The sequence below is a fragment of the Leptosomus discolor genome, chromosome 3 (genome assembly GCF_034619465.1).
Source record: "Leptosomus discolor isolate bLepDis1 chromosome 3, bLepDis1.hap2, whole genome shotgun sequence".
Taxonomy (NCBI): Eukaryota; Metazoa; Chordata; class Aves; order Leptosomiformes; family Leptosomidae; genus Leptosomus; species Leptosomus discolor.
In genome coordinates, this window is record NC_141393.1 from 80,857,577 (window position 1) to 80,929,028 (window position 71,452).

The following is a 71,452-nucleotide window of genomic DNA, read 5'->3' on the forward strand; positions in this document are numbered from 1 at the left end:
CGGTGCCACGTTCTGTAAATGACAGGCCCCTCTTCCCAGACTTTCTAGGGGTGAGACTTACTGGCGAAGTTCACTGTGATTCTCAGTGCTACACATGTGGCTGGAAGAGCTGGTGGATGAGAGAGGTCCAGTTTCTTTCCTGATATGTGTGAGGCTTGGAGAGGAAGAGGAGCAGCTTCCAGAAGAAAATTATTCCCCAGGTCTGCGCCTCTGCTGCAGTTGTAAGACTGCTGTGGCTTATTACAATTTCAGCAGCAGCAATGTGCATTAAGAGGCATAACGTATTTCTGCACAAGGGAGAGAGCCAAAAATAGAAATGATATTTGGGAGAAACCATCCAGGTTCCTATATAACTGCTGAAGTGTCACACTGTTTCTAAAAATGCCACACGGGTATTGTGATAATTCGTTTTTAGAAATGTCTTTTAGACACTAAAAACAGCTTGGGAATTTGCCTTCCATTTTTTTGTCCGGTGAAGCTCTAGCAGAGGTGAGCAGAGATGCTGATGACGTGCAAGAGGTAGTCTAGCAAGGATTTATGTCAAAAATAAGCAAACAAAAAACCTGCGATCTTATTGTGGGAGGGTGGTTGGTTGGGGTTTTTCTTGTAATCATTGCAGGGATTTTATGTGTCTCTGTGCGCAGTTTATGTGTGTTCCTTTGCCTGGTTATCCAGATAGATCTTTAAAAACATTTATAGGGAGACAAACAAAATCTTCTTTATTGTTTTCCAAGGTACAAGTATTGTGTTAGGGAGCATGCTGCAAAGTTTTTAATTAAGGCCATATTTAGGGTAATGCATTTAGTGAAATTAGGGAGACATCCAGGTTCTGTAGTCTCATCAAAAGTCCAGCAGTGTCAGGAATTAGAGAGATGGGTTTATACTTTTGCAGAAAAAGTGCTGCAGTATCGCAGCAGAACTTTCTTCACGTCATCTGGAGCATTAATGTTTTTTTTGTCTGTTAAGCCATTTATAGAAAAAGTAGGTTTGTTTGACTTCTGCAAGGTGATCGTTTTGATGTTTAGGATGTTGGGTGTGGTTTTAAATTAAGTTCTATTTAATATATTTCAAATAATTTGGCTTTAGGTCCATCTAGTAAGTTGCTCCTGAAGCATGCTGATGCATACTATTTTCAAAGGATGTAAATATAAAAGAGGGAGGCTTAATTAGTGATCCCTTGTGTTGTGGTTTCCATGATCATCTTAAAACGAAGTCTTCTTCCAACTTAGTAATATTAATACTAAGACCCAGGGTGATTTTTTTTTTTTTTTCCAAAGGAATTTCTCTGTGACTTCACTTTCATTCTGCCAAACAGTTTTACCTTAACTTTTCTTTCAGTTTTTTGAGTCATCTTCTGGAATGCCATTTTCAGCAGGAAACAGTGCACTGTTTTTTATGTTCTTGAGGTTGTCCTTTTTCTTGATGTTTTCTGTTACTGTAGATTCATTAGCGTTTCGTCCTGACTTTAAAGGAGATTTTAGCATTCGGAAGGGAAAACCAAAGTTGTATGATGTTAATCAACGGCTTATTTGAAAGAATACAAAAGTATTAAAGTGTTACCTTTTGTTACCAACACTTTTCTATTTAGAATTCACACTTAGTTTTTAATAGGACTACCCTATTAGTGTTAAAAAAACAACCAACAAAAAAAATTCCCCCAAAGAACAAAAAAACCACCCCACCCTCCCTTTGCCTTTTATTTAGTCTTGCCTTCAGTACAAATCTGGTTTATGACTGCCTATACCTCATAAAAATTAAAGACACAAATAGCTCATTGTTTTCCCCTAAATATTGTAATTTCCCAGCAATTTTCTGAAAGGCTTAAATATAGGCAAGGTATAACTTTGGTTAGGGTATTCTGAAGTCTCATTTTGGAGAAGTTGACCTGTTCTGTGCTGTAACTTCCTTGGTTTTATGTTCTCTGAGTTTTCTTCAGTTCTATGAATCTGGGAATAAAGACAGGTTATTTCTTAAATTGATAGTAATATCTGATGTATTTCTATGCTTTTAACAGAGTGCTGGAGAGTAGTTCATGGCTCCTATTTTTTCTGAAGCTGTTTAAAATCGATTAAGTAGGAATCGAGTAAGTTCTGAGCATTTTTATCAAAATTAATTAAATACGCTTCTATATGTTGTCCATGAACTTAAGGAAAAGTTCCTTTCTCTCCTTTAATCCGTTTAAACCAGAAGATTTCACTTTCATAGGTATTTTCTAAGCATTTGGTGTTTACAGTTTCTTCAGTGTTCCGTCTGAAAGCAAACATGAAATATTGGAGCTGGCCTTGAAAGTGTAACTCGTATGGTTACAAAATTCCCAACAATGAGCGAAGATAGCACTGGGGCCAGTCAGTGGGCAAATAATCAGCCCTGTTTACGGACCTAAAAATAGGCACAGAACCTCTGCTGATGTGGGTGTCTGAGTTTTTGGGACATTAGTCAATACCTGTGCGAATTTATGAAGCCTTTGCAGGAGGTATTCTGGTGGTCGTTTTGTTTTAACTGTGGGTGTCCAAGACAATGGCAGTTTCCTTTCTCTTAGGTGCTCACTTTCATTTGTTTTAAGAAGCTTTGTTATTAGTGCAAATAACATAAGCTGTTTACTTGCTAGAAGGAAATATTTCTGTCTCAGGGTTATGTGCTTTTGAAGGTGCAAGGGAGGCACGGGAAACATACAGGTTGGTTTGCCTCTGTTAAACTGTCATTTGTGTCGATATTCTGAAATGGAGTCGTTATGTGAATGGCTTGTGCCCACTGTGTGTATATTTATTTTATGCAGCCTTAGCCCGTGCAAATCTGGTTCTTTTGCACTACCCATGTAATCTGATGTCAAGCATATGAAACAGGCTTAGAGTGTGTATCTTGTCTCTTCTGTTACTTGGGCTACGTTTGAAAGTTTGGTTAGGGAATCTGTTTTGGTCAGGAAAACTGACAAATCAAGTGTATATATTTTTTTTTAGCCCCAGCCAGATTAGGTGCTTAAGGACAGCCAATGGGCTGGATACACGCAGGTGAGGATAACCAGCGTGGTGTGCTGTTTGCTGTTGTCTTTTCTGAAAAATCTTACAAGTTCTTTGGGGGCGTACCAGAAAGATGCTTTCCTGTAGCCAGAACAAGGGTATTTGCTGTGATAACAGCACATTTCTCATGAGATCAGTATTTCACGAGAGTAGCAGTATATGTTACATGACCAAAATGGTGGGGATGAAGTGGCCAAACACATGTGATATAATGGATTTTCTATTTTGTGGTGTGGCAGGTACGTTGTGACCCTTAAATAGGTTTGTTAGAACCTTTGTGCCCTGCCTCAGTTTGTTGGTTGTGTATCGTTACAGCTGGCTAGTGGAAACTAGGCCAGAAGATACGTGTTTGCAGGTGTGACAAGGCAGTAAAACCCAATATACTTCACTATGTGTATGCAAATGAATGGAGTTAAGTCTCTGCATGAAACGCTGCACGCTTACACCTGAAATTCCGAGTATCCTGTTACTAAAAAAAAAAAATACAAGTTTGGAGGACAGGGTTTGTCCGTTGGCTGTCGTGTGTTTGGGAGAATTAATTCAGGTAGTAAAAGAATCAAAGATAGGAAGCTTTTGCCCTAATGATGTCGAAGGAAAAGAAGTGAACAGTGGAACAAAGTCCACAAGCATTTAAAGGGTTCAAGTTTGAAGAGAGAAGGATTGATGAAGCCCTGCCCTTGGAGTGAAGCCTGCCTAGGGCTGCTGCACCTTCCTTCAGTCCGGCACGGAGGCTCCACAGAAGGTTATTGCGCAGTGTAGGAAATAGACTGCATAACTTGGGTAGAGGGACCTTGGGGTAGATCTTGAGAATATCTGCTTCATAGCAAAATGCTTTCCATAGAGTATTTTATGAGCAAAGTCTTGGTAACTTTACAAAACACTTGGAAATTATACTAAGGAAACAGTCCTGTATGGTGATTGATTAAGTGTGTCAATTGATTAAGTGTGTTAGTAATAAAACTTGTGGATACTGTCTGATCGAACACAGGGACCATGAATAGGAGCTTGCTAATGAGACATGGATGTTGTGTCAGAGCTGATCTGTGCTGGTGATGCGTGGCTGGTTCGATGGGGTGTTCAAAAGGGTACCTAGTGGTTTGCCCCAGTTTGCTTGGCAGGTGTGGTAGTATAACCTGGGTTTTAAGAAAAAAGGGGGGGGGGGCACTCCAAAAAAACCCTGAACCAACAAACTAAAAGACACCAACCCTAAAACCCTAATGCAGCTATCTAGCACAAAGATGTAAAAATAAAACACTGTTGGTTTAATTATGTCTCATTGCTACAGCTTATCTAAAGTAGGAAATAGTTTTTTCCTGTTTATGTAGGTGATGGACAGTGTTGGAAGCTTGAAGTGCCACCAAATGGGGAGTGAATGCTGAGTAGCTCAGTGAGGAATGGATTTTTACTTATTTTAAAAACCATTTTCGATAGCTGTTAAGGTAATAGCGTTGACAGCATATTCTAACTTTACTCCTTCACCAAAACCTAGCCTCTGTCATAAAAAAGCAGGCTCCTGCAAAATGAAGGAAAGGCTGTATGTTAACTGGCTATGTGTGTGTGACTCCCCAAAGTGATCTTTCCTAGATTATAAGTCATAGTGTGTATATGAACCCAATTAGAAAGCAAAGTATTTTGTAGCATCATTTCAAATCTGATAAGCAGTAGTTGGATCCTGTTGTATAAAATGTATGTATATTTTATTGGGACAAAACTATTGCAGGAAGAATGCCGGTACTGGAATTTATATTTTTAGGTGATTATTTTATATGGTTCTTTTCTTCATACTGGAACATTCATTGCAGTTGACAGCTTAGTCCTCTGATAAGCAAGCAGGCTTTTAGGGAGCTAGCAGTGTTTAAAGATGCTGATGCTCCAGAGTGTCTACTCTGTCCTCTGCTGGAGGTTTCCATCATAGAGATATCAGAATAAAACGTCTCAGCCACACCAGTATGGAGTTCAGCATAAACCTACCTTCATTTTAAGCTTATGCTCTTGCGTATGAGATATTTATTACTAGCTTATAAGCAGAGGTTTGCAAATACTGATGGAAATCTAAGCGTGCATGAAATCTCTAGGAGATTTTTGTTAGATTTCGCATTTTCACATGCATAGAAAATACACTTCCTCTGAGGCTGCGAACAGGAGATTCCCGCTCCTGCCATGGTCTAGGGGAAGTGTCAGAAACGCTGTCTAGACAGACAGCAGCAGGCATTAGAGCTCGTGATCCCAGCATAGCTACTCATTCAACTGGAACAAACTTGTGAGGAACTGAATTTGGACTTAGGATCCCGTTTTGTAGGGAGTGTTTCTGTGCTAATAGCGGTTCACTATTTCCTCCCGTTGCTGTTACAGTGATGTGTTTCACGTACTTGTTAGCGCCCTCCCACCATTGCTTTCTTTGAAACTGTCATGGTACAAGAAAGGGAGATGATTTTTTGAAGAAAGAAGTGGAAATAGTGTCACTTATAACTTAATCTTGAGCTGTAGGATTTTAGGTTCAACCTTTTTCAAAAGCTGCGTTGCAGTCTTAAGAAAGCCGGGAAAGTGTTTCGGGTGTTGTCGTTTTTAAGACTACAAAGATGTAGAGGAGGAGTTGGAAATGAATGTGCGCGCTAGTTTTGTCTTAAAACAGTTTTCTAAATACAGAGAATTCAGAGAGATGTCAGTCTAGTAAGGAGTTGCTTTTGGCTACAGCACTTGCTTTAATTTTGTAGTCTCTGATTTGAGAAGGGGATCGGTGCGGCTGCTGTCAGTGGAATGGCCAAGGCTATAAGCCGGCTACGTGGTCATCTTGTCTTGGGCTGCGGGTTAAAATAACAAGTCGTGTCGCTGTTCTTCCTCTTTCACTGTCCTGCAAACTGTTTAGCCTCCTAAATGTAGGGTGGGTTTTTGGTTTGGGTTTGTTTTTACAAAGTGGGCTGCCATGCTGTTCCATTTTCCTTACTGTAAACTGAGATTGTGTCGTCCAGTGATACAGAATGCTGTTGGGTGAGCCCATGAGACAGAAGAAGACCATCGGGGGGGGGGGGGGGGGGGTATCTGAAGTACGTAGCCAGAGAGAAGGCTGCTGAGCAGTTTGCCGCCTTTGGGTTTAAACAGAGATTGCAGGAAGGACTGTTGGCTTTGGAACAGTGTTGAAGCTGAAAAGAAAATGGCTCCCAGAAATCATTGTTGCTACAGTAACAACACGGCTTGACTTATTAATGTGCTGCTTTAACTACTGCTGGAGATGTTGCGTGAGATACTGCGGTCGGGTAGAAGTGTCCTTAATGGGAACAGAGATTTAAATCCGTTTAGGTATTAATGGGTATCATCAGACTTCTTGTTTCAGCATACCAATCTATTTATTGGAAAAACTAATTTCTAGTAAATATTTTTTAAAACCTAATTACTGGTTTTAAATTGTATTAATAAACATAATGTCCTTATAAAACAACTTGCAGAAAAAACCCCAGTGCAGAGTATTGATCTCCTTTGATAATAATTTTTTTAAAAAACCCTTGATACTGTTTCATAAAGTATGTGATACCTGGTAGCATGATTCTGGCTTTCACAAATTAAGCCCTTAATGTTTTGGGTTTTTTTTTTTCATGCAGCAAAGCTTTTGTTTAAGGTATTTGTATATTTTGAGTTTTAAAAAAGAAAATATGTCCAACCTAAATCCTGTTTGAAGATCTATAAATAAGGATCAGATTCTGCAGTGGAATCTACTCAGGGATCTGCCTTGTATTTTATTTCATAAGGACATAAGCGTACATATTGTGGACTAAACTTTTTGAGGTTTTTCGATTAATAGGGAAGAGTGCAGTTAGGTTGAAGGGTTTCAGAGATGTGTGATGCAGTGCATCAGGAGGGGGATACGTGAAGTGCAGTGAATGTGTGAAAATTAATTGATGCATTTCTCTGTGTGTAAGGATTCCACAGGAGGCAGATTTGATGGCAGGCGTGAACTGACAGTAAACTGTGTCTGCTCTTCATCAAAGTCCCGTATGTGTCATGTCCCCTGTATACGTATAGCAGATCCTGGTTTTCTGTAGTTCTTTCAGGTTTTGGGGAGTTTTGGTGAAGTTCTCTGTCAGACTTCCCAGCTGAAAAGGCACTAGATTCATTCAGTAGAGATGGAGCTGATAAACTGTTCTCTATTCAGGGGACTTACGAAAGATTATTCAGTGGTCATGGGTAAAAATCAGGAAGGCCTGTACATCTAAAATAATACCACTGTACAGTTCTGTATTTTAAAATGAACCTTGTAATGTAACAGGCTGTTTTCTTAAAATGACATGCAGAAGGTACTGCCTCAGATGTTTTGAAAAGCTTTTTTTTTTTCTTAAAGACACAAAATGCATATTTTTGAATTAAGGGTGTTGGTGCCTCAGAAAAGCACTTTAGTGAAGAAGCTTTCTGGTTTGGATTTCTGACTACTTAGTTTTAGCTGAGAAGCTGGGTTTGCAAACTTGAACTAGAAATTTGTAAGGAACCATAATCAGCTTCTATGAGGTAGGCAAAATCTCATCTAACGGCCTGTTTTCTGGTGTGCGTTCGTGCAGTGCTTCTCGTCAGAGGGTATGTCCCTGTATGGAGTGGTGCTGAATGTAAAGCTTATGTGGTAATACGGTGAAGGCATCTATAGGAATTCAGACTGGAGGAGAGAGTGATTCTGTAGCTGAAGGGTAGAGGCAGTTCCTGCACAGGTAATGTACTGGTGAGATTTTTCTGACAGCATAATGAAAGGAGAAGTGTTCAGTGTCGAGGATGATGCCAAGGTTATGTACAGTGCCATTAGTAGTTTAGAGTGGAGTGGAGAGATGATGTCATTTGTGCTTTTTAAGCTTTTCCTGTTTGAGAGAAGCTGTTACATTTAAGGTATATAAATGCAGCAGATGAAGAGTTAGTTCATGTGGTCGAGATAAATAGTCTGAAGGGTGACTGAAAATGTCCAGATGTTTATTATGCAAGTGGTATGTTGAGCTGTAGCTTAAACTGGTAGAGAAATGATAAAGAAAGAAGGTGAATTATTTCTCTGTGGCTTATTGCTTATGGTAATTCTCATTGTGAAGGAAGTCATTCAGTTTAGTTAGGTATTGATGGAGTATAAACTTATTTATTAAATATCGGTTATACTCAGAATGTTACACCTAATCTTAGCTGGAGGGGAAACTGCGTTGATCAGTAAACTTCAGAAACAAAACAGTAGTATTTTCTCTTAAGGCCTTGAAGTTCTAAATGTTTTCAGAACATCTTTAAACTGATGCTTCAGTTTAGTGCTTTTATAATGCTTTAATTTGTATGTTGTTTGTTATATATTTGCTTACTGGATAATGTATGTTCAAAGTAAACACTCTTAAATTATGTTTGTTTCCCATTGCTTCTCTGTGGACCTCTTTCCATCTTTATTGTGTGCCTGTTGTGTACATCTTTAAATGCTTGCTTCTTTATCTGCCTAGTGACAGAGAGGAAAAATAACCTTTTTGAGTAGTGTATGTTTTAGTCCAAACCCCAGTCTACCTAGAATATTTTTTCCCCCAATGGCTTTTCAATTTTTTTTATTTATGTAATACAGATTTTTGAAATAATAATTAAATCTCTGTTTGACTTAATTGATGGTAAAAACACAAGTTCTTTTTTTCCATTCAAGCTACTCTCTCTGACTACTTTTTTCCCTACTGTGATACTCCTATTAATGTTGCATTCATCTACTTGTAACGTTCTTGCTTGGACTGAAACAGCTTCACAGTCTGAGGTAGGATCAGTTGTGTTGATTTCCTATGCTGTCACGCTTCTCCTTGAAGAGCTTCACCATCCCATATGGGATATTGTCAAAAAGCAGAACTTTTTCTGAGCAGAAAAATGAGAGATTTTGGCACTTCCACGTGAAAGCCCTACCACAGCTTTGGGAACTGTGCATGTAGCTTTTACTATGATGAATAGACAAAGGAGAACTGTAACTTCTTTGAACTGTTTTTCAGATAACTCTCAAAATCTAGCAGGAGATTCAAAATGCAGGAGGCAGTCTTCTTTCTTGCAGTCCCTTGCTTGCTTGCTTTTGTTCAATCACTGCAGATTCTTTGAAGTCAGAAGCATCTCCAGTAAAAGGACTTAAATTTTGTCTCTTCATGTTGTGAGGTGTTAAGTTTTTGCTTAATTTGACTTCTGGATAATTCAGGCTTCAGTAGGGTACCTGCACTTAAATAACGCTTTGCATTAACTATTGTAAGAACAGCGATCATTATTTTTCCTTTGCAAATTTAATTTTGGTAAATTTGATTGTGGCATTCATAATTCAGTTCCTTAAACTAAGGTTGGAATACCGCAGACTGAGAAAAGTTTGTTCTCAAAGGGAATTAATTTTGTGATTTTAGGAAATCTCATGTTTACATTCGAATGGTTATTTAAATTAATCTACACTGAATGTTAGTTCTAGATATTTGTGGGTGCTGAACATAGATTAAGTTATTTTTGTACTTTTTAACAGAAATCAAAGAGCATCAAAGCTCCTTCTGCAAACAGAAAGTGGGGAACTACATTTTGTACAGACAAGGTCATTGCTGGCTACTCTTTGGGAAAATGGCAGTATAGGCTTGTATTTAAAGAGCTTTTCAGCTGTATTAACTGATTTAGGAGACTATTGTCGGCTAAGTTTTTGCGTTTTCAGTCCTCTTCTGAAATTATTTTATCCTTGGTAGTTGTGTGTACAAGTTTGGCTGGAACTGCTTTTGAGCTTCTTGTAATAGCCTTTTCTTAGCCAGTAGAAAGCAGAGATTACTCTGTTTTTTCCTGCATTGATTTTTAGGATTATTAGATTTCTGAGATTACGGACATTTTGCAGAGCGCTATCAGGTATTAGAAGGAAATGTCTTTCCCCCACCCCCCCACTTTTGAATTTAGCAGATTTTAATGCTGGAACAGCAGTATCCTCATAAATGTAAACGCCCCTCTGAACCAGCTAATCAAATTTTGTAAGTCCCAGAAACTGCTTGAAGTCTACATTTGCGAGCCTTTTGCTGTGTTTTATGTTAAGCTGGTGAAATGGACTGTTTAGCCGCAGCTTATACCGACAAAAGTAGTTTGTATAGTCTAGTTTATTCTAGCCTTTGTTTCTTCCTCTTCCTTCCTTCCCCCACAAGCATCATCAACTATAGGGCAAAAGCTAGTTTTGTATTACATTATAATGCTCTTTAAAAAAACCCAAACAACAACAACAAAACCCCCAACCAACCCACTGAAAAACTTCTTGACTGTAACTGTTCCAGGAGAAGATGGTGGTTAAAGATGGTTGAGCGTCTTTTCCAGATAGATGTAGAAATGTCAGTTATCACAGATCTGTTAGGAAATAAGGACTAAATAGTAGATTAATAGATCAAAACTCTTTTCAGGATTACTGCACATTTTATATTCTCATTGTACGCCTTTGCGTTCTAGTGTTTCTCAAACTCTTTCTCCAGAGAGGGGCATGTTACAGGAGATATTTCGTTATAGTGAACAGAGCCCAAATAATGTAATAGAAAGTGAATAAAAGCAAATTTAGTCTTGACATAAGATCTCTATGATGTAAGAACTCTAATGACAAGAGGAGCAGTTAGGCAAGTTTTGTGTATTAGCTCACATTTGAACTCAGACTAGTTGTCTTTATATAAACCTTGTATTGTGAATGGTTATGAACTTGTTGCAAGAGTCATGGATAAAATCTTTTCTGCTGTCTTTTAGATGTGAAAGTAGTTATCTTGGTTCTTTATGAACCTGAATTTTGAAGTAGCAACTGTAATTGCTGTTTACTTGGGAAAGCAGTATTATGGAAGCTTTTGTAGCTGTTCTCTAGCTAGCCGGAACGATTAAAACCTTTAACTAGTCTGGTGTGGTTATCTATAACAATTATTTTACAGCCTGTCTACACAGGCTTTTAAATTATTCTTCAAACAAATGCTTTTTGAGGATCTCTTTGTGCCTCAAGTGTATCTGAGCTACAGAGAGGGCTTGTTCTGTCTCTGAGCAACACCCACAGGTGTGACTTTGCCGGAGAACTTCCTGTGCCCGGTTTGGCCTTTTTGATGTGTTGTGGGAAAAGCCAGTATCGTTGGCTTGCTGCTCGTTTGTTTGGTCGGTGGGGCAAGGTGATCATTGCTAGCACTGAACCAGCCTTGGTTCACAGTTACGGATTAGTGAGAAATGCTTGTGGTTTTAAGCCCTTTCAGTCCATCTGTGTTTCTTTAGTATCACCGGGGGTGCACTTGAGATATTGTCCATCTCCACCATTGCCGTTTTCTTCCACTTCCTGCTCTCTGCCCTTATCGGAACAGGCAGCTGCTTATCAGCGATCAGAAGCCTAACCATTTTACAGGCAGTCCTTGTACTTGCTGTGGGCCCCGTTTCACCCTTTGAATGGGGAGGTGTCAAAGTGAATGCTCTGTAACTACATTTCTTACCTGCTTCTGAGTCCCTTCTGATGCTGTCTTTATTACCTGGTGAGGGAGAGTGGCTTTCATTCTCCCTTCCTTTCCTGCTGAGGAGAATTAAGACAGGAAAATTGGAGCGAAAGCATTTGTGATTTTGAAATCTTTGCCTTTCCCTAAGGAGTCTTGGAGAACTGTCTCTCTTGGATCTGCTGGTAAAGAATTTCAGGTTCTTGGTTATTCCAAATGTCAACACGCCTGAAATGAACCGTAGTTGTTAGTTTGATTGTTTTTGCTGGAGTGAGAAGGGTCTTCCTTGAGAGCAGAAAGACTTTTGAGGCAAGTGTTGGTCAAGTACTGTAGGTTGGGTCGCTTTAAACAGTGAAAGTCTCAACGCTATCAATAGTTTGGGCTGGAATCTGGTGTCTTGATGCGGATTGTGTTGGTGTCATCAAGATGTTTGTGTGCCACTGCATGTACTACCTCCCATTGGGTGGAGCTTTGAACACCAGTGGGTTTGAAGTCCCAAAAAGGGGAGTTAGTTCAGCAGGGCCCTTTAAAGTTCATAACACAGGGCTGCAGTGGCCAGCCCTTTGGTCCTTCAGCAGTTTGCTTGCTGATGATCTGTTTGAGAAAGTTCTGTCAGCTTTCCTTCAGCTGACAGCTGGACAATATCTAAATGATGATGGCCCATCTTCTCTATTCCCTTCCCTTTCCCTTTCTGCCAGATGTAGATATAGAGTAACCCCAGATTTATCCCCAAAGTCGTCTGTGAGCTGCCTGTGAAGCAAAGAATACTTACATTCAAGAGTACTTGCATTTAAGTTTTCTCCAAAGAGCACATTCAATGAGTACATGCCCTTCAGATAGGCAGTGTAGGGTAAGACTTCCCATTTCATATCAGCAGAGTAAATTGGTTGGTCCGAAGTCATGTGTTTCCATGAAAAAGCTGTTAAGTGAGTAATGGGTTGTATGACAGGCTGCTGCATTACCACAGTCATCTGCAGTTGTCTGGGCTCAATCCTTTGATGCAGAGGTTCTGTCTGCACTTAAATCACAAGCCCTGAAATCTGTGTTGAGAACCGTTATTGCTAATGTTTAGCTAATTGCAATGTTCAGCAGCCGTGAGAATTGCTACAGCGGTGGTGTGAGATCATTTTGCACGGGGGCAGAGTCGCTGATGTAGTTCCTGCTTGCAGGGAGAGAAGTGTTAGACTGGGATTGACTCTGCCCAGCCAAAGTGCACAGGTTTACCGAGATGCCTGGTTTAGTGCTGATCTTGGTGTTTGATAGTGTAAAGCCTGCACAGACCTTCTTTCCTGTTTTTTGAAAGGTGTTTTGGCTCTTCATGCGTGCAGGGTGTATTTTGTGGGCGTTTTTAACTGCAGCTTTACATTTACCTTCTGTAACATACAGTAGCCCTCCGCTGCTGTTCGAAAATAACACTTTTGCTTCTCTAGGCACGTGAATATTACTCTAAAACCTGACTGAAGAATTTTGTGTGTGTGTAATAAAATTATTTGAGAAATGAGTGTGTCTTTTGAATAACATTGACGCTTAAAGGCTACAGTTTAATGTGATAATTAGGAAATGATCCTGGGGCTAGGCAAAGAAGCCTGGTGACTTGTCTTTTGTTGCTTTATATTGCCCAGAAGACTTTTTTGAAAGGTCTGTCTTTCCTTGCTCTCTGTCTTTGTAATTTAGGCAGTTGGCTTTGAGACAGTTACAGGCTGACCAGGGAACTCAGAATCAAAACGCTGTGTATGAACAAACGGAGGGAAGGAATCTTAGGCAGTGTGTGAGGATAGGTGTATCTTGCCGAGTTAATTTTGGTGATGGATACATTAGTTTAGTGTAGATACGAGTAACCCTCTCTGTAAAGCTGTATGCTAGTTGTGGTGTCTTCATTAGAAGTAGACCCAGGTCAGTAGAGATGTTGTGCCGAAATCCATTCTTGGTTTTGCACAGCTTGAGTGACTTTCAGAGGCTTCCAAATGTTACATGGCTTGATATCTCCAACTAGGAAGAGAAAAATTTCATTGTATAGCTAGTTCTGTTAAAGATCCGTGAGCAGAACTGAAATTAGAGCAAATCTGACGTTTATCAGCCTTCATGAAGACAAAGTTAGTTATGATTTTAAAATGGGCCAGCTAGCCTTAAAATAATAAACTTTGTCCTAGGAAAGGCAAGGAATTAGTGAGGGCTGGGTTTAAAACCTGCCAACACTTAATCTCAGATGTGTTGATCATTTTTGCTAAAAATATTTTAAAAAAGCTTTCATTTGTAACCATTTCCTTACTGTGCTTCATTCCCCATTCAGGGAACTTAGTAAGATCGCTGACTTTGAAGGCACTAGCGGAAAATGCAGCAGAGCTTTCCTTGCCGTGCAACTTTTTCCCCCCTGTTCTTCTCAGTTTAATAGTATGTGTGTATTTGATACGATTTCTTGGTGGATTTTTTTTTTTAATTAAAGTAGCAACATCTATGTTGTTTGAAAATTACATGTTTGAGAGAAGACCACTGGAATTTTGGTATTTCTACCCTGAGACAAAGCTGATAGAATACTTCTGTAGTTACGGATTTCTTATCTCTGCTTTGCCTGTCTTGTCTGATGGTCTAGAATACAATGACAGCTGTACAGTAAATTCTTGTTTTATTTTGCAGGTTTGTTTTAGTGTGGAAGTGGATCTCGCAGCTTAAATAAACAAAGGTGAGTAGAAGTTTTGTGGGTTTGGTTTGGATTGTTTAGTTGTTTGTTTTTTTGGTTTTTTTTTTCAGATTCCTTGGTTAGCGTATACCACTAACACTCAGAAAAAGTGATCAGTGAAAACTCTATTGAAACTTGTATCTTGATTACTGTAATTTATGGACATAGTGTTACTTCCGTGATACCAAAATAGGAAAAAAATACACACACCCCTAATATTTAAGATTATGATGATAATTATGCTTTTCTTCCGTAGACAATTACAGTCAAAAAGCTATCAAGGCATTTTGCTAGGTTTTGAGTGCCAAAATTATGAATACTTCAGGTGAATGTCATCCTCTGCCTATTATCCACCGGGTTTTAAAGTACTGCAAGTGTACTTTGCATTGTCAAAGCAGTGTGTTAAACTTGCACTTATTCTATTAATAAATAACCATGTGGGAAATTTGACCAGCTACGAGAATAGCATTTCAGATTTTTAACAATGAAATTGTGTTGTGGTTTGGTTTTGTTTTCCCCCTTTCCTGTCCTCAGGAACCCTTTTGGGAGGTATTTGAAAAACAAAGTATATAAAAATCTACTGCTGGTACTCATGAGCTGTAGAACTTCAGTGTCCATTTGCAATTGCAAAGTGTCCATCTAGGGACAATTTTCTGTAACTTTGGCATTTCTCCTCCTCCCTCCCCGCCCCCTTATTTTGAGAAAACAGTTAGCTAAGGCCAGATTTTGTTTCTCTTCCTGCTACTTGATATTCTACTTCAGGAATACTCTGAATTATAAAATTAATCTCTTGTCCATTAAATTACACAAAACATTTAACAAAGAGCAGTTTGCTTTAACCTGTTTTAGCTCGAGTCTTTCAAGAGTGTCTTTAGGTGAGGCCCCGCAGTTTGGTAAATCCTCTGCTGTGGAGACAGAGCATGATGGTCTCCTGTACACAGGCTTCTGTAACAAGCTGGCTTCTCAAGTTCCCTGCTTGCTGTTTGACTAATGTGGCATCTCAGAATACAGCTGCTTGCAGTGACTTTGTGTTTTGAAGAGGTGAGAGGGAGATCCCGTTTGCTCAAATGAGCTGGTTCTTGATTTCTAATCTCCGATTAATACGTAGACTTAATGTAGCTTTAGAAATGTAGTATGTGCTTTTTAAAATAGGCGTGACCTGGTTTGTTTGTCTCTGCTGTTCTGCTGAGACTTTTTTAGAGCCAGTGCTGTCAACTTTTCGAATACTGATAATAGCAGAACACTTTGTGGGGAATTTAAAATAACTCTTGTGTTCAGTATTGTTCCTTTGTATAATGTATAGCTGGTTCAGGACTTCAATTATGAATTGACTTCTGAACGATGAACAAGTAAAAGTAGGCTATACTGCTGTAGTATGCGTATACTTACATGTTGAGGATGTTTACTGCCTTGGCCTGACTTTGCAGGTTTCTAGAATGTGCTGCTTTGAGAAAAGGGGTAACTATAGCTCTGCAAAAGGAAATACTTTTTCTTTATCTGAGGATGAGTGTAAAACAAGAATGGTAGCTAGGGAGTGGAATTCACAGTAAGATTTAGATTGTTCCCTGTGTCTTTTAATGCTTTCAGTACTTAATCGTTGCAGTTTATATTCTGTCTCTTCTTAATTTATATGTTATCTCATTACTGGTTTAAATACAGAAAATTAGTTCAGAAGTCTAATATATAAATAACTCTGTTCTTTAAGCATGTAGTCTTCTGAATGAAACTCCAAAGACCTTTCATCTTAATGGTGGTTAGCTGTGTATTAATAGAAGAAAGCTGTCTCTGCGGAGAAAGCCTGTACTCTTGCATACATAACAAGAGGACAGAAAAATGTGTGAAAGAATACATGGAAACAGTGTAATGACGTTTGATCAGTATTGTTACTGCTTGGGGGAGATCTTGAGGTTCTGACAGTTCTGTGAAAATGACAGCTGAATAGTCAGTAAATCAGTGAAAATATTATGCTTTATCAGGGAACAAAGCAAAAACCAGAACAAAACAAAAACCAGATCCAGTTACACAAATTTGTGGTATACCATAGATGCATTGCATTGCAATGTGTGTTGCTGCTTGAGTACTAGTCTAGTCCTGTAACTGACAAATGGCATAGCAGAGCTGAAGAAGGTTCAGAGAATGGCATCAAGGATGACTGAAAGGCTTCATTTTAAACAGCAACCTGCATTTCCCAACTGCCTCTGTCTTCTGTCTCCGCTCATGAGTGTAGTGGCTGCAGCATCTTGTAGACTTCTAAACAATGAACTGAACTCCCACAACTCAGTGCAGACTTGTCCTTTTGTGTAAGCTTAAGTCGTTTAAAGCAATAGCTGAAAATGTGATTTAATGATTTGCTCAAACATTTTTCTTGTACTGTTGACCAGAATGCATTTCCTAATGATAGTGTGCTCTCTGCATAGGTTTTCTTTGAGTAAAGGATTTGGGCTTTTTGTTCTTCTAATTTCAAATCATTTGCTTTCCTAATGCAAATATAAAAGGTGTGATATCCTGACTTTTGGAAATAAATAAAAAAATCTTTTGCCAGCTAAAACCACACAGGTGTGAGGTACTGTTTACAAACAGGGAATGTACTTTATTGGGATAACTGTAGTGTCTGTTCTTAGATTTTTCTGACTTCCAGACTGCATCTTCTGAGCTCCGTAGGAGGACCTATCTTGTTTTAAATATGGGGGAAGCTAGGAAAAAATAGTCTCAGGGTAATGGGTCACACTTCTGGGTAACAGGAAAGGTTACAGAAGGTAGATGCTTGTGATGAATTTCTCTGTAACAGCTTGTAGAGTAGGTCAGATTTTAAGCATTTGAGATACCAGGCAAAACCAGACTTGCTTCCAGAAACTATTTTGAATGTATTTAGTATTGCTTTACCAAGAAGTAAAAGATGTAATAAATGAGTAATAGCACCACAGGTGTTGAAAAAGGATAGGTTGCATACAGAATTCTGCACAGGATAAATTTGAGTATGTGTGATTTGCGTTTCTTTGGCTCAGAGAGGAATTTCATACAACTTTTATCTTGTTCGTATTATCCTGATAACATGAAGTTGAGTATTCTGCCATTAAATCAGTTACGGTGATAACTTCAAACAAACAAAACACAAAACCCCCAAACAAACAAACAAAAAGCCAAACAAAAAACCCAACTAAACAAAAAAACAATTATTAGGAGAGTGACCCATCTTCTTGTCACTTGAAGTTAAGAGTTTTGTCTGTTCATCTGGTCGTGTACAGAGTTATTTATATGTGTGTGTGTATATATATATATATATTCTTTTAAAAAGTCTTGTTTCATATGTCCATCAGTAAAGATGATAACTTTCTCCAAGTTGACAGAATTTTTTGTTCTTAGTCTAAAAAGCTACAAGATGATTTTTTTGACCTTACCTGGCACTGTTACTTACAATATTTTTAGCTTTTTAGCTCTTGGATCACTGAAAGAGTATAGAGGATGATGAGAGCCAGTGTGCTTGGTAAGGATCAGTGAATATCACTAATGTACTTTGTTACACTAAGGTTCTAAATTAAATTGAGTGAAAGCAGAGTGTTCATTTCAGGTAGTCTTTCTATAATTGGGTGAGATAGCATGTGTTAGGAGTTAAGAAGTCTCTCTACATTAGCGGGAGAGACAATCTTAAAATTTGCGATACTATTAAAATATGTACTGCAAATACTTATCAGCCAAAAAGCATGAGAAATTGCTAGGTATGTTTCAGGTCATGCTGGATAAAAAGAATTACAACTTTTATTTACTATAATAGGACATAAGGTCAGAATTTTTCCAAAGTTGAAAGGTGTGTTACGTTCAAAGATCTGTCTCAATAAAATCAGATTAAACTGTTCTTAAAGTCATCTTTAAGAAAGTTGTACTGTAAATGCGTTATGCAGCATCAGGTTGTTGTCTTGCAAGTTTTCATCTGTGATCTGTAGGACTGACGCTTCAGGACTAGTTCATGCAGGTAACTAACAGTATAGTTTAATGAACTTGAGAAGTATTCCTGTAAAAATAGGTAAATATACCTGACTTCTAAAAATCCTTCCCAGCTGTGATCTTTACATACTGTACAAAAGTGTGTTGAATATCTTATCCAAATAACAAGCTGGATGTTTATACCTTAAGAGGTCTTTTGTCTCAGTGAATTCAGTTGATGAATTCACCTTTCTCTGAAATTGGGGATTACGGTGAAAATAAGACTTCTGTGGCCACGTAGTTGTAATCATTGGGGATTTGTATAGAGTTATGGAAAACAGCTAATTACTAGAATCAGTTTGTTGATACATATTGGACTTGATTTGGAAAAAAGGGTTCTTTACCCAGCAGCTCACAGAAGGTGTCTGAACAAAAAGACCGAATTGTAGGAAAAAACCTTTGGTTTAAATTAAGTCAGTTTTAGTTTTGGATATGAAAATTCTGTAGGTTCTGCTTTGATTTTAAATATCTTCGTGTTAGTACACCATCGCTCATATTTGGTGGCTGGGGGAATGTTTTCACTTCACTGTGCTCTGCACGTGGGGAATAATTAGATTTGCGTGCAGAATTTCACCACCACTTGGTGGCAGTACCTGGCTTCAAACGGACTTGTTTCTGAGCAAATAAAGTGACTTTGATTTTGTAAAACTATGGGATAAGGGAAAGTAGATTTGTTTTAAAATTTCTGAAAGTTAGTGATGTGTTTTAGAGATGAAAATACTTTTTATTTAACCTACTGGAAGGATTTGCATTTGTATGTCTCTATGGAAAATCTAGCTGTCATGTCTAATATGTAATTTAAGAGTATTTCTTGTGTTAATAGTATTCTCAGAAGATGTATTTAATGTTCCCCAGTTGAATTATTTTAGCATTTACTTCTAGCATTTTATTTCGATTGAGTAGTGTACTTCAAGTAATTTTAGAACATAAAATTTGCTTCACGATAGTGTTCTTCATAATGTTGTCTTTTGCAGTTAGAGGACAGCCAAAGCTGCCTTCTGAAACGTTCTCTGCATTTTCACTTTTTATTTATTGATACACATTTTAGGAAAAGACTCCCCAGTAGATTTTTCTGTCAACAAAGCTAGTAAGTTTGTGCCCTTACTCATAGTTATTGCCTCTCAGTTGTGCTGATTCAGCAGCGCGTGGGTCCTAGCCTTTTAAACTGGATAATGAAATTGTTGATCAAGTGTGAAAGAAGGCACATGGGGGGGGTGGAGGAAGGCAGGAGTTATTCAAATTGGCTTTGCCACAAAGAAAAGCGTAATTCTGATGTATAGCACTGTCATTTGACAGCATATGGCCATGTGTGGAGGCTGCTTCCTCTTCCCTGCAAGCCAAAATCTTCAGCAATGACAGCAGGTCTTTCATTTTAGTATCACCCCCATGACAGGACTGTAGTGGTGAGACTGGGGCCTGGAGGAATGCAGGTGCTTTCCTAAACGTGCTCTTTCTGAAATGTCTCACTCTGCGACTGGAGTTGTAACAGCATTGCTGGTGGGAGTGGGTTCTGCGAGGAGGAAGTATTTTCATTGTATTGCCTGAAAAGCTGATGCTGAGAATGCAGTGTCCTGAGGCCCCTCTGAGATGGGACATATCAAGAAGGCATCTAGGTAAATTGTGACATAGAAGAAAGATTCATCCTGTGGGAAGTCCTGAATTGTAGAAATACTAATAGAAAATGAGGTGCAGGACTTCATACTTCCCTTTGTTGAACTTCCTGAGGTTTCTGTCAGCCCATTTCTCCAGCCTGTTGAGGTCCATCTGCATGGCAGCACAACCAGCTGGCGTATCGGCCACTCTGCTCAGTCTTGCATCATCAGGAAATTCTGCGCCATCATCCAGGTCATTAATGAAAATGTTGAACAGTGTTGGACCCAGTATTGACCCTGGGATGCAACACTAGTTACTGGCCACCGACTGCAGTTGTACCACTGATCTCAACCCTTATTTTTTTGGCAGCCTGATAAAAATACTGTCTTGCAACAAGGATGGGAGCAGAGCTTTTATTTATAGACTGTAATGAGGAAAAACTTTCTTGTTTTGTAATGCTGGTGGTTAATAAAATAAACTGTTGGTTGTATTGTGTCTAGATAAAAGCAATTTTTGGTACTGTACTTGAGGCTTAAGAATATGTTTGACTGAAAAACACGGGTAATGGTGATGAAATAGATGAAAAGTGTTTTCTCAAACATTTAGTTTCTTTAGAGATAAAAAAAGGTGTGAGCATGTGAGATTGACGTAAAGGGAAATAATTTATCTGTGCACGCTGAAGTATGTAAGGGAACAGTTTTGAAGAGAAATAGTGTGTGTTATCACAGAGCATTAAGTTGGTATTTTTCAAACTTTTGTGTCTCTTACTGGAATGCTGCTGGTCGTTACCATGTATGTCTGCATTTGGGAAAATTCAGTATTTAATTGTAGTTCTCTCCTTCAGTAGCAACTAATGGCAGTGCAATTCAAACTTGATCATACTACTAAAAATCCAAACTAGACAAAGAGCTGCAGGAATGTGGAGACTTCAGTACTTGGCTGTCCTCTGTGAACAGGGTGGTGGAGTGCTTGGGGGAGTTACAGAAGCTGGGGGAGTTGCCGAAGCCTGTGGAGTTTCCAGACAATGTGTGACTGTTCTTAAATTACCAGATTCAAAGTCCTGTTTTTTTTGTACTGATAGGCATCTTCTAGAAATACCTTACTTTGAAAAGTCTCTACCAGTGAAACCACCTTTAACTGCTGCATTAGCGCTTAGAACTAGAAGCATATCTTTAATGTCATACATCTGATTCTTGTGACACTTAAATTGTATTGTCATTTATTTTATTGATTTCAGTATTGAATTTTAGCATGATGCACCCCATTGTGACAAACTGGTTTATTTTCCCAAGCAAATCAATACTAGACGAATAAGATTAAGAATGGTTGGTGGCAGTAATGGTATTATCGTCCATGATTTCTGAATTGTAGGACAGTCATTCTTCAGTTGCGTCGTTTCCTTTCACATGTGAGATGTTGAAATATCCCTCTTAAACATTTTAGACTAGGAATCAAATTTCTGAAATTTTGACTTTTTAGGGAAATGGTTTTTCCTTACTACCTGACACACAGCTTTTGAGTAAATTGTTCCATTAGAAACAAAGTTTCAGGTAAATAAACTTTCTGAAAAAGCATGCTTCAGGTTTGATGTTCAAGTGTAATCTTCCTGAAAAGACAGGCTGCTTTTGTGTGATGACTCCTCTATAATGCGGAGTTTCTCTTCAGTCAGCTTTTTCCACAGGTATATGACAACTCGGTGAATCTTTCAGCAGTATAACAAAAGGTTATACTGTGGGTGGCAATGACTGTGTATTTCTTTATTTAGGCATAATACAATGTCTTAGTCTTGTATCAGTACTTTTTCTTGCTGCTTTAAAAATAATTTTTAATCTGGGAGTCTGATTACCTATGAGAGTTTTCAGACATTTGTGTTTTCGTGTGAACAGCTATGGATCTGAATTGAAGATAACTAGTTTTCAGTGGAACTCCTCAGACTGTGGGTATATTAATAACCACATCCTTGTCTGTAAAGTAGGTGTGGGAGGGCAGCATTCGTGGTGTTGTGCACATTAAACGAGCCGTGCCTTCACTACAGAAGTTTAAAAAAATCCAGAAATGTTCAGGTGAATTTGTAGGTTTCAAAGCTAAGTCAGGCAGTCTACAAATAGTCCGTTTCTGTGCTGTGCAGAAGAGAATGTATTTTCAACACCTTAATTTGCAAACACAAATAGAAGCTGGAGGAAGGCAAGGTGAGTCACTGACTCCTCTGGTTGTCAGGCTTTGTGGTTCTATTTCCATATGAAGAGTGGATCTGGATAGCTTTTTAAGAAGAGATAAAGTGGAGAACAAGTAATAGGTATTCTTCTAATGATCAAAGTATTGTGATTTTATTGACTTTGGGTATCAATATTGCTAGGTAACATCTACAACTCAGGAGGTGTCAACTGTGTGCATTACTGTATGGAAGAGGCAAAAATACTGTGCAGCTGTCCTCTAAATAACTTGGTTATTTTTTTCCTCAAGATGTGACTGGTTTATGCTAATGCACTACTAGTTCCTCTGTGCAAACCTTCATTTTCCAAAGGTTCTTAAACATTTTAGTTTTGGTGGAAGCTCTGTGCTCAACGTGTGCTATGATTGTTATTGAAGGAATGGACTGCTTAGTGGGGCAAAATGGAAGGAGACGCCTCTTTAGTCCTATGCTATGATATACTTAAGCTCTCTCTGGTCTGCTGTTTGTTGCCTAAAAATCTGTGACTTTGGTTCCGTTGTCTTTAATATAACCTGTCATTTGAGAAAGCTTTATTACAGGAATGCTTGTGGAGAAAATGATAGGGTTTGTTAGTTTTGTCTATTTACATAACAAAGTCTTGAAGAAAAATCTAAATGGAAACAGTGCAAACCTGAAACACCTTTCCTGTCTCTTGAGTATTTGAATAATCCCTTGAATGTCCTGGTTGTTGACATACCTGCTTAAAGAACTTGTGCTGTGTAACTCCTCATAAGTCAGAAGTACATTTCTGCCTTCATGACAGCACTGTTGAAATATACTGTATTTCTTGAGTGACTTTAACTAGGCTGACTAAATTCAATTCATTTAGGAGATGGCTTCTGAGTTTTTGTGCCACTTAATAGTGTGCTTTTAACTCATTGGCTTATATTTATGAATGTAATGAAAAACTTGGTATCAAAACACATAAAAGCACTTCACGCTTTTCACAAACTCAACCAAATTCTTCCATCTTAATTTTTCAGCCCCAGTGTGCTTTCAAATCTAGTAAAATAACACGGGGTTTGTCACAGAAACTGGCGAGTCTAACTACAACTGCTAGTAGGGAACAGCGTAGTACGCTTAGCACTGGAGTGTAGGCTTTAATGAACTGCCGTTGCATGAAGGCGGTACTCTTAATTTGGTGAGTGACCCTATTACGTAGCAAAGGTTGTCATTATGAAATAAGAACTTGGAAATGTCGTAAACCTACTGGTAATAAATACAATTAATAATGTACATAGAACAATGGAATTAAGTACATTCCTATGAAAAAGAATTATTAATGAACAGAAAGTGGACAGCATAGATCTGATGACGGGAAGGTTGCATCTAATCTGAATTACTGAGTGACCTAGGAAGCTTGCTCAGAGGGATTACCGAATAATTATGTTAATATGCAATTATCACCTCATTTCTTCTGTAGTAACCTCAAGATGTAGTGTAGTAAGGGTGTTATAGCAAGTGCTGATAGTTTGCAAAAATACTGATGTTCAAGATTTTTGAGACAATAAGATTAGCTTAAGGCATTTAAATTATGATCTGTCAGCTTGAAGATAGATCTGACCTTACACTTTTTTTAATGCTTAGCCTGTCTGGCCACAGGCAGTCATATCTGCAGAACTCATGATTTTAAAAACTGGTATTTTATGAAGAAAAACAATATTAAAATTATGTAAATTTTAAAGTACTTAATTAAATAGGGGTGGAATGTGGCTTAGTTGGCTAAATAGTTGGTTGTTTTCTACTTTTGAATAAGAAATGCTTTCTGTATAATAAATAGCATATCCTGTAAGCCAGGAATACCACTGTTAACTGCACTACAGTCGTTCTAGGCTGAACTGAAGTAATTGAATTGAGTTTGGCCCAGCCTTTCAAAAATAGGAGCCTGGGATTGTTTACACTTGTGCAGGCTTTTTGGGCATTGCCATTTTTACACTTCTGTATCTCCGAGGTGTATTGTGCTATGCGCTTAAATAAAAATTACCTCAACTGCATAGTTCTTTCCCTGGTAGAGGACATAATAAGCACTCTTTGCAGCAAACTTAAAAGTTTGATCTCAATGTTTTATTTTTCAGATACACTGAGTAAGGATTATTTACTATAAATGTTGACAGAATTAGTAATTTTGTATTTCTGATATGGAGTAAAGCAGTTAATTTTAAGACTGTGATGGAAATATGCAAAGACTATTGCATAGCTGTGGTTACGTCTTAGTGTACAATGCCTTTTTTTTTTTTTTCCCCAGAAGGAAAAAATTCATGTTAAGTAGTGTTTCAGTTTGGGTGTTGTGCTTCCTGAATAGTATGAGTTAGAGGATAACGTATCCTCAAAATCGATGGCATTATGTGGAATGTTTTCTTGCCTGTGTCCAGTTACACCAGTCATAATTACTGCATAAATTTCTGTACATGGAGTAGATAATGTAAATGAAGTACTCATCTTGGCTCGGCGTCATCACAAGACGCTAAATTACTGTAATTTAAAAAGATATTTTCTATGTTTTTTTTAATACTACGCTGTTAAAACTGCTAACTTTGTTGCTGTTGTCCTGCACGTAAAATAGTGAGTCGTACCACCCTGATAGCTGGAAAAAATGTGATAATTAGCAGAAAATTATTAAAATGTAACAGTGATATTATTGATACAGTAAGCATTTCAGGCTTGATTCAAAGACTGAAATCTGTAGGGACAGCTGTATTACCATAGAAGACTTCTAATCAGATCCATATGGAATAGTTCACAATCTCCATAAATACACAATATGGAAAGGAGTCTCTGACAAGGTTGCACAGTGTAACGTTTTAGGTGCTGCTTGTGATAACGCTGAAGAGTCTCAGTTTAAAGGTGATCGTGTGGTGCCCCAGCCACCTTTTTAACTTAGGCTTTAACGCTGATATTTGGCATTATGTGTGGCTTTGTATGTAGAGCAACATGGTTTTGTCTTCATCACGTAAAGCGGGGAGAAGTTTTCAGGAGCCATTCTGATAATGAGGATGGCGGGCTCCAAGCAGGCACAATATTCTCAGTTAGCCTCCCCGCTGTTCGGGGGGTACCGATGAAGTTGCTTTAAATGGGAAGCGTCTGTTCTTCCTCTGAACCCCTCACACCAGAACAGATGGGTGGAACTTGGAACATGGAAGGTTTTACCTCAGAGGTGGTAACAGTGAAGCCACTCATTAACACTGAATTTACCACTTCGTTAGCAACGTCGCTTCCTGTTGAGAAAAGCTAATACAGGCTCTCAAATTGACTGAGCATACATTTGTCTACCTCTGCAGTAATAAACCGAGGGAAACACACATCTTTCAGGCAAAATTGGCTTGCTAAATTTCCTCTAAACTTTGTGAACTGCTTCTGTGCTCTGCTACCTGATACTACATGAAGCTTACACTATTCAGTTGTAAAATCGTTGGAGCTGTTGTGCATCTTTGGAGGCTTCATTCTTTTAATTGACTTTTGCATTACTGATTCTTAGTGCCTGTTTGCACTGCCTGTTTTGAACTTGTGTACATGATGGAAAGACTCCCGCTGGGTGGTGCATTATCACCATTTTAGGGTGATAGCTTTGCATGTGATCTTATTGGAAGTCTTTATTATGGCAGTGGAAAATGACCCATCTCAAAACAGGAAAGAAATGCAAAAAATCTAAGAAATGGGAAGATGAGAAACTAGTGTCTAGTAGAATACTTGCATAAAGGTGTGTTATAGATAAATAATACAATAAAATAATTCATACACTTCAAGCATTTGTTATGCATGTGATGTGGGCATTGCTACCTTTCTAAATTGGCCAGTTCAGTGACTGAGTAGCAAAGGAAGATATTTTTTTTTAATGGCAATTTTTTTCATTATATTTCTACTCCAAATATAGTTATTTTTATCATCAAAATAGTAAATAAGTAATATAAAAAATGAAATAGTAAATAATTAAACATTACATTAAGGTTTGGTTTTTACAGACTTGCAGGAGGTTAAAGAACTGGTTTTGTCCATTTGCCGATTTGAAACAAAAGCAGCACAGTAACAGAGACTTTCCATGAGGCTGTAGCTAGCTTTGAACTGTGTGGGTAGCTGTCATAATGTTGAATTGAAAAACTGATAGAAACGCCGGACTCATTTTCGAGTGTGACGTATGAAGATGAAAGTGGTGTCGTTTAACCAGGTTGTTTTCTCTCCTTAGGAAAAGAGGATGTCAAGAGTGGTCTTCCTTGATTTCGATGAAGGACCATTGCAGGGAGCCATGGATGTTAGTTGTGAGTTATAACATCTTAATTCAAAGAGTCTAGGTAATGACTCCTTTTAACTGAGCTCTATTCAAAACGTTAATTAGTAACTGAAACTAAGTATGTGATGGTAGGAATCACATCCCCCAAAAGATCAAAGTGAATAGCACTCTTTAAAGGTAAAATATGTGATTTCTGTAAAGTAGAGATAGATGTTCTTGGCTCCTACACGAGTGTTTTAATGCCGTATGCGTACTGTGTTCTGAGGACCCGTGTGAGAGGTAAATGCCAGGGCAGACTGAAATTCGCTCTCCTGTTTATTGCACACGGATTTTCACGTGTAGGCTGCTCCTTTGTGCTCACTAAGCATTGGGTAGATGATTTTGTGTATGACTGAAAGACATTTATGTCCACGAGGCCTCCCAGAGGGGATTAATTTGTAGTAGTTCTCTGTACTAGTAGATACTGTTGTTGTCACGCTCTGGAGTCAACATGGTGGTTTCCTGGTAGGTAAATCCTAATTAAGTGTTTCTTTATAATTGTGGGGGTTTTCCCACCTTTGAGAAGATGCTATTTTATTTGCTTATTTAAAATGGCCTTATTACATAAGCAGGATGTGATTTATTTATTTTAAAGCAAGGAGACTCCTTTTGTAGGAAGGGAATGGGAAGACATTTCATTTATTCAGTGTTTGATCCTTTGCTATGTCTCTCTCAGTAATCAGATGTTCAAAATCAGCTTAGTTGTGTTTTCTCCTTTAATACCAAAGTAAACACTTCTCTAGGCTTCTGTGTAGCATCAGGTCAGTTGTATACAAGCACTTTGGAAAAAGTACTACCTTGAGATATGTAAAGGTTATTTCAGTTTCAGAAAGGGTGCCAAAGGGAAGTACGGAGGGGTTTTTTAAGAAAAAAATTTAAAAAATAAAAAAACACTGAAATGACTAGCAGGTGTCTGGGTAGTGTTTACTCCCTATTCTGTTTTACTTCTAGAAAACAACTAAAGATAAACTCTGTGTTTATGTTAATGTACATGTAGAATGTATTTGGACGGTTTATGACAATTTCATTTCCCCCATCTTGCTTGTGTGTAAGTGTTCAGGCTTTTTTGAACTGGGATACTGGGCAGTGACTAGTTTGCTGTGTGATTATTAATATAGCATAGCAAAAAAAGTATATATTTTTTTAATTGCTTCGTTGATTAATTTTAAACATGTCTTGGATATCCTAAATAAAAAAAAAAAATCGTTTTTAACACATTCAAGACGTATTTTTAGATTACAGTGTGAAGAAGGGTGATCCTGAAGAAAACTAAATTAAAGTTGCCATTATTTACTTCTGTGATTTCTGATTCTTTTCTTGTTTGTTTTTTAGTATAAACGTACTTAATGGACAGACCAGCAATATGGATGATTTAGAGATAAATACTGAAGTCACTGGTGCTAAAGAAGAAGAAGAAATCCTATGTGATGATAATTTCATATCTGAGGAAGAAGGTGGCATTCCTAAACCACAAGAGAGTGACACGTCGTTTCAGAAGAACAATACATTGACTCTGCCTGAGGAGCTATCAAGGGACAGATCTGAAAAAGCCTTAAGTGGAGGCCAGACTTCTCTATTTATACATACTGGTGCTCCTACTGTTTCTAGTGAAAACTTTATCTTGTCTAGAGGAACTGCTGTTAATGGACCAGTTTCACACTCCACCTCAGCTAAGACTTCCATTATGAATAAAGGCAGTGTTTCATTAACCTCTGGACAGCCTGTAGGTCATCACACAGATTCCTGCTCATCTTTGACAGTGGTTCATGATCTTCAGCTGCCTGCAAAGAGTACAACACAGAAATCAAATCAGCACCAAGTTTTATTTTTGTTACCTGATGTAGCACATGCTAAGAACCTGACTCATTCCATTAAAAATCTACCTACCTCTACTTCAATTGGTTGTGATTCACAGACATCAGTAGGAAATAGTGTAGATAGCACTTTAGTAAGCCAAGTAGAAGTTTGTGAGGATGATAAAAATTTACTAGTAAAAGATGATTGTGTCGATACATTGACAGGCATTTCCTCAGGTACAGGTGGTTTCAGATCGGGATGCGATCCCAGCTGGGATCCACAAAAAGAGTTTATACAGTTTCTTATGACAAATGAAGAAACGATAGAGAAGTCTCCCATTCACTGTAAAGTAGGCTTAGAAAAAAAGCGAAAAAGGAAAATGGATGTTAGTAAAATAACACGCTACACTGAAGACTGTTTTGGTGATAGCAGTTGTATTCCTAGTAAATCAAAACTACTAAATGTTGACTTCTTAGAGCAGAATGAGGAGCTACAAATAGTAGAGCCACAGAAATACTCACTGAGTAAAGTAAAGCCTGAATCCACAGATGAAGAGCTGGAAGCTGTTGATGCTATCCAGCAGCTCATTTATAGTCCCAGTAGTAACTGTGCAGAAGATACTTCCCCTGTTCACACTAGCACTTTTCTTTCCAATACTTTAAAAAATAAATGTGAACAGAATGATTCTGAGTCGCCATCTACTTTCAGTACTGATGAACCATCATTTTATCCCTGTACTAAGTGCAATGTGAATTTTAGGGAGAAGAAGCATCTGCATAGGCATATGATGTACCATTTAGATGGGAACAGTCATTTCCGACATCTCAATGTCCCCAGGCCCTATGCATGTAGGGAATGTGGAAGGACATTTCGAGATCGTAACTCGCTTCTTAAACATATGATAATTCACCAGGAAAGAAGACAGAAGCTGATGGAAGAAATCCGTGAGCTGAAAGAACTTCAGGATGAGGGTAGGAGTGCACGGTTACAGTGCCCACAGTGTGTATTTGGTACCAATTGTCCCAAAACGTTTGTGCAGCATGCGAAGACCCATGAAAAAGATAAAAGATACTATTGCTGTGAGGAATGCAATTTCATGGCTGTGACAGAAAATGAACTGGAATGCCATCGAGGGATCGCTCATGGAGCAGTAGTCAAATGTTCCATTATCGGTAGCGACATGTCCCAGAGGAAAACACAGAAAAAGGCATCCTTGAAAGATCCGTATTTAGGATCCTCAAAAAAGTCATCGACGTATATGTGTAAGATGTGTCCGTTTACTACTTCAGCTAGAAGCGTTTTAAAAAAACACATGGAGTATTTGCACCCAGCATCATGCATTGATCCCTTTGGTAGCCATCTCAGACTAGAAAAAAGAAAAGGCAGCATAATAGAAGAATCCTTAGATTTTGGTAGCAGGACAAAACAGTTGATCAAACAATCTTCTACTTTTCCAAAGAACTCTGTTTTAAAACAAGATGTAAAAAGATCATTTGGCTCTACTTCACAGTCCGGTAACTTCGCAAAACTTCACAAGAGACCCTACAGGATACAGAAGGCTCGGAAAAGCGTTTCGCAGTCATCTGTAAGTGTATGCAATCTAAATTCTACAAACAAGACCTTTTTGATTAGAAATAGCATTGACCAGAAACCTAAATGTTCTCGTCAAGCAGCAAAGCAGAAAGCTAGTGTCAAAACAAGCGGTAATTATTTGTCTAGACACAAATATGAAAACTACAGGATGATTAAAAGATCTAGTGACTCTTATCCTTTGCATTTGAAAAAGGAAGAGTCCAGCTCTGTCAGTTCTTTACATTTATTTTCTTCATCAAGTAGTGCCCGTAATAATTGTTTTGTCATGGATTCAAATAATCTTGATTGCAAAAGGGCAGAAGGCTATAAAGATCATAGGCATGTAGCTGTAAAAAGAGTGGTTAAAGAATCCAAGAGGGAAGGCTCTGTGACAGGAGATGATTTGGATTGCTATCCAGATTTTCTGCATAAAATGACTGTTGTTGTTTTACAGAAACTTAACTCTGCTGAAAAAAAAGACAGCTATGAAACGGAGGATGAAAGTTCATGGGATAATGTTGAACTATGTGATTACACTACACAGTCTGTGGAGGATGAATCTTACAGTGATATTAATCAGGAGCATGTAAACCTATTCCCCATATTCAAAGGTAAAATGGAAGATCATGAAGCTGGTGATAAATCTTCACTTAGTTATGAGCAGAATGATGGCTTTTATTTTGAGTATTATGAAGATGCTGAGGGTAGTAACTTCTTGCATGATTTGCATGATCCTCAGAATTTAGAAAATGTAGGATCAGCATTGCCAAAGCATAATTCAGTTTTCCATTGGACTGATTTGTCGCTTGAGAAGAAGTCCTGCCCATACTGTCCAGCCACCTTTGAAACAGGTGTCGGATTGTCCAACCATGTCAGAGGACATCTTCACAGAGCTGGACTAAGCTATGAAGCCCGTCATGTTGTTTCACCAGAACAGATAGCAACAAGTGACAAAATGCAACATTTTAAAAGAACTGGAACGGGAACTCCTGTTAAACGTGTAAGAAAAGGTAAGTTGGTTTTTGTTTGGTTTTAATTTGAGTATAAAGGGGACAAAGGGATTTATTAAGCACTGAACAAGACTTGCTTTATCTTGTTGTAAAGCCTCTCGTCCTTGTGATTTGCTGTTGTAATGATTAACTGTATATAATTGGAAAAAAAAAAAACCACAAACAAAACATAATTACTTTCTTTGTAGCGATTGAGAAGTCTGAAACTTCCTCTGAGCATACGTGTCAGCTCTGTGGCGGCTGGTTCGATACAAAAATCGGATTGTCTAATCATGTGCGAGGACACCTGAAGAGGCTTGGCAAAACCAAGTGGGACGCACACAAGTCTCCGATCTGTGTTCTGAATGAGATGATGCAAAACGAAGAGAAGTATGAAAAAATCCTAAAGGCTTTGAACAGTCGCCGCATTATTCCCAGACCTTTCGTTGCTCAGAAATTTGCATCAAACGATGACTTTTTATCTCAGAATGTTTTACCTCTTGAAGCATACCATAATGGCCTAAAGACTGAAGATACATCTGTGTCTGCGTCGGAGGAAGAAGGGCTGAGTTTCCTAAATGAATGTGATGAAACAAAAGCAGTACTACACAGTGAAAAAAAAAATCAGTCACTTACACTGATAGAACTCCTGAAAAATAAGAGGTTAGGAGAAGAAAGGAATCCTGATATTTCTCCTCAAAAGATTCATAATCAAACTGCAAGAAAGAGGTTTGTTCAGAAATGTGTTCTTCCATTAAATGAAGACAGTCCATTGATGTATCAGCCACAAAAAATGGACTTGACTATGCAGTCAGGTAAGAAGGTGTTTCTAGCTGTCTTGACCACATTTCCAAAGAATCTTTTTAATTCATAGAAAATGTGCAAGTGCAGAGTGTTTTATTTGGGATTCTGTTCGTTTAATTCCTGCTTCATTTCCAGAGGAGACTGACTGCGAGAGGTAGCACAGCAAATTTTTCTGACATGTTTTTCCTAAAGTGAAAAAACCCCTCAGCAGCACTGAGGGGTTTTTGCATGGAACATAGTTCTGTTCTGCATATGGCTGGGCATAGAAATTGAAAGCGGACACAAAATGAGCCTCAGTAAGGAAGAAGACACATCCTGCAATAACAAGTTGAAGTGTCCATGCATATTTGGTAGACTAACAGTTCTGAAACGTTTGGGCCTGTAACCCTGTTTCTGGGCATTAGAACAGCTGGTTTGGGAACTGCTTCATTGGAATCTTTGAGGTTTGTGCAAAGCAGCGTTTGCTCAAACTGACAGAACTGTTGATACCGTTATAAATGAATTATATTCCAAATTGGTGGATCACTGTCAACTAATTTTGGTGGGTTTAGGCAAACGTGCTCTTCCAACATAGATTGATTCTTCTTTGTTTCAAAATTGCGGCTGCTGTGAGAAACTGATGCTTGCTTAGGGCCTGTCTTATCCCGAGTGAAGACCTGTGCTGGTTCAAGCTTTGTTGGAATACAGTTGTAGCCAGCTGGTTACTAATGCACAGCCCCTGAGCAATAGGGACAGAGATTGCCCCTCCGCTGAGAATTGTGCTAATGAAACAATTCTATAATCAACTTCCTAGATACTCTGTATACTAATAGAGCAGGCTTTTAGAGTGATGTTTTTAACCTACTTATCACGTAAGAGCTATTTCTAGTCTTGGGGAATTCTTACAACATCCTTTTTAATGTGTCTGTAGAGCTTGCATTTCCCTGTTTCTTGTTTGGACACCACCTTACAATGCTGCAGGATTCTTTAGATTGAGGAGCAGGATCTTAATTTTATACCCCTGACTTTTTATGGTTCTGTTGGTTTTCTTGTTACTACCCAGTGCAAGTTAGTAAAACTGGCAGTGCCTAGTACTTTTTCACCTATATTCTTGTCTTCCTTTAAACAAATAAAAACAACAATCCGATGTGCTCAGAAATTCTTTTAGGGGACTACAAAAGCGTGGCAATCAATTTCTTAACAAAGGTGGCTTTCTAAAATGACATAGTAGAGGTGGAACAGAATTACATTTAATGTCTTCTGGGTGTCTGTGCTTGTCCTTTAAGACAGGAGATTGCTTAATAAAGGAAGTGTATCTTTGACAGGCTTAACGATTTGAAAAACAATGCTAAAGGAATAGCTTGCCAAACCTGACACTGTGTATTGCTTTCTGTTTAATACGTATCGCTGAATACTAGGTAGCACCTGTTTGGTTGTGATGAACAACCAGGTAAAAATAAACGTACGCTTGCATAGTACTAACCGTTACGACTGGGGCCCTGTAATTACCTGTGGCTGAGGTAACAGAATTTGACAACTAACGCACTGTGCCAGTTGAGTTAATAAGAAAATATTTAACAGCCAGTTGAAATTCTTCTGTTTTTCCTAAAAAAAAAGGCAAATATTTCTAATTCTGGTTTTAGTTTTTAAAAAGGGTTTTTACCAACCAGGTTGTTCTTCTTCTGTAACTTGCCTGAAAAAACAGCATGTCTTCTGTGGGCTGCTGGAGAGTAGGATTCTTTTCTTTCCTGCAAACAAGGCTTTCCAGCTGAGCAGTTTTAGCTTTATTTATTCTTCTAATAATTTATTAGTAGAGAACTTGAAATATTAGCTGACCAAAACAATGTATCTTTGGTAACATGAAGGGAGAAACATTACGGTGAAGTTGAGCAGGGGTTAAGTTATAATGGTTTCTTTGTCTGGTAAGTGAGGAGTTCGGTATTGTTTCACTGTTTTCCTGTGATAAATAGCATGTTGCTTTGTTGATCATTTATTTAGCACAAAGATTTTAGGAAAAAACTTCAAATAATTAACTTTCATTGTCGATTGCGCATCTAAAGTAATGAACAGAAAATGCACTGAACGAAATGCTTTGTCTAACAGCTGTTCAGTGGTGTGTTTTACCACCTTTTTCTCTGAGCCTTCAACAGCAGCGTAATTTAGTATTGAGCTCTTCAGTCTTAGGGGTAAAACACTTTTAATTACCACTTTGGCAACTAGACTTTTTAAATTCTCTTTATTGGAAATGTTGCAAGCTCTGAAATTTCTCGGCAGCATTGTGCTATTCAAATTGCAGGAGTGTATTTTGGGATTAGAGCCTCAGAATGCGGAGATCTGTAGGAACTTGGTAGTAGGTATTAAATGCAGAGTAGCCTACTGGGCTCAAGTTGCCTCCTTTCTGTGCTTTTTCAAATAACATGGTTTGGCTTAAAGCACTACATGGAAAACTAATAACGGTTAACTTGGATCCTTCTAATATACTAAACAATTGCGTCAATGCAGTGAATATATTTTAAACCATCTTTATTGCAGAAAACTTTTTACAACGCTTTGAGAATTTCATTTTTTGAAGAGAGAACTGGATTATAGTTTTCTTTTGAATGATAGGTATGCCTGTGAAGCTTAGAACGTGTGTGCATTGCAATACGACGTTTACAAGTGCTGTTAGCCTGTCCAACCACTTACGCGCTTATGCACGAAAGAAGAGTGCTGGACTTTTGACTGGGACAGGTATGTTTTGTTACAGATGTAAAAGCAAGTCTGTCTATGATACATTTTCCTCATCAGACTGGACAAAAGCATATGTTAATTCAAAATAATTTTGAAGCTTCTTGTGGTCAACAATTTATTTGCCATAAAACTTCAGCAACTTGTAAGAAAAGGTATGTTGCTGTTGTCCACTCTCATGTCTGATTTTCATTCTTACTCATTTATTTTGGATCCAACATGTAAGGTACGTAAGCAAAGCTAAGAGATGGTTGCTTAAATTCATTATATATTGCAACTTCCAAACCAGCTAGTTGGCCTTCTAATGAAGTGTTTAAACATACCTCAGAAATGAGAGGGGGGGGAAAAAAACCCAAACCACAACAAACCAACAAGTAATTTTTCCAGTCTAGTACCTGCAGTTACTAAGAGTACTGTAGTTAAAATAGGAAAAGCAAGTAATTTTACAGTCTGTATTTCTAACACCGTACTGTGTGTAGATGGTTTCATTTCTTGTTTGGCTCACAACCCAAGAACTACCTGGTCTGACTTGGAGTGAGTGTAGTTCAGCATTTGGCACTGCTATTAACATTTTTTACTAAAACACACTTCATTTTGAAATTCCTCGACTATTCCATATTTTGACTCGTTTCCAGAGACCTGCAGTTTGCTTGGCTGTGGGCGATTTCTGAGTTTACTTGGATTATGGCTGAGCTTAGAGGGACTTCACATGATCAACAGCAAATTGGGGAGCAGAGATGGAATATAGTGAGGAAAATTTGGAGATACAAGTCTGGAACATTCAGTAATTAAGAAGGGCAGCCATCAGTTTTCTGTGTCAACAAGCACAGACTTTTACATAATGCTTTGGAAAAATGCATAATCCTTTATTTATCTGCAGATCTAATTCATTATGCCAAGAATGGCAAATAAACTGAGTTTCAGGCTTTCTCTGCGGAAGGCTAAAAGAAATATTTTTACAAACCAGGCTTGTGTTTGCCAGGTCGTATGTTGTACTGAGTTAATGCTATAATAAAGTAGATTTAGAAGGAAGTCAGCAGAGGTAGTGACACCCAATGTGTAGGTGTGTGTACCTTTAGTTAGTGCTTCTGAAAGTTTTCGTATTTACTTGGTAGAGAGGTGATGATAGTGGACTTCATTTACCACTACTGTGGTTTGATAGTAGCCCTGTGGTAAGTTACTGTGCTTATATACCTAGTGGTGAAATATTTTTCAAGATCTATATATTTAAATTGCACGTTGAAATCTTAATGATAACTCAGTAGAGGAGACCCAGTGGCAAACAGGATAGTACACGGAGATTGGGTCCTGGACAAGCTCCTTGTAACTCCTCACTTTCCCTTTTGCTAGATGGGAAAAGTGAAGGTAGCTTGTTAAGGTGTTTTCAGAGATTTTTGGTTGTTTTCTTTGGGAAATGTATTTTGCTAGCGAAGTAGGAGCATACTCATCGGAACAGTTGCCACTTCCTTTAAAAGAATTGAAAGAAAACTCCCGAGTCTTGTATCATTGGACCTCAAAGTTTGTTTAAAATTAGGTTAGAAACAAAATAAGGTTAGAAACAAAGCTTACCAGAAAAAAAAAAGTTAGAAACAAAAAAACCCCACCTTTTGATCTCAGAAGCTGGAGCTGAGCCAAATAAAGAGCTTGTACCATGTGGATAAAGGCCTTTCACTAAAACAAATGACTTAGAGAGGCTTAAGTTCTAGCTATAACATTATGCAACCAGCGAATATTTGTATTAACTTAATCATAACCATTAAACCTGTTGTAACTCTGCGAATTTTGTAAACTTTCCTCATTGATTTTTCATTTGAGTAAGCTCAATGGAAGGCTCGTAGAACAGAAAATACGCTTTTAAACTGATTTTATTTGATATTCCACTTCATAAATTTTGTGAAGAGAATTACTTTAATGCAAGATTTCACTAGCACACGCTAGTTTTAAACTTTGCTGTGAGTGTTGCTCTTGAGGACCTCTCAGGTTTTCTTATTAAAAATGGTTACAGTTGAGAGCAATTTCAGATGTCTTCAGTTTGGCTTTGGCCTGGAACCTGTATGGAGACAGTGAGACAGAAGGTTCCTCCTTCTGTTTTCACAAAGACTTTCTTATATCTTCTAAAGTAAACGTAACTACTGCAAAGAAATCCCTTTGGCTGAATATTTGTCTCAGTTTCTTACTGTAATTAAATAACTGTATGTAAACATATGAATGCTGTAATTCTTTTATTTGGCAGTTGTTACGGGAGCTATCTAGGCATTGCTGTGTAGTAAGAGAAATCTAGCAGTAATCTCTGCCTGTCTCCAAAGTGAGACTTCCCTAGCGCTGCGTGAGCTTACGTACTAGTCTTCTCAGTTTTTCAGTTTGTCTGCATACATTTTTGATACTGTTATCATACTGCTTTTCTAGCAGATGCGCTGATTGTTCAGAGTCAGTAATTTGATTCTCACCCTGTTTGGTTTGTTTGGTTGTTTTGTTTTTTTTTTCCAAATACAACTTGACAGTTTTAGCAGTATGAGAGATATAGTTAAGCATAATGGGAAATTTTGAGCATGGACTCAGAAAAGCATCCTAGAAGTGAAACTTTCTAGGCTGTGGGCTGTTCAAGGTTAGTGTTTGTTGAACGTAGTTGGTTCCTATAGGTACGGATCGAGTGTATAGCAAATGTCTGTCTAGGTTCATTTGGATAGTTACTTCTGTATTAGTGCTTGCATGATGGTCTTCAGATGTCTGACTGGAATGTTACCTTTTTGTTTGTTTGTTTATGCAGTCCAGTTTTGAGTAATAATGGTGTAATAGCTCATCATAGATGCTGTTTTGATGAATAGCAACACATTATGTTTCTCAGAGCATGTGGCAAACTTGCTTCTTTCTTGTGATTATCCTTAGAGCACTGGACAGACCTACACTAATCCTTCAAAATGCATCTCGCTTTTCTTGGTAGCTGCATATCCAACTTCCTTCCTTTTCTTCTTTCTAGACCTCTCTTTCCCCCGCAAAGTCTCTTGATACTCTCTTGCACCATGGCTTTTTACACCTTCTCTTTTTACGTACTCGGTCTCTTCTGACCAGCTGTCATCTTCTGGGAATCACCACTCTCTTCTTTGGTCTCTGCTTCTGTAGATGGAGACTGCTTTTTCAGAACTTTGGGAGAGAACGATGAAGTAACAGAGCAAAGACTCTGGCCTTTGAGGCCGCAGTTCATACAGCCACTGCGCTTCCAAATAGTTTCTAATACTGCTTTGTCGAAATTGTGCTTTGGGAGGTTTACTGTGGAAGCACATGCAGTTGCAGCAGAGATCTGAGCTCCACTGGCTTTGTGTGTCTCTCTTCTGTGCTGCCGCAGTTGTAACTGATCAACCGGCACAGTGAGCTGATTTTTAGTGTCCTATAAAATCCTTCAGGGAGCAAATTACTGGAGGGGTTTTTTTAATGCATTTTACTGGGCAGTGATGATGAGGATAGATAGCCAGTGATTGAATTTGAAAAATCAGTGAATAAATACACAAGAAAAATAAGTCATTATTTTTTTACTTTTCAATTGGCAATGGTTTTAAATGGTTAATTAGATCCATTTATGCGTGCAATTACTCAATGTGTGGTAGCTTACATACGCTATGACAGCAGTAGTGAAGTCTGAATGAAGACCCAGCTTCAGTCTTCAGGAAATGAGAAGTGTTCCGTGTTGGGGGACATCAAGAAGCAAAACGTGCAAATTAGCATAGATATGCTTTAATTTGGAACCTCAGACCAAATGTCATGGCATGAAGGGACCTCTAATTGTGACTTTCCTAATTCGTGTTGTCTTAGGCATGCTCATTTTAGCCTCCTGCTCCATGTGCTTGTAGCATTCCTTGATAAGTGGTCACAGAAGTGAAGTTTTTATATGCAGCCTTTTTACCTGTCATATATTTTTCTAAATAGCATGTTCCGAAATTGAACTTGAGTGCCTCAAGGAGATTCTTCCAAAGTTTGATTGTCTTTTGTTTTAAACTGGTTGTTTGCCTGTCGTGCTGTGTCAGAGGTCTGATGAAGTGGCGTTAACTGGTTGTTCACAAAAAGGTTTTGGAATAGCAGCTAGGAAACACCAGGTAGCCAAACTTGCAGGAAGGAGGCATCTTCCAGAAAGATTGGGGCCTTTATGGAGAACGAAGGATGATAGTTTGGGAGCTGTGATAGCCACAAAATAGGTGTTAATGGTAGGTAGTTCCTGCCTCTCTCTCTGCCAAGCTGCTGCAATTTCCATGCAGCTCACTAGGGCTGAATTATCCTTAGTGTCTTCTGGGAAGTGCTACAAACATACGTTCTGAGGAGGTGATGCTTTGTCACGGTGAAGGCATCCGAAGAACGGTAGCAGAGTTTTGGTCAGAACGTGGCTGTGCTTTCTTACGGGTGAGGCAGTGATGTGATGGCTTAATGCTTGCAAGCACTTGTGAGCATCATGTTAACAGACTACTTGAGTGTGTGCACGTGACTCCGTTTAAACTTGTTACTCTCTGGAGAGACAAAAAGGAAATTAATGTGACAGTGACTGGTACGCCTCTGTGATAACTGGTGTTGGAATTACGGCTTTCAGTCGGCTTTACCCAGACGTTACACTTTCTCCGCTTACTTGCCTGCTTCATGGGAGTAACTTCGAAATGTACTTGTGCTGCTTCGTGCCCCCGAAAATGTGAAGGAATATGTTCACTCGGTCAAAAGACAAAGGGAACAAAAAATACCCCTTGCAGAACACAGGTTTAGTATTCTTAGTATTTTCTGTCTTTTGTAACAGCTTCTTACTTGGGCAAATCTACTTCAGCTCTTGGCTAAGTTACTCTGAGAATACATTGAATTATCTGGGGTTTTTTCTTCATGTCTTTTACTGTGATATTTCCTGTTCTTTGTTTTGTAATTTCTCTATTTAGAGCCTCCATCGTAAATGGCTCGGAGAAGATGCCCGTTCTGTGTTCCTTGTTTTCTCATTATTCTTGGAAAAGGTACCTTTCAAGAAAGTAGAAACTGTCTCTGCTGGTACATTATGGCAGTTTCTGTTTGTGCTGCTGTCTGTCTGCACAGGAGTTCAGAGGGGTTTTCTTAGAAGATGACACACACACACACAAAACCATCAGGTTTTAGGAACCCTGTTGCAGAAGACCAATTCAGGTCTAGTAAGAAAGGGAAAGCTCTCTGAAATGCTTGGGATGTATGTGAGTAGAATCAAATTTCTTGATGAATGAATGCCTTAAGTTTGCCACCATGAAGGACATGAACTAGTTCTTGTTTCAAATGTGCGTAGGCTTCTCTGGAAGGAGCCTGCTGTCTACTGCCTTTTTTTTTTTTTTTGCTCATCTCAACTGACATCAACTAACTGACATCAGATGCAACTCATGGATGTGTTTGCATTCCCATAATACTGACTTTTGTTTCCCTCCTTCCCATGACGTCCTGCAAAATCGGCAACGGCATAGTTTTGCTGTAATAACTGCTTCAGATGAGTCGGCCCTCATGCAAATTGTTCTCTTCAGAGAACGGGTGTCTGGGTTTCAGTATTTTGTCTGCTTACGTTTCTGGTGATGTTACTGATGTTGCGGTATGTAAAATATTTATACTACTTGGTAGTTCCTACAGCCTGAAAGATAGTTTGCTTTTTTCTTCCTAATTATATGAAGAATATGTTTTTGATGAGAGCATTAAGAACCCCTTACCTATTCACTTTTCCAGAAGTTATCTTGGCCATTTCTATCTCTCTCTCCCCTGCCACCTTGGCTTTTACTGCCTTTATATCCAGACTGCTTTCATTGTTGCTATCAGAAAAAAATGCTGTGGAGCCTCATCTTCCTAATGATGGCTTGACCCAGGGTCTGAAGGAAGTCTCTTTAGGTTGGTATCTGCTTTCTCCTTGTTTGATTAGTTCTCTGGTACCTTCAAACCTCAAAAATCCATTCTAATTTTTCTAGATACTGTAGGAATCTTTAAATCTGGGGATGAAACTGGGAAACGTCTGGTGTATCTACAAGTTAAAAGTTTGGCTGCAGGGTAAAAATTTGAGGTGCTCGTTTGGAGGACATGAGAAAAATGAAGGGTGCAATCAAGACTGTGTGTTCTTTAAATCAGCATGTTTTGCCTCACCAGGTGCTGTCTTATGCTTCACAATACTAAGAGGTTTATTCTTCTGTTTTATATTACAAGAGTCAAAACTTAGATAAGTGTAACTTTTTTTTTATTATTTTACTGTTAAGATGCTTCAGTAGCGTAGCTTTATGCCTTTTTGGTATCAAGCATACCACTTGTTACTGTCTTTCAGGTTTCTGTGGAGTTTTAGTATTGGTGTCTTGTGTTTTGTAATAGTTTTTAGGTAGATACGCTTCTCAGTTCAAGCAGTCCCAAGCTTCTTGTTTTTTCTTGAGCTTTGTCGGCTCTTTTTATCATAACGACATTAACGGAGTTTAATCCTCTCATCCCCCAACTTTAGCTGCTGCTTAGGATCTCCAGGTTTTGTTACAGGTTCCTATGACATCTCTTCATGGGAGGTACAGCCCTCGATGCTGACTGAACCCGTTGCTATGCATTTCCTGTTCACACCCATTATTTTCATACATAGAACGCGTAGACTGAACTTAAAGAGCGGCCTTGCCATCCCTGTTGATTGCCCTGACACCAGCTCCCACTGCCAGGGGTTAATACGTAATTTTTCTAAGATGCCTTAAAATTCAGACAGGAGCGAGGGGGGAAGCTTCATTTGAAATTCTTAGAATAAAAAGGAGAAACTTTTGCTTTGTGTTGAAAACAAATGGGAGGTGTTGCATCCAAACTAGAAATTCTTGATTGCATTAGCTGAAAGCTGCAACTTCGTGAAGTTGTAACTTGGTTGAACAGGAACGGTCTTACGATGGTACTTGAACTACAAAACGAGTTCCAGGATTTTGACAGTGTTTTGTGCATGAAAGGGAATTTCCAGTGGTGCTTTGCGTCTGTGTAACTCTGCAATAGGTTAGTAGGTGCTTGCTGATTCTAGACCAGCAGTTTAATGCTGAATGTCAATTATCTAGTCTTTTAAAGAGCAAGCACTGTGCTAAACTAAAAAAAAAATATAGCTTCACGTGTTTTGCCAGTAAATTTCTTAGAGCACAGTGTAATTGTTTTGAATTTACACTATTAATTAAATGGTAGAGTAACAAGGAGGTAGATGTCTTTTCGCTACTGCTATAGGGGATGCTTACTGAATATCTCTGTTTGGTTAACACTTATTGAAGTATCACTTTCACATATGGAAATTTCTCTCTTCTTAGCTTTAGACTGTAAGCAAAAGAAGTCAAGGTCAAGATCTGGAAGCAAGAAAAAAATGCTGCCATTACCTCATAGTGCTGATGAAGTTTACATACTCAGATGCAGGTACATAGGGTTGTTTTAATTGAAAGAACACGTTCTTAAGAGCTTGCTAATTTTAATGATAAGAAGATTTAAGATTGTATCCTGTAAATGTGTTTGTGATTAAATTGAATAATAAAGGGGGGGAAGCAGTTGCCTGTTTTCATTAATTTGAACAAGAGGACTTGAGTCAGTCATACTCGGGTTGCCAGCTGTTTCTCTAGCTGAAATCTTACTGGTCATGTCTGAGTAATGTTCTGTCCTTCAAAAGAAGCCTTACATGAGAACAGCAGATTGTTGTTGCTGGTGTTAAACATGTAAGAGTGTCAGCTGTATAAACTGCAGGGGGGGTTGTGCTCACAGTTGCTGCAAGTGAACTCAATTCCTAAGGTTTTCAGACAGAAACATGTAGAAACAAACTTCAGGAAAATTAAGAGTTTCCCCTTAATGTCTTTATTTTATATTTTTTCAATAGAGCTAGATACATCTTGATGAAATAATTTTAATATTTGCATAGGTTTTGTGGTCTGGTCTTTCGAGGACCTTTGTCTGTTCAAGAAGACTGGATAAAGCACTTGCAGCGACACATTGTCAACGCAAATCTTCCACGGACTGGAGCTGGCATGGTTGAAGTCACATCACTACTTAAAAAGCCTGCTTCGATTACTGAAACTTCGTTTTCCTTACTGATGGCAGAAGCAGCATCATAGAAGAAGGAAACCTTTTCAATTTTAATTGGATGTAAATTTGAAATACTTTGTCATTTTTTAAGATAAATTGCTACACTAAATTATGTTTATAAATGCTAAAGACAGAAAAATAGAGGATGTGGATTACAGTAACATCAAAATAAATTGAATACTTAACAGTTACAGTAAGTAGTCTTTATATTTTATATAGGGTGGAAGATGTGTTTTTAAGGTTTATTATGTTTTTGTCAGTTACTGTGTTCACTATCAATACAAGACCATTACATGTTTGGCAGCCATTTTTTAAATTGTTGCACATGGGTACTTAAAAGACAGATTTTAATAAAACAAAGAAACCATCTTCTCTTCAGTGTTACCCAAATCAAGGCTCTGTTTATTCCAAAAAGAATTACATAGTAAAATAAGATATTATTATATTTTGTTTGTATGTATGTAGTGTTTTGTATAATATCAAGAACTGCTAATACAATTTACTCAACTTAGGGCATTAAATATCATGTACTTCATAGTTCAAGAGACTGTTTCATTCAAATAGGGCAATTAGTACTATTCTATCTAGGTGTGTAAGTGTTTTTTTTAAATCACATGAGGCTTTTTGTACTAAAAAGTGGAGGGAAACTTGTTTAAACAAATTTCTAAGAGAAATATGTACATAATACTGGAAATTTGTGGTAAGGAAATATTCTTTACTTCAGTTGCATTTCTCACTGACAATAAAGTGGTGCATCCATGCTACCTCCTACTTGTCAACAAAGATCGTATTTACCCTTCGTTTTTGTATCATAGTAGATTCAACCCAACTTTCGTTACTACAAAGCATCTTTTTGTTAACAAGTTTGTTTCTTTATGAGGATTTACTTAAAGTCTGACTTGCTTACGGAAGTTTGCCTCTCTACTATTTTATTTAACACTGTAGAAATGTACTAATAAGCATTGCTCACTACACGGTTAGAGTAGACTTTTCATTTATAATTCTGTTTAAAAGATTGATCATTTTAGACAATTCGAACACAGATTGAAATGTTTCTACATATGAAGAGAATGTTTACAACTTAAATTTTAGAGCTTGTTTTGGATGTGATTATATGTATGAAAACTGTAACACTATGCTCATGCTAAGGACCTACTTACAGAATTACTGAAATAAATGTGCTGTGAGGATGGAAATACGGTGCAGGTGTCTTGGTCATGATGAATTGTGTTTGTTCATTTAAACTGTCTTAAGAACATGCTTTTTGTTTAAATCAAATCAGATTCCTCTGCAAATCGATTTTGTATGCAAGTAACATTTCATTTTACTCATATAGGGTAACAGATACTGTAGTTAAGCCAAGGATATGCATTGATATTTTCTTTATATGTAAATAAAGTTAAAAGCAGTTAAAACAAGAGGAGTATTTTGGTAGAGTATATACATACCTCACTGCCAGTGAAATTGCTTTCCTATGGTATATCTCCTTACCAGAAAAATCTCTAAATAAAAAGGTTTAAAGAAAATCTAAATGTCTATAATGTGAAGCATTTATTTGCATTGTGTGAATTAAGTTTGTGAAATTGAGTTGTCTTGCTTGAGATTAGAATCTTCTCATGATCTTGAGTAAAAGTACATTGACTTGCAATAAACTGACTTGTTCACAGACGCGTTACATCTGACTGGTGGAAAATACGAATAAATGTCTGTCTCCGTGTGTGTGCGCGGCTGAGAGCGAACGCACGAGGCTCGTGAACCTTCTGATAAAAGAGGGGGGCTAAAAGTGCGGAGCTGTGCGGGGCAGAGTCCCGAGACAAGGCCGCACCCGCTCTGTCAAGGCTATCGTTAAATTAGTGCTGTCGGGCGTGCAAGTTGCTACAGAGAACTTCAGCTTTATTGTCAAAATTCGTTCCCTTTTTTTTTAATCTCGAAAATCTACATCAGTACAGTCATAAAGGCTGGAGAAAAAATAGTTCAGAGATTTTAGGAAAGATAACTGGGATGTTGAAGTATATTGCAGACGATTTCTGTGTATGCAGACTAAGACATTTCTAAATTCGGATGACTGGGATTTTGGTTTTTTTGTACGCTGTGAAAACGGAAGATTTACAGCGATGTGTTGAAACAGAGTAGAGGGAAGTGATCGAATCACCTTGAATGTTTATAATGCTTTAATAGAGTGCTTGTTTACCCTTCTCACCAAAAAAAGTGCTTGTGAGAGCACCGTATTTTGTGGCTGTTTAACAGATGAAAATAATCAATTAAGTGCAAATGATATTTATCTAGTATTGTTAAGAATGCTTGTAAGGTGAAGCCATACCGTGCGGAATTTAGCAGTAGCAAAAAAACTCCTATTATTAGGTTCATAATAATAAAAAAAAACCCCTATTTAATTCATTAAACCCCAACGGTGAGCTGCTTTGTGTAACACTAAAATGCAAGGTTGTGTCTGAAGAGCAGGGAGCTCTGGGCCTGCTCAGCTTCCCAACTGAGATTGTGGTGCTGAGGAGCAGCAGTTTCCAGTGTTCTCGGGCCGTCTGAGGGGGTGCGCTGGAGCTGCGTGCCCTGCTTGCGTCAGAGCCTTGACAGCACAGCTTGAAGTATGTACAGACGTTCTGGAACTCCTCTGGTTGTTAAATGAATTGCATATATGGTTGATACAGACTGAATGATAATTTTTTTGGAAAATAAAGAGGTAATCGAGTACCCTTAAGCCCTCAAGTGGGGCTGTTTGTTTTCTTGGTTTCCGTAGTTTGGAAATACGGATCTTCTGTCGCTACCTACAAGGAGATATAAATCCCCCTTTCCAGAGTTACAGAGATTCTAAATCATCTGGTAGGAAAGAGTTTTAATTAAATCAGTCACTTTATTAGGTGTGAATCTCATGTTTTGAGATGTGTGGCTTGAGAGGCTCTGGGGCAGTCGGTGCTAAAGAGCTGGCCGTCCGGAGTGGCGCACAGAAACGCGGGTGTTAGTCTGTTCACGTTGGCTAGATTGCTTTGGGGTAACGGCTGCAGTGGCGCAGTGATTCTTGTTTGGTTGGTTTTGGTTCCTTATCACAATCTTAAGTGTTTCTGGAGTTACCCTGGTTTCTGGTAAAAGTCTCTTAAGTAGCAGTGTCTGGAAAACTATGAAGGAATTTTGAGAATGCTTAGAGAAGCCTGGGAAATTGTAGAAGACCACCCCTCACGTTTTGTAAGATGATTGCCTATATCCCGTAGTCCCAGTGGTATTTCAGAATCATCTTAAACCATTAAAACTGTGTTCCTTGAAAAGAAAAGGACCTTGGAAAGGCGATTTTTGAAGTGGCTGCGGTCGCCGCTGCCAGGTGGTGCTGCGTTCAGGCTGTGTGCGTGGAACGTGGGAGATGGAGGCAAGTGGGTAACCAACGCTGGCTCACAAAGATCCCTGGGCATTTCCTCCTCTTTGCCGTATCCTGCTTCCTATGCATTGTGTGACTTTTGGTAGGTGGACTGCTCCCACGAGCCGAGGCAGTCCGGCTCTGCCCGCAGATCCAACTTCTGCTTCCTCAGGGCTCACCTTACCCGGCCAGCGGTGTCAGGGAATGAGCTGCTGGCTCTCCTCGATGGGAGGCAAGCCCAGACCAGACGATAGCCCACGCAGGCCTTTGGGGAGGGAGGGCGAGCACCTAAAGTCCCAAAGAGGGGGGGGGGTTCCGGCAGGTGGCGTTTATGTCCTGGGCCAGACTTTGCATGTTTGAGCCCTGTGCCTGTTCAAAGTCCTGCCTTTTCAGCCGCGCTCAGGGAAATCACCAAGGTCTTTGAGGTAAGTGGGTCCCAGGAGGAACGTGAGCCACGAATTGGGGCTCAGAGGTGTGCATCCATCCATCCATCCAAAGTTTCAAAAGGTCATCAGTGTCCCGGGACTGAGATGGGGAGATCTTTCTGCAAAGCTATTGGGACTCCAGTTTATCTGGGCCGGTTGTGGTTCTAGATTTCCTGCGTGTCACTAGTGCTTTAAAGAGGGGTTATGCATGGAATCTTCTACCTGGTTCTGAAAACCTACGGAAGATAAATGTTGACTGAACAAATGTGGAAAAATTAACAGCAAATAACAAGTACTTGCTTTTAATTAAATGGTAAGGACTGTGAACAAAGCCTGTTTAGTTGAGCACTGTGGTTAACAGACTCTTTATCCCAGGAATTAATGGCCTGGACACTTAAACACCAGTTTCATATTTAAAAAAAAAATAAATAAAATTGGTTTATATCGTTTTGACTTTTTAAAATCTTTTTAGGGTGGTATACTTACTTTAAAAAGCTGACTGCATTATGATTTCAGATATTTCGATCCACCATGCTTTGTAGGTGCTGTTGCCTGGTACATGGGTAGCAATTTTGATGTAATGGAAACATTTGGCCGTGGTGCCAGGTCTGTAATCTCTTGCAATAAAATGTTCCTTTTTAACACCGCAGGCTTCGTGGCGTTCTTCCCGTGGTTCGGGGGGGAGCTGCGCCGCACGTGTCGCTTAAACCGGGGGCTGCCCCCCTCACCTGGGTGGTTGGGTGGCGTGGCAGAGGGGGCACGTTTGCTGGCTGTCACCTTCTGGGCGTTCGGAGAATATTTATGCTCTACTGTTGGAGACCGAGCGCGAGGGATGGTGGAGGGAGCACCACCAGAGCCAGGCGCCCAAATCTGAAGCCGCATCACAAATCACAGCGGCTCTCGCCTGCACGTGTCCTCCCAGTTCCCGCTCTGCACCGTCGAGTTTCGCCGATGCCCCCTTTCCCAGTGAGCAGCGGTTTTTCCCTAACAGCCCTACTTGCCCAGTGGCTTCCACATGTGCCTGGACCCAGAGTACTCTGAAAAACCCAGCCCTGCAATTCCCCAGCGTCTCCTGCTGCAGCGTGAAGGGTTTCGTTGCCAACCCCAACCGTTCTCACACGCAGGCTATAGGAAGAAAAATGCAGAAGTTGATCAAATTTAGCGTGAAAGAGTGTCAGGGGTTTGTATGTTTGTTTGTCTTCTTAAACAAGGGCTGCAGTGGGGGTTCCCTCCGCGCTGTTGCTAGGGTTGATACGCTGGCACGGCTCGTTCTCATTTCTAGTTGCGCTACACGCTGCTGGGCTGGTGTTTAAAAAGGCCAAACATGAAATCCCTCTGGCTTTAGCGCCCCGTTCCCCTGTTGAGGGTCGAATCGAAGTCACCCAACAGCCTTTTTAATAAAACTTCTTAGTAATACTCGAGTGCATCAAACAGAAAAACCTCGTGGTCCGAGTAGCTAGGGTCTGGCTGTGGCGGTGTCCCTTCGGGGCAGCCACCCTGGCTGCCTTGGCTCCGGCGCAGGCAGCTCCAGCGAGCCGGGGCGTCACGGGCAGGGGCGAGTCCGCGCTGTGCGTCGCTGGGTACGTAGAGGGTTTGCACATGTTGCCTGAAGACTGACGTGCTGTTGTCGTGGCTAGAAATAAAACCTGGAGCGAACGCATCCCCGTAGGGCTGCTCTTCTCTAGGTGGAGGCAAAGTTTGTTATAAAACCCCCGAAAGACCTTCCTTGTGCAGGTTCTGCGCGCTTTTCTCGCTGCAAACAGCACCCTTGGTAACTCTGAGCCCAGAGACCTCAAAATTACAACTCCTGCTGCCCAGTGGGGGAGCAAAGGGAGCCCTGGAGCCTCTTGGCGGCTTCCAAGATGCTTGAACTATACGTGTTGTATAAATCACAACGCTGTTGGGCTTTCTATCCTGTGCTTTCACTTTAAAAGTACACTTTTAACTCGTAAGATCGGAGGTTTACATACCAAGTGATGATGATAATCCCCCTGCTTTTGTGTCAGGGACCTCCAACACAAAACATGCTTGCGTGCTGTTCGTGGCACGTGTTCCTACATATAATCTACTGCTTTTAAAAAACCTGTTTATTGGAAGCTGGAAACGTCACATTTGAACATTTGATTATGTATTTTTACAGCAGCAGCTGTGAATCGTGTTTGTAGCTCTCCATGAAACTCCTCCAAATCCATCCTCGCTGCTGTAGCCACAAATGCTGAAGCTCTGAATCCCGTTGTGCTCTTTGAAACGGCTTCAGACAAGAAGTGACTGATAAAGCAGAACGCGAGCTAACGCCGTTAACCTGTGTTTTAACCAAATAAGGAATTGCACGTCACCCAGGTTGAGTCTTGCTGACAAGAAATAATTCTTTCATCTGTCTCTTCCCTGAAAAAAACAATTGTGTGAAAGTAGGAGAAAGAAAATAGCCTTATTTGGGTAAAGAAGCAGGGGAAAAAACTCTTTTAAAAACAAACAAACAAACAAAAACCCCATAGGTTGAAACAGAAACTGCAAACAGGAGAAGACAGTATAAGCCTGAGGTTGACACTTGTTCCGTAGTCCCTGAAATCCAGCTGATGGCTGCATTTGCTGTGCCTCCAAATCTTCAGGGGTGCGTGTGGGTTCCTGGCACAGAGGAGGTTAGGGCAAATATTATCCTGAGCTGAACAGCCAAGGAATAAGTTTTAACCCCAAACTGTTAAAGAAACAGGCAGTGACAGGGAAAAGCGGCTTTAAATCCAATTTCTTGTGTTGGAAGTCAACTGTACCCATTCCCTTTGCCGTCTGGAGTACATTTACTGATGCTTTTGAAGTGCTGCGTATAAATCCGTAGGCACTCGGTCCAGTCATGAAGGAGCATGAGCTGCTCTTCCCACATATGGCCTCAGTCACAAATTTGGTACTGAAATCTGAATTTTCCGGGTTCTGTTCATGTAGAAATTACCATCCACTGCCTCCAGAAATTCTCTCCACTATTTATCATGCATCATTTTATACTACTCTCTTCTCATTGAAATAACCTCCACTACTAAACCCAGCGTTCTCTGACTCTGGCTGACCACGACTGCTAATAAACGACTGGAGACCCTGACCCAGAATGTGAGCGTTCTTCCAGGATCCCAAACTCATTTCTTTGCCCTCAGGCCCAGGTTCCCATCTGGGGACAGTATTTAGCTGCGTCTCACTGGGCTGCTAACCTGACCGTTTTCATTATCTTCATTCCTAGCTTGGGTTTTTTTTTTCCCTTTCCTCAGATTTTGCTTGTATCCACATTTGCTTTTTCTTCTTCATTTTTCATCCCTCTTGTTCTTTAGGATTTTATTTTACCGCTGGCTACCAGTGATGAAGCTTTTTTGGGAAAGTCCTATAAGCTATATCACTGTGAACACAGATAGAGTACTGCTTAGTATTCTTAAAAGCACAGCTTACGGCCTGATTTCTGATTTACTTCATATGGAGACAGTGGCTGGCTGTACCTGAGTGGTGGGGGGAGGAGGAGAGGTTTAAATTTTAGAGTGGCTTTGGAAGAGAAGTTACACAGAGCAAAAATCCTGAGTTGTACATTTGGTACCAACCCAGGACTCCAGAGTTGACTCTGTTGTTGGGAGCTGAACTCCTACATCGTGAATAACCGTACATAGCATAAGCCCACCTGGGAAAGTGAATGTTTTGTACCATCTTTCTGGTTTGCCTGCATAAAGGTGGATTGCTGGTTTGTTTTTTTTTCTTTTTTCCTTTTCTTTTTTCTTTTTTTTTTTTTTTCTCTTTTCTGACAGCCTTTCTGAAACCACAGAAGTATTTAGACAATGGAGCATTTGCTTGAACGATTTTTGAGAACAAGCAGCTGGTTAGCTTCTGTGAGCAAAGTGAAAACAGGGGTAGCTGTTAAAAACTGGTGAAAACATATTGGAGAGAGGAATTTCAGTCCATTTACTAGTACACGATGAATGCAAAAGCATGAAATGCTTAGGAAATTAAACTCTGATTTCAGATTTAGATGTAGAAATGTGCCAAGAGTACGTGAGCAGCCCCCTCCGCTGCCAGCAGGGAACAAAATCAGCAACCCACAGGTTTCTGTAATTCCCTGCAATATGCAGCAGCTGGCACAGAATCTCATAAAGGGTGGGGAGAAGAGGGAGAAGCCCTGCTTTCCAGTCGCTCCTGCTGTCACTGGTGTTGTATGCTGGGCTGTGGAAGCTGTATGATGGTCCAGACTGCGTTTTCTTCATGTTACCTTAGAAATTGAAAGCAGCAGGTATGTTACAGAGTCTCTATGTCTAGATGTGTATGATCCCTGCTACTGAGGCAGACAGATTTACAGTGGACACATCTTTTATTTGTTTCTCTTTTGAAGCAGCAGGCGCTTACCTTGCTGTCTGCCAGGTTTCAGACATCTTCCCTACCTTAACAGACTGAAAATGTCGATCCTGGCTGTCTAGGGCTAGGCACTTAGCTAGTGTCCTGGTCTCGGAGAGATCTCTGAGTGGCTGGGGAGAGCTCCCCGTCCTTGAGCAGTCAAGGCTGATTTTGAATGAGGTGCTTTATTTCAGCTTTCTGTCTCTGAGAATTTGGCCGAAGCTGGTAAATCCGTTCTGCTGTTGCTGTTATTCCTGCGCACAGAGAGAAAGCTCTGGCCAGTTTGGGATCACGGGAAAAACTGAGCAGCCACTGAAAATTGAACCAGATGTATTCAGAGCTTCAACTGCTTCACACTCCAGCTGCCAGGAAATGGCAGGGTGTGCTGCCTGCAGCCAGCGCTGGTGTTCGCTGCTGTCATGGGGAGCTCGTTTATCGTCGGAGAAAATCTGAGCACTTTCCTTACTTTTTTTGAACTTTCCCTGCATGTACTTTCTCTCTCAGACCCTTTCCCCTGCCCCCAGGAGAGCGTTAGTTGTGTCGTTTTTAACTGGAAAGGTTCTCATTAAAAGTCTGTGTTAATTCTAGAAGACTTACAAAGGTGAGATTTCTTACCCTTCTTCACCCTGGAGATTTGAACGACTTCCCTACCTGAAGGTGGTCTCTGCCTGCACTGGTTAATGAGGCCCAGCTCCAGTTCTGTACCTGGGAACTAAATCAAACGAAATAACAAGTATAAATGGAGCCTTTTGCCACGTCAGTACTTTGCCTTGGTTAACAGTCAAAATTATTTTGATCTTTGTGTGGGTTGACCCCGGCTGGATGCCAGGTGCCCACCAAAGCCGCTCTATCACTCTCCCCCTCCTCAGCTGGACAGGGGAGAGAAAATATAACAGGTTCATGGGTTGAAGTAAAGACAGGGAGGTCACTCAGCATTTGCTGTCACTGGCAAAACAGGCTTGACTTGGGAGAACAAATGTAATTTATTACCAATTAACTCAGAGAGCAGTAATGAGAATAAGACCAAATCTTAAAACACCTTCCCCCCACCCCTCCCTTCTTTCCTGGGCTTAACTTTGTTCCCGATTTCTCAACCTCCTCCCCCGAGCGGTGCAAGGGGACAGGGAATGGGGGTTGGGGTCAGTTCATCACCCTGTTGTTCCTGCCACTCCTTCCTCCTCACGGGGACGACTCCTCACACGCTTCTCCTGCTCCAATGTGGGATCCCTCTCATGGGAAACAGTCCTCCGTGAGCCCTTCCTAGGGGCTACAGGTCTTCACGAACTGCTCCAGTGTGGGTCTCCTCCATGGGGTGCAGTCCTTCAGGAACCGACTGCTCCAGCGTGAGCCCCCCTCACGGGGTCTCTGGCAGCAAACCTGCTCCAGCGTGGGCTTCTCCCTCTCCCCAGATCACAGGTCCTGCCAGGAGCCTGCTCCGGTGCAGGCTTCCCGTGGGGTCACAACTTCCTTCAGGCATCCACCTACTCTGACGTGGGGGCCCTCCACGGGGTGTAGGCAGTCATCTGCTCCACCGCCCACGGGCTGCAGGGGGACAGCCTGCTTCACCATGGTCTTCACCACAGGCCGCAGGGGTATCGCTGCTCTGGTGCCTGGAGCATCTCCTGCCCCTCCTCCTTCACTGACCTTGGTGTCTGCAGAGTTGTTTCTCTCACGTATTCTCACTCCTTTATCCAGCTGCAATTACTGCTGCCCAATAACTTTTTTCCTTTCTTAAACACGTTATCCCAGAGGCACTGCCACCATTGCTCAGCCTTGGCCAGCGGCAGGTCCATCTTAAAGCTGGCTGGCATTGGCTGTGTCAGACATAGGGGAAACTTCCAGCAGCTTCTCACAGAAGCCACCCCTGTAACCCTCCCCGCTACCAAAACCTTGCCACGCAAACCCCTTACAATCTTAGCTCAACAGGGAAGCTATGAAAACAGCAAGGCAGTGTGACATCATCGTGGTGTTCAGGTATGGTTAGTGCTGTAGTTGGAAAATGGAGAATGGCAAAGCCATGGCCAAGGGCAGTGGTGGTGCTGTGGACATGCTGAGTGAAGCCACATCCTAGTCCTTAAGCCTTCTTGAACATCAAAGTTCTCCATCAAAGTCCACGTGATCTCTGACCTGATTAGTGCTGGGAACTAATTGGATAGGAAAGAGGAATTGTGCCCACCACTAAATAAATAGCTCAGAAAAACTAGCATAAGTCATCAGAAGTTAGTGAAATGCATGTCCCTTAAAATACCCTATTTGAGAAGTTGATGGGTGGAACATAAGAAATGCAAAATGTAGTATCTTTGAAAAAGAAGTGCAGCTGACATCTGACACGGAAAAGTATATTGACACTTCAGGATTGGGTACTATTTAAGAAAATGGCAAAAGTGATTAAACTACTTCAAGGAGCCTCAACAGGTGTATTTGCTGTTTCTAAAAATGCATGTGAACCTGAGTATTTTGTTGTCTCTCTCCCACACAAAAACCGGCTTATACTATAGAATGAGAAATGCAAGATGAAAAGGAGGGAGTTATCTCACTGCAGTATTTTCATTAGGATTGTGCAAGATAAGTCATTTCCCATAAAATGGGAGGGGGAGTGAGCTGTGGAACCCACGTGTGCTGCAGCAGGGCTGGTAATTAGAATGTAGCCAGGCAAAATCACAAGGGGGTATGTAATAAAAGCGAGCTTTAATGTGATTTAAATACCGTGACGGAGTTGCATTCAGTGACAGCCTGGTCACCCAGTACAGTGCGACATCCCCCTCTATAGAGATGAGTCCCCCCTGCAAGAGGCTTCTGCACTGGCCATCTGGCGCGGGAGCGCGGCGTGGTGAGGGACGCGTAACCCGGTGGGACACGCAGGGTTTGCTTTAACGTAGGCACAGCGTCTTCTTCTCGTGACAAAAGCTTGAAGATGGCCCTCATTTTACTTCGTGTGGGAGTATGTCATTTAACAGAGATTAAACCCAAAGATACAGCATATTTTGGACACGTGCCTGTAACCCTCCTTCACGTACTGTTATTGCTCACAAGCACAGGGGGTGAGGGCTGTGCTGGGCAGCGTGGGCTGCAGAGGAGCATCACGCTCTTGCTCAAGAAAGCTGGTAAAGGTGTAACAAGCATCCACGGTTACAGAAGCCCAGCGGTGGCAAGGACGCGTGAGCTGGGCTTTCTTTCTCCGTAGCTTCCACTCAGCAGAGTGCTTCTGCTTTTAAGTCCTTTGAAAAGGTACCAGTTTGCTTGTTGCCCTTATTTTAACTCTATTTTTTTGGTAATTGTCTGGTGACTGATTTGCTTCCACTTCTACACGTCCTGTGCCATCTACTAAATGTCTCCCTGTGCAGTCCTTTAGAGCATAATGGATTTCTTTACCTTTAGGTGGTCCTCAAACAGAGACCATCACTAACAGCAGGCAGGGCCACTCTTCTGAAGTCCCAGCCCAAGCCACCCTGTGCTTCCCCTGGGAAGCAGCTTCTTTGAATCTTAGAGTCACAGAATCATTCAGGTTAGAAAAGACCTTTAAGATCATCAAGTCCAACCATTAACCTAACGCTGCCAAGTCCACCACCAAACCACGCACCACATCTACGCGTCTTTTAAATACCTCCAGGGATGGTGACTCCACCACTTCCCTGGGCAGCCTGTTCCAGTGCTTGACAGCCCTTTTGGTGAAGAATTTTTTCCTAATGTCTGATCTAAACCTCCCCTGGCACAACTTGAGGCTGTTTCCTCTTGTCCTATCACTTGTTACTTGAAAGAAGAGACCAACCCCACCTCGCTGCAACCTCCTTTCAGGCAGTTGCAGAGAGCAATGAGGTCTCCCCTCAGTCTCCTCTTCTCCAGGCTGAACAGCCCCAGTTCCCTCAGCTGCTCCTCACCAGACCTGTGCTCCAGACCCTTCACCAGCTGCATTGCCCCTCTCTGGACACTTGTTGGAGTGTCCTTTGACTCCTTCTTTGGAGAATGGATCTCAGTCACTTCTCTCTCAGCTTTTATTGTCAACCCTTGTCTTGGCTCTGATGGGAACTGTCCCCTTACATCTCCCTCTCTCTGACAGTACCATGCCTCAGAAATTGGCTTTTTTTCCTCGCATGCCATAAATACATAGGTATGATATTGCCTGTACTTTCAAGGGTCTGTTCAGGCCACACAGTTTTGTTGGTCAAAATCATTCTGTGAAGTAAACAAGTACCTGAATACTTTATAGACATAACAATTCTATAAACAGTTTCTGTAAGTTAAATATTTTAACTTTAAATATTTAAGTATTTTTCTTCAGAAAGTAGGTGGATTTTGGATTGTTCACCCATGTAAAGGACACTACAGGGACAAAAGGCACAATTTAAAGGCAAATGAGATACTGGAGTTGCAGAAATCTTAACACTTCACCTGAACAGAGAGGAATGCCCACATGTGTCAGTAAAGCAGACGTTCACTGATGCTGGAGCTCTCTAGAAAGATCTCAGCTCTGCTGTGAGCGCTCAGTACCAAGTTATTCCACCCATTTGACTTGCGTCTTCCACTTGCTTGTTCACAGCACAAACAAGGCAAAATGAAGATGTTTCCTGCCTGACTTGGGCCGATGCAGCAAAAGCTTTCACCGTGTGGGATTTTTGAAGGCAACCGATCTTGGTCTCAGGTGATACTCCAATGATGAAGAAATTTGGGAAGTGAATTGGTCAGACAGGATCAATGGCCAGAAGACTCAGTGATACCTACACCAAGGGCTACCTAGGTCTTCCCTTGTGCTAAGGCAACAGCAGGCAGAGCAAAGACAAGGACCTGAAATTCTGCAAGACTGGCGATGCTTGTGGAGCAGAAGGTCCACCGTCTTGTTTGTCCTCCTCTTGTTTGCCCCCAATCCCTTTTGTGAAACGAACTATTCTGGAGCAACTGTGGAGCCTGGTGGAGTTTAATGGGTGGCCGTGCTGCTGCTGCTGCTCAGAATGTGCGCTTGTTTTCCTTGTTTTAGGTTGTGTTTTTTCCTTTGACCTCACCTGGGGGTCCTGGTGGACCACAGGCTCAATACGAGTGAACAGTGTGCTGTGGCAGCACAGAAAGCCACAGGATGCTGAGTTGCATCAATAAGGGCACCGACAGCAGAGACAAAGAAGTCATTATCCCACTCTACCCAGAGCTGGTCAGGCCACACCTGGAACACGGTGTTCAGTTTTGGTCCCTGCTATGCAAAAAAGTTGTGGACTGCCTGGAGAGGGTCCAGAGAAGGGCCACAAAGGTGATCAAAGGACTGGGAAGCCTGAGGAAAGGCTGAGAGAGTTGGGTTCGTTCAGCCTGGAGAAAAGAAGACTTAGAGGAGACCTTATCGCCATGTTCCAGTATTTAAAGGGTGGCTAAAAAGAAGATGGAGATTCCCTTTTTACAAGGAGTCCCATGGAAAAGATGAGGGGTAACTGGTACAAGTTACTCCTGGGGAGATTCCGATTGGAGACAAGGGGAAAATTTTTCACAGTGAGAACAATCAGATGCTGGATTAATTCCCCCAGGGAAGTGATGGATGCCCCAACACTGGACACTTTTAAGACTCAGTGGGGCACGACGCTGGGCCAGCTTGTCTAGACCATGCTCTTGCCAAGAAAGGTTGGACCAGATGATCCCTGAGGTCCCTTCCAACCTGGTGTTCTGTGATTCAACCTATGTTCCACTGGTTTTATATGTTGATTTTCAAGCATAATGAATACTCTGAAATGAGTAGCATCACGAGAGGGATCAGATTAGCTCTTTAAGTTCTTCTCTGTGAGTAAATGAGAGGGCTGACACTGAGTGTGTTAGAGCTGTGTGTCCCAGCTGATGGAGACACTGGCTTTCTGTCTCTCTGTCTGCAACTGAGGTGTTCAGTAATTTCTGAACAGTCACTTATCACATTGGGTGTTAACTGCTGCTGTTCTTAAAGAAAGTTAGTAGAGGTTTCAGAAGTTTTCTTCATACTCCAAGAGGATGGAGGCAGGCAATGATACAAACATCAACTGTGAGAACAAAAAAAAATGACAATCTGGTAAATTGTCAGTGATGGATCATCAGTCTCCAAGGCATTGGAGACATTGAAGCATGTCATCAGGATTAAGGGAAAAAAACCTGATTTCTATAATATTCCAATAAAATAACTTGCAGACCTCAAGGTCCTTTCCAGCACCTGGATACAACCAGGGTAGAGGAATCATTAAGAGGTGATGCAGGTACAATAATTTGGATGCTGGATCTAGCAGCTTCATTACGAGAGAGATTGTATCAAGCAGGCTGATGCAGGTACGGGCTCTGTCTGCAACATAATGGGCAACAACTGCAGCAAAACCAGAAAGCAACAGCTGACCACCTATAACTCATTTACTGTGTTCGGCAGTAAGCCTTACAGAAAAATTTATGGAGCAGATGGACAAGAAATGTTCATGGCCTTATGTGCCTGCAACTTTTCGTAAACAGGTACAAGTGAATGTATCTCAGGAATTCCTCACTGAGGCTCTTGGGTCATGTAAAAACGTAAAATGGGCCTGCTGGAGAGGGTTCTTGGGCTTTGAAACGAAACCATCGTGGATGCGATTAAAAATAATAGTTGTCACTGTTATAGATGTAACATTTGTCGGTCTAATACGCCTTCTAGAAGATCAGGATGATGTAATTAGAGCATCTGGTGCTCCAAGTGAGACCGAATTAAGAGTGCCCCATATGGGGTTCGGAATAAGGGAGCTCTTAGCAGGGATTCTCACTAGCTGATGAAAGCATTAACGTTCCACACTTCACTTCAAAGCAGGGTGCCGGTGGGATCACAGTAATGCTTTGCCCATGACTCTGTGGATGGACTCCTGGGCCGTGATCCTGGATCACGTTCAAACCTGCCTTTGGGCTAACTGGTGGAGACGGAAGGGAGCGAGACAAGCGGGTCCTTCCTTCCTTTCTGGACCTGTTCCTGGGCCAAGGGCGGGCGCAGGCCAGCACGGGCAGCAGGATGCCGGTAAATCGACGCTGTGCCTCCTCAGCACCCGTGTTTCTCCTTACTCAAGAGGAGTCAGGAGAACCAGGCGTAGGTTTTAGTGTGGCAGGCTAGTGAAGGCGGCCGTGCCGGGGCTGCTGGGTGCGCACCCTCCCTGTGCCGGGCTTTAGGCGTCTGCAGGCTGAGGGCACCTGAGCTGCTGCAGCTTCCTTTAGTGTTTGCAATCGCTGTGAGCCTTCATTACGAAAAAAACCCACCCTCCTCACGACTCAGAATAGCATGAGACCTTGGTTTTCTCCTCTCTTGCACAATTTCAGATTAAGAATACCATGAGAAGAAAGGCTGTTACTTTTTCTGTACCATTTAATATATTTTTGATTGATAGAAAAATTAAATGAAACAATGAGCATATGTATTATATACACGCCCATTCACACACGCACATCAAGCACAGATAGTTTACAGTAGTATTTTCCCACTCGCTTAAGTGGGTATAAAAATCCCAGATCTTTATTACTTTTGAGATGAAGGTCTAAGGTTACCTTGATGGATTGTGATTCATGTTATTGCCCAGAACAAGCCATTCATTCACTGTTTTCATTTCCAACTCTGGTAACTCCACAGTGTTTTATCGTTTCTAAAATCAGCGCAAAGGAGAGACACGGCTAATTCGGGAAGCAGCGCTTTCCCTTCGCTCGCTCGCGCACACAGTCGGCTCTGTGATGACTGTGCTTGCAAACACCCCGCTCCTTCCTCCCACCTCCTGTCTCCATAGATTGCCAGCTCGTCAAGAAGGAAGGTGCCTCAGTTTTGTACCTGCGCAGCTTTTAGTACTAGGGGTTTCATTTGAACTTTCTTCTCGGCAATACAAATAAATAGTAACAATCTGAACGATGGTTGGTGCGAGGCGACAGTAAACGAGCTGCCCAAGGGGCGTGCCAGGGTGAGACTGGATGACCCGCGGGGGAAGGAGGGGACAGAAGTTATTGGCAGCCAGTTCTGTGCTGTGATTTAATTCTTGTGTAAGAATAGCATCAGAAGATTTATTTCGTTTGGTGTATTTGAGACTGTCAGCTATGAGAAGCGAGATGCAGTAAATGATACAGTGTACCGAGCACCTAAGTGTGCTACGAGAATCTTGTTACTGATGTATGAGAAGAAAAGGCCTGAAGCCCTGTTTTATTATTCCGTAAATACGCTGTGCTAGGGGCTCTTAAAGCAAGATGAAAGTAGAGGGGGTTTTTTTTAATGTTCGTTACAAAGGAGTTCTTCTCACACTCGGATGGGTGAATCCCCTTCTCCGACTGTGGCTTCGTGTGGCCACTTGTCTGGAGAGTCCCCAGAGGTCAGCCCTAATAAAAGGTTATCCAATACCGAGGAATGATGGACTTCTCGGTAACCAAAGGCTGCTCATAAGAAACGCCAGATGATTTGTTTACCTTCTAGAAACAGTTGAGCCAAAATTTAATAAAGGAGGATTTTCTTTTAGATAGAAATATGTAGTAGAAAATAATTTTAAATAGCATTATTAAAATGATGGAGACGATTTAACAATTGGCAAAAAAGTAGCATAGAGGTGCCAAATTTTCCTAATTAAAAAAAGGGCTTTGGCTGATCTCATTGGTGATATGAAAATGATGCACATGAACTCCTGTGTGCAAAGCTTCCCTGCAAAGCTATGCATAAGGCTGGACATTTGACATGTTCAGTTCTATCCTCAATACCATACAACTAATTCCTCGGCTAGTGTAAGCTGCTTAGCAAGCTAATTATGATTAAAAGGTACAAAAAAGATAACAAGAAAGTATTAAGTTCATATTAGGAAGCCCTTCTTAGCATCAATGCTTCCCTAATATCACAGGCAATTTACAATAATAGGGGAGTAATTGAAAATTGTGGCTAAGTGTGGTTAGAAAAGTGGGAAGAGATTAGAGAAATACAGTATTTATCTGAACTAGACCTTTTCTTTTCTTTTCTTTTTCTTTTCTTTTCTTTTCTTTTCTTTTCTTTTCTTTTCTTTTCTTTTCTTTTCTTTTCTTTTCTTTTCTTTTCTTTTCTTTTCTTTTCTTTTCTTTTCTTTTCTTTTCTTTTCTTTTCTTTTCTTTTCTTTTCTTTTCTTTTCTTTTCTTTTCTTTTCTTTTCTTTTCTTTTCTTTTCTTTTCTTTTCTTTTCTTTTCTTTTCTTTTCTTTTCTTTTCTTTTCTTTTCTTTTCTTTTCTTTTCTTTTCTTTTCTTTTCTTTTCTTTTCTTTTCTTTTCTTTTCTTTTCTTTTCTTTTCTTTTCTTTTCTTTTCACATATTGCTTATTTACTGGGGAAAACCCCTGGCATTATGATAGGTATCTAGGGAGGAGGACTCGGGTTCTGCCTTCAGGGGTGATACCCAGACCTGGGATCACCTCGGTGATCTGGTTATGGACGTACCTTGAGCGCTTTGGTGTAGTGTACCTGGGAGTCGTCCAACCTGCCGAAACTCCACCTGGCACACGGCACCCGGCGCTCGCGGGGCAGGGGCAGAGGAGTAACGCTGGACCCTTGGGCTTGGACTGCGCCAAGGTGAGATGACAAGATGGGTGGACGAGACGGGGCACCCGAGCCACACACGGTGCCCAGCCGACGTGAAGCACCTGCCCGAGAGGGACCGAGCCGAAAGGAGACAGCAGAGGAGCGTCCCCTCCGGCACCGCAGCTCTGATGTTCTCCTCAGAGAGGAGAGATGGAGGTTCAAATCCCTTCGGGCAGAGAAAGGATTGAACATGGATCTCCCACATCCTGGGTCACTGCCCTAATTACTGGGTTAGTGGATGAAAAGGGAATGACAGCAGCTGTGGTGAATCCAACCTCTCCTTTCCTTTGTGGGGTTGGTTTGGTTGTTTGTTTGGTTTTTTTTTCCTGTGGCAAGTGTCTGAAACGAAACATTTTGGATGAAACAAAGCGCTGTCCTCGCCGCAAAATTTATGGGGTTTGTTCTGTTTCAGCAAAGAAAACTGGAAAATATTATTTCAGATTGATCTGAAGGTGGGTTTCTTGCTCATTTTAGTTTCATTCAGTCGCTTTACAGCAGAATCAATTATTTGCACAGACCTGTTCGTAAATGGTGAAAACCACGATTTGGGCTCTGTCGGAGGACAGTTGCCTGCAAAATCTCAGTCCATACTGGCGGGCTGCGATCCTCCCAGTGGGCATAACTCCCAGTACAGCAGAGCTCTCTGCGGCAGTACGATAGGCTCAGACCTGAGAGTGGACAGGTATGCGTACACACTATTGAAATACTCAACACTATAAAATACATATTTACGTTGATTTAGAAACTTGGGTAAGAAAGCGGCAGCCTATATTCCGTTGCCACCTTTCACTGAAAACAAGGGGCAGCTGGTCCCACAGCGAGTACCTTTGGGAAGTGCCGTTGGGTACAAGTCAGAGCGGTCGTTCTCAGGGAAGGATAATGGCTTGGTACAAGCCTTCCAACGGCTCGTTTTGGCTGACTCTATTTGGATGCTTTCTCGGCGGCTGGACGAGCCAGCTTTGCCGTGCTTTTTAAATATTCAGGATTGTGTTTCATTTTCACTACTCAGCTGCTGGTTGGGAGTGGGTCACCACAGCCAGCATCGTTGTAGGAAGCAAATGTACATGGTTACTCTACTTCTTTTATTCCCTTCTTTGGGCCATTGTGGATTCCAGTATGTCTGTTAATTGTATTTTATAAATGACATAAATGTACATGGAACATTACAACAGGGAAAATATGACAACAGTAATACTACAGAGCATAATCCCTGCCTCAGGAGCTTGCTATTCAAAGGCCTGAACATGGTTATTGCACTTAGGGAGGGAGTAGCGTGGAGATGTCACGTCTGCTTGCCTTAACACGAGATTTGGGGTTCCAAGAAATGAGCAGGAAGAGCTGAGAACTGCCTCTCTAGGGACAAGACATCTGGGTTTGAGCATCACCCACGAGATTCTGGTGCTCTGAGAAAAACTCTTCCACGAGATGGGTAGGAAGGATTTTGGCTCCTCATTCTAGCTAAGGGAAAATGTTTGGAGGTTTTGTTTTGGATCAACAAAACCAAAAGCTGCAAGAATTTACATTTCATTTAATTCAAAATGATCCTTAAAAAAGCAAAGCCCAAAGCGTAGCCAGCAATCCGCACAGCCTTGCTTAACGCTTCTCAGGTGCGGCACGCTTACTCTCCCAGGATCAGGCCCTGAGGGGACACCAAGGAGAGAAATGCTTGACAGGAACATATGGAAATTGAACACGAAGTAAAAGCTCAAGTGGAGGTAGGTGGGTTCGGGAGCCGTCTGCAGGAGAGGGAGCCAAGGCTACGCAGTGGGAAGTGTGTAGAAAATGAAAGTATGTGGAGACTGAAATGGATTCAGCTGCAGTCATGTTAACGTAATTCGTGCAGTCGTTTCCTCTTGACGAGTGTATGTAGCACATCACAGAGCTGGGCCTGTTGTCAGGGGAAGGTAAAGGCAATACATACATGTGTGCGTGTCACGGACAGGGCAACGATGCGAGGAGTAGGAGGCACGCACGGGGAGAAGCCACTGAGCAGAAGGCTACAAAAGATGAAAACACATCCAAGAAGGGCTGGTATATTTGGGATAAAAATGACCATAATTAAAAGAAATATTTCCCCAAGGTCACTTGAATTTTTTCACTGGGATCACAAAGCTGTTCTCATCTGCATTGGTATTAGATCTTGAATCAAATGTCTGCTGGCATCTGCCAGGGTAAGTACCTCTGTTTTCTCCTCCCACCTCTCACAGGAAACTTGGTTAATCTGGAAGGAGTTAGGTTCTGGAAGGCTCCAAGCCCTACAGAAAGGGTTTGGGGCTCAGTGAAGCATCTCCTGCAAGCGCTTGGTATCCCACAGAAAGCCAGCATCTGTCTTATCCCAGTTCCCATAGACCTTGCGCTGGTAAACGTCGTCCTGATGTGCTCAAGTGCCAGGGAGGTTTGGGCTCCGCCAGCCACAGGGACACAGAAGTGACAGCTGCTTTATGCAGGTGGGACGAACTACTCAGGCAGGACAGGCCACTCTTTGGCACCCCAAGAAGAAAATACTCGATCTTTGAGCTGTTGCTTTTTCCACCGAAGTTAAACATTTTCCAAGAAGGCTGCCGTGCTCTTGTCTCTTCCCATTTAATTAATCTATGAGATGGCTTATGACAATTCAGTAAATCCTTAAATATTGATCTTCCCCCGCCAAAAAATTTCAATTGGACTTGCAGCACTTTTCCATCCGCGAACACCTCAACCGTATGAGGGCTGCTGTACAAACTTCACCTTGCGTTATCGGATTTTCATTAACCGGGATTTATCGTTACTACCTCACACCCTCCTCAGCCCAGAGCATTTGTTGTGTTGTGGGAAGAGGGGGGGTGTGATTAGCTCAAGCATCCCCAGCTTGTTCACGCTTCCCTGCTTTCCTGCAGGAAGGAGGTGATGGTGGCCCCGGCTGGGTGACACCCTGGCAGCCTTTCTGCCTCCTGCCTCGCTCGCTCTCTGGAGGCCGGTGGGTGTGTGTGGAGTTTGGTGTCACTCACCTACACACTTATTCTTCTGTGGCAAGTGCTTCAGACCCGGAGGGGCTGTCAGGGGCCTCCTCGGTTACAGGGGCAGTTGGAGTCCCCGCCACATCTGGGCTGCGGTTTCTTCGCATTTACCCAGACGTTGATTGCTCGTTGCTTTTTTAGAAGGGGGGAAACTGAGAGAGGCCACTTTGTTGTTCATATCCAGTATTTTTTTTTGCAAGTAAACTGTCAGGGTAGGCAGCACGTCTTTGATACTTTGTCTCTTCATCAGAGTCCGAGACAGCTGATGTCATTATATTGGGCATTCATTTTAGATCTGCTGAGCCCACAGAAATCAATAGTTTTCCATTATCGGGTCCGGCTGGGTCACTGGTCTGTCAATGAGCTGTTACAATCGCTGTACAAGGGTGAACCTGACCAGTCAATTGCTGCTGACAAGAGGAAAACACCCTGACAAGCCACTGGAACAAGCCAGAACACAGATTTGCACTTCGGTTTGCCATCCGAGGAGGCTGGGAGCGGGGCCATTTCCAAGATGTAGGGCACGCACAGTGGGAGAAGAGGCCCCCTCCCTCCCCCCCGCGCAGCAGCCAGGCCTTCCCAGCCCGGGAATTCAGGTTTGCTTCTGTAGCCCCAAACCCCAGAGAACTCATGGACTGAAGGGGAAGGAACCACCTTCCTCTGTGCTGTGTTTTTCCGGCCAGAAAGGGTCATGCTACTGGGGAATGCTTCTCCCAGCAAGGCCAGCAGGACCAGTTCTCTTTCTGCGGCGGCCATCGCTGGGGGATGCTGGGTTCGGGGTGTCCTTGTCCATGGCAGGACATGGTGCCACAGCGGGCAGGAACACAGCAGGGTTAACTCCAGTTCTTCTCTGTCTGTGTTTTAGCACTGACTTTGTACCAAACTCGAGTGCTGAGCAAAAATAAATATTTAGAAATTATCCCAATATTATGATTTTTAATTTTCAACTTTATTAACTTCTTTCAAGTGTTAAATCCTGACCGTTTTATTTACGCCTCCGGTCGTCTGTTTGATTCTCGCAGAAGTCAATATTCACTTGTGTTCCATCATCAAACAAAAAACTGGTAATCAACTTCATCACTGGAAGCCAACTAGCTGGGTTTTAAAAAATACACTACCCAAAAGAAAGATCATTTTCTTTAAATGAGAGGAGAGGGAAGTCTTTTTAACAGAGAAGAGCAAACCTTCCTTTACTGGTAATTAGAAGCACCAGCCTTATATGACTCGCAGCATTTGGTAGCTCAAGCCGCGTCAGATCTCTTACAGCATTAATTAAAAAGAATTTATGTTTTTTTAATAAAATGCTTCATGTTTTAGCCCCTTTCCGTCCTCCTACCAAATGTGATTACGGGGGGCTGAAGGGAATTCAGGTTAATATGTTGACACACTTAACAATGCGGGGTCATGTTGCACAATCCGCTTGGCTGGTTCGGTGCCGCGCAGCCCCTGACAGGTCCCCATCAACCGCTGCCCTAAAGGCAGAGGCAAGGAGAGGATTTTAATTACTGCTCGAGCCGCCGGTTTGCCAGCATTAAATTGAGACATAATTAGGCCTCCGAATTTTAATAATTGTCCTAGCTAATTGGGCAGACAAGTACGCTCGGCAGCGTGGCGTGATTAGATAATTAGTGTTTCCAAATGACAAAATTGGGCTCTTGATTAAGGATTCCAGATGCGGGGGGGGGAAGGGGCGGCTCCCTGTGCGCCGGCAGAGCTGAGCCGCGCCGGGGCAGGCGGGCGGGGCCGGGGCCGGTCCCGGTGCGGGTCCCGGTGCGGTGCCCGGGTGATGGAGCCCGGCCCGGGGACGGTGAGCGGTGCCGCCGTAGCTGCGGGGGGGCCGGTATCCCTCCCGACCCGCCCGGTGGCGATTAAAGACAATTGACTTCGCGGCGTTCATTGATCTTTTCAGCCCAAGGACGGCGAGGTCCAAGGGACGGGCCATCGGAAGGACACGGGGGGGGCTCGCACCGGTGGGACGGATCGCACCGGGCACCGGCGCCCCCCCGACCCCCGCCCGCCCGCCTTCCCTCCCGCGGCCGCCAGGGGGCGCCGCTCCAACGCGGCGGCGGAGGCAGCGGCGGCGGCTCCGCGCCCGCTCCGCATCCCTCGGCCGGGCCGGCACCGTAAGTACCGCTCCCCCTTGCCCTGCCCTGCCCTGCCCCCGGCGCGGGGGGACACCCCACGCCCCCGGGGCCTGGCCCTCTGCCCGCCCCACTCCGGCCGCGCCCTTCCCCGCGGCCGCTGAGCATCTGCGGAGCGGTTCGCTCCGCCGCCTGGCGCTGCTTCCCGACCCCCCGCAACCATCTGGGGAGGCTTCCGAACGGTATAGAGCTATATGGATATATAGGGGTATAGCTCTCTAGTGGAGCTAGACAGGGACTCCCATCCCCGCATACGTGGCGCCGGGGCTGGCGGCGCTCGCCGGTGCCGCTACCGTCATCTTTTGCCATTAAGAATAATACAACCAGCCCATTAGTTGTTTTGGTTTTTTTTTTTTTAAATATTTGGGGAGGGTGCTGGAAGCGCCGGGCGCACCCCTGCACCGTGCCGGTGGGCGCAGCGCAGGGCAGCACCCCGGTGCTCCGGGTGCAAAGCGCATCCCCTCCCTCTTAGGGAGCCCCCTGGCTCCCTTGCCCCAATTTCCCGGAAAGAAAAAACGGGGAGGAGGCGAGGGAGACGCTCCAAAGGATCTCTTGGAGAAGAGGGTCCTCTCCTGTCCCCCTCCCGCCGCCGCCTGTCCCCGGCGCTGCGCGGAGCCGGGCGGGCAGCGCTCCCACCGCGCCGCGGAGCCCCGGCTGCTGCCGGCACCCCCGGGCTGCAGCAGCCGCCCGGGAGAGGAGCCACCCTCGTTGGCTGCCAGACCCTTCCGGAGGAGGACTTGCTTTTTATTATTATTATTATTATTATTATTTCGTCTGAGAAGAACCAGACGGGTTTTTTCACGCGGCGATATAAAGTGGAGTCACTAATAACCGAAAGTTAAAATGCAAACGCTTCACTAGGAAGCATTTCGTGCAGCTGGTGAGAAACCGCTTTTATTTTTTATCTGCAGGAAAGGAAAACCAATTTTATGCTTTTTTTTTTTTTTTTTTTCCTGTGTGCGATTGCACTGTCATCGAAATACAGCTGCTTTTCCTACATCAATGGTTTTCACTACAGCCTAAGGGCTTCTTGGCTTTAAAGGTCTAGTTATTTTTGCTAATACATCAAGATTTTAACTCCTGACTATTTCATAAATCAACTTCAGATGCACTGTACGGTATTTATATACTTATCTTCAGAGATATATTCTAGCTCAGTAGATTGCCATCTCACCATTTCAGTGCTTCAAAGCAATGATGTTGGGAATTGTCAGCTCTGAAGACAAGGTTAGCTCACAGCAGCAGGATGTGCTGTGTAAAATGCTGATTTATAAAAGTGTTACAATCCATATATCTTGCAGGTCGAATTGCTTGCATTAGATGATCAGAAATACATAGAGGATTGATCTGCCAGTGCATATTTAAAGCAAAATTCATGTTGTCTTCAAAGGTGAGGGTGCCGGAGATGTACTGGAGCAGAAGCTAGAAGGAACATCTCACAACCAACCCCAGCCTGGAGCAGCTGTGGCAAAGCCCTCCTATATTCTGATAACAAGCTCCTGTGGCCTACACTCACCCAAGCCCTTGCTAGGAGCGGTAAGCACCTTGCCCTGCTAAAAGTGAAAAATACCTCCTGTGAACTAAATAGATCCCTACAGAATTATTTAGTTATTTTTTTAAAACCTTTTCTGACTTCGATGGCCTCTTGACCACCAGGTGACACATCCCTGGGGCCTATGAGCTGCTGAGAGTGTTGCTTTCCCCTGATCGGTTGCTTTCTGAGCAGCCTCGGTTGCCTCTGTGCCCAAGGGGGTCTCCGGGAGTGTGTGTGTGTGTTGGCTCTGGCAGGCTCCATTTTATCATCCTCCCCTCAGTGTGTGGGTGAGGCTGCCAGCAGGAATACGGGGGCTTTGCGATGCTCCTATGAAGGTGACATCCAGCTCCAAGTTTTGCAGTTCATCAAGTCCACTCGGTGAAGCTGTTTAACCAGTGCCTGATGAAGCCTTGGATGTTATTCATCTGCGCGAGATCAAATCCCCGCCAAATCTGAAGCAATCGTCAGAGGTTAGAAGGGGGGAACCTCACAAGATCGTAGGAGTTCCTGCTCTGACCCTGTGAGAAACGCTGTGCGGTCACCCCTCGTACTGCCGCGGGAGCACAGCAGCCTGTACTGGTGTGTGGCCATTGCAAGGCCAAGGCCACGGTGAGGCTCCTATTCTCAGGACACTTCAGTGCTGTTTATTAACCACATTATTCCTTAGCAACCCTTGCCAGGAAGGGGTTTTGTTGGGTTTTTTTTTTCCTGGTGAGAAGGCTGGGACTTTGCAGGGACACTGTTAGAGATGACTGTCCTGTCGCTTGTGCGCAGTGGTTGTGGTGTGCTGGCAGGGCAATGGGAGCTGGAGGCCACTCGGATGAGGCACCGCATGCAGCTCTGTGAGTTTGTCCTGGGTCTTGCAGGAAACGTGCTCCACCTGGGCCTCATGCCCTGCCCGGCCTGCTGCTTCACCTTCTTCAGGTGCAGAGGAAGGCATTTTTGTAACTAAGATGCTGCTGTCTTGGGATCTGCTTCTTTTAGAAAGTTTCTTGCTGTTTCCAAGTTAGTACAAAATTTTGATGAGTTCAGGTGCAGAAAATGGTGTCCCCTCCCCAGCTGATGTTTTCTTGGTGAAGCTCAGGCTGCATTTATTGCTTCTCAGCTGGTAGCTGGGTCTTCCCTTGGGTGCCAGTGCTGACTGTCCATGCTGGGATGGACAAGTAGAGTTGAAGAAATGTTTTTACTTTGTAAGTAATACGATTAATTTTTTTTCTGGGTACCAATCTGATGAGATAGTTTGGTGTTTGTTTTTATTCTTAATGAGTTGACAACATGTAGAAAGTAAATAATCTGATCTATAAAACAGGGCATATATTTGTTTATAGTGGTGTAATTGAAACGATTCAACTTGGTAGCGTTAAGAGAGCACCATCTCCTTAACGCGCAGGCAGTCGTGAGAGCAGAAAAGCATTTTAAGCTAGTAGAAGGGGTTTCACTCCCGCTCTCTCTTGTGAAGGGCCGTCTTGCTTTTCCCCTGCTCCACCACACCACTGCAACCCCTGTCCCCGCTCCCACCCGCGCAGGGACGCGCAGCCACGCCGGGGGGCGATGCCCGCTGGCCCCCGCCGCCGGTGGGCACCGACAGCCCCCCCCCGCTCCATCCCCGGGGCTCCCGGCCTTGCTAGGGCACGGCTGGGTTTCTCGGGGTTCGCTGTGGCCGCGGGGAGCCCCCCGCAAAGAGGGGGCAACCCCGTTCTCCAGCCCCGGGGCCGGGAGAGGAGGAGCCGCTCAAGTGAAGGCTTCCAAGCAGCCGTCGGTGGCGAGAGGGAGGCGGACAAAAGCAAGCGCCCGGCTACCAAAGGCGGCGAGTTTTTAAGGCGTTTTGAGTCTAAAGAAGAAGTGTCAGGGCAATCATCTCCCCGGCTCGGCTGCGGATGGGAGGGTGCGATCTTGCTAAACAGCTCGTGTATCTGTATATTTAATTGCGACCTGGCTGCATGTGCCTGTTGAGGAAGGATGCAGATGACAAGCGAATCTCTAAAACCGGAGTTGACAAACCCGGGAAAGGGATAACTGACAGATGAAACGACAGTCAGCGCGGAGCTAACTGGCAAACGCATCAGTACAAAGTCATATACCTTCTGAGAGGAGTAGTAGTTTGTTTTATTCCGGTTCTCCAGAGTTTTATCTACTGTCGGTGTGATGGGGGAGAGAAGAGCTAATGTGCCCTGTTTAGGATACAAACATGCAGATTAGATCAGACTTCAGACACCGTGTTTCACTGAAGACTTAAAGCAGTTAGAGGAATAAACCAGGCTTCCCCCGATGAGAAAAAGGAAAAGAGAAAGACATGATTTTTTTTTTTTTTTTTTAAAAAAAAAACCCACCAACCAAAACCGTTTTAAAGGTGTTTTAAACTTGTTTAAACCCAACCGTTTCGCGTAGGGAGCTACCTGGGGATGGGAGCTGGGGGCCCGGAGCTCTCCTCCGCCGTCGTCCCAGGCTGGGGCGTTTGGGAGAATATCAACCCGGCTCCCGTTTTCTTCACTTTTGTATTACTTTTAAGTTTTCAATGAGGCTGGTGTAATTACGAGGCGTTTAACTTTTTGCCAGGCTCTTTCATTATGGCTTTGCATTTGCACCTCGCTTTTAAGAGAAGTAATAACATTCACAGTCAGGGGCAAATCCTGTTAATGAACAAATTAAAGTTCAAACAGTTATTCAAGTTCACAGCCCCGCTCGCTGCTCCTTTAATAAGAGTTATACATGTTACTTTCTCTCGGGATCACTCCCCCTTTTATTACTTTTTAAGCTTTTCATAAGCACTGGCGGGCTATATGGGCAGCTCTCAGCCTCTAAAAAGCCCACAAATCCTGAAGGGAGCCCTAATCCGGCCTTAATTTGGCAACTTTTGTAAAAGACATAAAAGCTCGGGTGCCACCCTTGTGCACTCAGATGATTATATCGCAGGGAACAAGCCGGGGGAAGGCCCCCCCCCCCCCCCCCCGCACCCCTCCTCTTTCCCGCACCCACCTAGTTGTGCTGACTGCCTCCCCTCCGGAGCTGTGCGAAAAGCCTCCGTTGCTCCCACCCGCGGAGAAATTGGGATGTCTGGATCGATAGCCTGGGATTTTCCACCCCCTCTCCCCATAGCTCTGCCCGGCTCGGTTCGGCCGGTGCCCCCAGCCGGCCCCGCAGCGCTGCCCGTGGGCCGGAGCCCGGTGCCTGCTACCGGCGGCTGCCTGCAAGTGTTACAGCAAAGTGGAGCTAAAAAAAAAAAAAAAAAAAAAAGAAAGAAAGAAAAAAAACACAATCCCTGCGCTCTTTCTCTCCTCCCGCTCCCCCTGCCCTCCCCGCTTGCTGCTTTTCCTCCCAACCTTTCGCCGTTAGAGTGTCTGCGCTCACCTCGGCGTTTGCATAACGGGAATCTTAATTCCCCTTGTCAGGGGCTGCCCGAGCCCGGGGAAGCCGCAGGTCCCGGTGGGGACGGGCGAGGAGCGGGGTGGGACCCCGGCGGGACCCCCCGCCTTCCACCCCCCAAACCTGCCGGGCACCCCGGGCTGGGGGCGGCGGGCAGAGCCCGGGGAGTTTGACACGGGTTCAAGGCAGCGGCGGTGCAAAAGCGCTGTCTGTGTACAAACAGAGGAGATCACACTCCCCATTATCTACCTCCTGGCGAGTGTTTGATTTGTGACATCAAAAGCTTTATCAAGGCAAGCTCAAAAAAAAAAAAAAAAAAAAGATAAAAAGAAGGTGGGGGGTGGGAGGGGGGAAGAAAGCACCTTTTCATGGAGGGAGATTGCTCCGGTTTGGGTGATGCGGAGGGGGAAAGGGGAAAGAGGAAAGAGGAGGAGGCTGATGTTGTCAAAACGCCGCGGGGGGGCGATTTCTGCCCCGGCCGTGTCGGTGCGGGGCCGGTGCGGGAGGGCCGGGCCGGCCCCGGCGGAGCGCTGGAAGGAGGCCCTGATTCCTCGCAGCCATCCGCACAGAAGTGGTTTGATATAATCACCATGACAACTGCCGCCTATGAGCATACAAATAATAGAGATGAGATAGACAAAAGATTAGCATGCCATGAAAAGTACAATAAGTTTCTTATTTAGCATTTAGATAACTGTCTTTCCTTCGGAGCAGGCTTCAAAGTTGAACCCAGTTTAGACCAAGAGGATTAATTCTTTCTCCCGCATGCTTCATTGAATCTCTCATTACCAAACTTTGTCTGTATTGATGTAAGATTTGATTGAAGATTAGAGCATTTAGCAAATCTTGCTTTTCTGCATGTATCAGGCCTTTTCAAGCGCAGCCCGCGCTGCCCAGTGGTCAATACCCTTACTTTTATCCAGTGTCTGCTTCATTTAAACTTAATCAACTCCCTCAATGAACTGGAACAGGGAAACGTCCCTGCGGTAAGAATGTTGTGCTTTTCTTAGATAATTCTTTGCTCCCTCTCCCAATCCGCTGGCGTTAAACCTAAAATTGCTCTCTGATGAACTTCATCAATATGATAATGACAATTGGGGCTCAATGGCTCGGCCTGGGCTCCGCGTGGAAAAGGTACATCGCCCAAACCCAACTTCTCCTCGTCTCGCCTCTCCTTTTGTGTGCGCTGCTCCCACCTTTCTTTCTCTCTTTCTCGTTCTCTCTCTTTTCCTCCCCCCTCCCCGTGACACCGACGGCTGCTCACGCTGGAGAATGATGCTTCTTTGTGCGGCGGGAGGACTCGTCTGTCACCGCCCGGAGAAGCGGAGCGGGGCGATTGGTCGGGTGAATTATCTGCCTTGTTGCGGTGAATTATTTGCGCTCTTTCCTTTCCCAGTCAACAAGTTTCTGAGGTATAGCGCAGATCAATCAAAGCTGACAGAGCGCATGTGAAGCTTTTACTGTGTAAATCTGGACCCCTTGTCCCGGCTTCGTTGGCACTGGCATCTGTATATCATTTTTATACTGCTACCAGTAGAGCAATTTCAAAAGTATTTGCAAGGAAAATGGATGTCCCCATCTGTTCCTGGAATCATAAATGTGCCACTTTCGGAGGGTTTTCACTGGTAATCATATCTTTAATGATGAACAAACTTGTGATATATACCTTTCCATAAAATGGGGTTTTCTTCACTTTATTGTGATTGGCTGG

The 71,452-nt window shown here is 42.1% G+C and overlaps 1 protein-coding gene across 4 annotated transcripts; it reads left to right on the plus strand.

The window, feature by feature from the left end:
- The first annotated feature begins 14,079 nt into the window (after window positions 1–14,079).
- ZNF644 (zinc finger protein 644) lies at window positions 14,080–43,257 on the plus strand. Of its 4 annotated transcripts, XM_086462784.1 has the most exons (8): window positions 14,080–14,114; window positions 26,078–26,150; window positions 27,494–29,543; window positions 29,985–30,540; window positions 30,729–31,334; window positions 33,910–34,032; window positions 41,298–41,400; window positions 41,894–43,257. In XM_086462784.1, exons 3-8 carry the CDS (start codon window positions 27,525–27,527, stop codon window positions 42,084–42,086), a joined length of 3,600 nt encoding a protein of 1,199 aa, XP_086318910.1. In that variant the 5' UTR covers window positions 14,080–14,114; window positions 26,078–26,150; window positions 27,494–27,524; the 3' UTR covers window positions 42,087–43,257. The 4 variants fall into 4 exon arrangements, with proteins under 4 accessions (XP_086318910.1, XP_086318908.1, XP_086318909.1 ...); XM_086462782.1 differs by having other exon boundaries at window positions 27,494–30,540; XM_086462783.1 differs by lacking the exon at window positions 33,910–34,032 and having other exon boundaries at window positions 27,494–30,540.
- The last annotated feature ends 28,195 nt before the right edge of the window (window positions 43,258–71,452 follow it).

Excerpts from the sequence above, each read along its gene's own strand:
- ZNF644 (XM_086462782.1), top strand. The coding sequence starts at position 27,525 with ATGGATGATTTAGAGATAAATACTGAAGTCACTGGTGCTAAAGAAGAA. Across the intron at positions 34,033-41,297 it reads TGGACTTTTGACTGGGACAG|CTTTAGACTGTAAGCAAAAG; the intron begins GTATGTTTTGTT and ends CTCTCTTCTTAG. Across the intron at positions 41,401-41,893 it reads GTTTACATACTCAGATGCAG|GTTTTGTGGTCTGGTCTTTC; the intron begins GTACATAGGGTT and ends ATATTTGCATAG.